The 52,036-nt window shown below is 43.9% G+C and overlaps 1 protein-coding gene and 1 pseudogene across 2 annotated transcripts; both read right to left on the bottom strand.

Moving 5' to 3' along the window:
* Nucleotides 1–1,433: 1,433 nt before the first annotated feature.
* LOC101178607 (leucine-rich repeat-containing protein 37B-like) lies at nucleotides 1,434–31,587 on the bottom strand (the record flags this gene model as incomplete). The annotated part of the gene is made up of 12 exons (XM_030808761.1): nucleotides 31,156–31,587; nucleotides 28,444–30,990; nucleotides 26,487–26,558; nucleotides 23,549–23,620; nucleotides 20,416–20,487; nucleotides 19,685–19,765; nucleotides 16,159–16,230; nucleotides 15,503–15,577; nucleotides 5,746–5,864; nucleotides 3,556–3,824; nucleotides 2,278–3,426; nucleotides 1,434–1,688 (listed from the first exon to the last, which is right to left on the bottom strand). Coding segments are annotated over exons 1-12 (5,211 nt in total), but the record flags the coding sequence as incomplete, so codon positions are not given.
* LOC115833948 lies at nucleotides 9,838–10,699 on the bottom strand (annotated as a pseudogene). Its single transcript, XR_004029131.1, has one exon. The product of XR_004029131.1 is annotated as an endophilin-A2 pseudogene (transcript).
* Nucleotides 31,588–52,036: the final 20,449 nt, after the last annotated feature.

Below are 52,036 nucleotides of genomic sequence, written 5' to 3' on the forward strand. Positions count from 1 at the left end.
GGTGGCTGTTTTTGAGACCGGGTCTCACTCTGTTGCCCAGGCTAGAGTGCAGTGGTATGACCAGCTCACTGTATCCTCGACCTCCCAGGCTCAAGCAATCCTCCCACTTCAGACTCTGAAGTCTTTCATATGGTGTCCAAGAAATGGGGACAAATCTCACAAAGGGACTAGGCTCAGGAGGGCTGGAATATTCAGGGAAGTTTCTTTTTTTTTGAGGCAGAGTCTCTCGCTCTGTCCCCCAGGCTGGAGTGCAGCGGCCTGATCTTGGCTCACTGCATGCTCCACCTCCCAGGTTCACGCCATTCTCCTGCCTCAGCCTCACAAGTAGCTGTCACTACATGAGCCTGCCACCACACCCAGTTAATTTTTTTGTATTTTTAGTAGAGACGGGGTTTCACTGTGTTAGCCAGGATGGTCTCGATCTCCTGACCTTGTGATCTGCCCGCCTTGGCCTCCCAAAGTGCTGGGATTACAGGCGTGAGCCACTGCACCTGGTCTATTCAGGGAAGGTTTCAAGTAGGAAGATGAACCGAGTTGGCTTTGGAGAGATTCACAGGACTCCCACAGGCAGAGTGAAATAAGGGAATTTTAGATGGACAAAGGCACAGACAAGAGCAGAAATGGGAATGGTATGACTGGGGTATGGTGAGGGGCTGCTCTGGCTGGAATGGAGGGCTACCACAATAATGGAAATGGTAAATGAGGCAAATAAGGTTGGATTAGGAGCATAGCGTCAAGGTTGCCACCTTATTAAATCACTCTTCCAATATGCTAGCACTGGCCTGTTGGGAAAAGTAATACATCACGTAATCAAACAAAAGGCAAAAAGAGGCAAGCTCCAGGAATGGGCACTGTAAACAGGACTCGCCCCAGAGTAGCCAGATGCAGGCTTTAGATATGTTGATGCAGGTTGAGCATCTCTAATCTGAGGGGGAATGTCTCATATGGTGTCCAAGAAATGGTGACACGTCTCACAGAGGGGCTAAGCTCAGGAGGGCTGGAGTATGAGACATTCCCCCTCCCCCATGAATTTAAAGATATGGCCAAAAATTTTTTTTAAAAATGGCTACCGTGTAGTGCTTTAACTGGACCTATTTAGACAACGCCTTACACACTGGAGAAGGACGATACTATGTGAATCTAATAAGTCCACAAGACAATACTTCTCACTTTTGGCTGCCTTCTTCCTCTCCAGGGTGATGACAACTCCGTGAGGGTGGAGATTATATGTCTCTCATCATTTAAGCAACAAGGAAATAAATTAGTGGCAGAGTAAGGGGTGACTCGGTGAGTACATCCAATTGTTGACAGTTTTGGGTGGGAGAAAGTTTGCTATTATATCAACTTCTTAAAATAGTCTAGTGGAATTAACTTGGTTTCATTTCACAGAGATCTCCTGGAAGCGAGGATCCTTTAAAAATCCTGGAATATACTTGCAGTAAAAGAACAAAGCATACCTCAGCCTTAAACGACAGAAGAAGAATGTCAAGTGGGAAAGTGACATTGGTTTTCAGTTTGTGGGTTCTGAATCCACACAAAGACAGGATTGTATTCTGAAAACCTGAATTAATTATTGTCCTTACCTCAATCAGACAAATCATTATAATCCAAATTGTTAGTATTACAGTCACAGATATTGCCAAGATGACTTCGTTGTTATAGCCATATCGTGGAACTTCTTTCATGAGCTAAAAAAAAGAAAAAAGAAAGACCAATTAAAAAAAGAGAGAGAATGGAAGCTAACTTTTCAAAACCCCAGTATTCCAGTTGAGTAGCTTACAGGTTCTTTTGTTCTTTTTATTTTTTTTGAGACAGGATCTCTGTCACCCAGGCGGGAGTACAGTGGTGCGATCACAGTTCACTACAGACTTGACCTCCCTGGGCTCAGGTGATCCTCCCACCTCAGCCTCCCAAGTAGCTGGGACTACAGGCATGTGTCACCACACCCAGCTAATTTTTGTATTTTTTGTGAAGACAGGGTTTCACTATATTGGCCAAGCTGGCCTCAAACTCCTGACCTCAAGTTATCCACCCACCTCGGCCTCCCAAAGTGCTGGGATTACAGGCGTGAGCCACCACCCCCGGGCTACAGTTCATCTTGTGCCGTAATCTATTTCACTGTCTACCTGAGCAAAGTGGGAGATCACTGTCATGGCCTAAGTTACATGGCCAAGACAAGCTGTGGCCTGGGAGTCCCAGGTTCTCCTATGTGGGCACTGTCCTGGGATATGCTAAATGATCGGAAATCTGGGTCTCATGTTTCTGTGTGGTCCTCACCTCAGACGACTTCTGCTCTTTCTGTCCACTCTCAATATAGTTATCAGTTTTCCATTGGTCCGTATCCCATTCTGCCTTGGATGCCTTTGCTTCCTGCTGCTTGCTGAGAAGCTTCATCAGGAGGCCTGTTCGCAACATGAGCTTGGCACAGGTCATTTGCACATACGTTTCTGAACATTCCATTTTCAGGGTCCGGATAACATGAGACATGAACCTTCTCACATCCTCGTTGGGGATGAGGGACCGTAGCTGCTGGGTTAGCTGAATTTCAAACTGGTCACCTGGGGAGGAGAGCAATGGGTCATTGAAGCTTTTGGGCTCAGGGGACAGGTCAGTCCCCATGTTGTTGTGTTTCCATTTTGTGTCAGTTTGTGTAACAGTTGGCTCTAAGTTGAACGCAGTCCCAGCGGAAGCTGCCGCAGGAGGATGATTGTAGTTTGTGTTTTCAGAGATGATGCCTTCTGGCATAACAGTGTTTTCCATGAAAACGTTTTCTTCAGAGGCATCTCTTGCAGCTGTGTCTTCTACATGAGTGTTTTCTATAAAATGTTCTGAAGGAGCAGATACTTCCAGAAGAGGGTTTTCTTGAGGACTCAGGTCTCCTAAGGATGAAAAAACCCCTTGTGAATTTATGAGGCTCTTCTCTGCAGACACTGGCGGCCTCTTTGGGAGCATGAGTCTATTGGAATGTGCGATTGGTTTAGCAGCCTCCATATTTTTAACCCTAGCCATTGCCGTTTCTAACATTGAAATGGTGTAGGCTAAGTCTTTCCATCTGTCTCTGACCTGAGGTAGGGCTCTTGGGGGGCTAGAGGCAGAAGGCATGACCATGGAGATGGGTTTCAGCGTAGAGGAGACTGCTGCCTTATGCTCTTGGGTGAACGAAGGCTTAGTGTAGATGGTGTTTCCCGCTACCTTCTCAGGACCCTGCACTATGTGAGGCTGTTCCAGCTCCCTTGGGGCTGGACTCTCAAGCCTTTTTTCTTTGGCAGCATTGTCCACAAGTGCCTGGGCATCCTGTTCTTTCCTAGTGCTGTGCTTTCCCACCTCTTTGAAGTGTCTTTTCTGGATGCTCCTTGGGCCTGTGAGGACTCTGTTCACTCTCTGCAGGTTTTTGCCTACACCGTGAATCTTTACCAGGCTGTTTTCCTGTGTTTCAACAGTTTCTAGTTTATTTGGGAATATATGATGTTTAAATTTGTTACCTAGAAGGTTGGACTGTGAGGGGCTCTTTCTGTTGTTTTTCAAAATACTCCAGAGCCTATCTCCACCTTGTACATTTGAAAAAAGCAATTTAGCGAATGGTAACAATATTGATTCTGCATCTAGATCTGCTGAGAAATAAGGGAAGATGTGTCTTAGTGCACTGATATCATCACTCTTGTCATTGGTGTCTAGCTGCTCACCCCCAAAGCCTGACAACTTGATGCCGCTGCTGTCTGAGGGCGCCTCCGACTCAATAGTCAGCTCAGTGCTTGTGTGCTGCTTCCGGGCTTGTAACACCTTCATGAACGCTCCTTCTGGATTCCCTACAGATGCTTCTTCAGCTGTCAGAAAAGAAGAGACTGTTTTCATCATGAAAAATCTTTGATCATCTTTCATACTCAGTCCATAGCTGTACGCCCCAGTCACACAGAGTAAGAGTCAGCAAACATTCGATTGCCATTCAGAGAGGAGAAACATACACCCAAACCTAAACCTATGAAATGGCAACAATGAAAGGAGGAAAAGACATCTTTTGAAAACATGGCCATCTACTTGGAACATTCCATAGTGTGACATAGAGTCACTCTGCTTAGGATTATTCCGTTGATCCCCAGGGGCCAATTGCCCAGTGCTCGGTCAAAGCCCAAGGTGGAAGACAAGTGCTTCCCTGATGAGCTGATGCGCTGGCCTCTCTGCAGACTGCGCCGTACCCTGTGCTGTCCTGCCTCATATGCAGAGAGAGCACCAGGCTCCCGCTCTCCTCATCCTCAGTGGGCCCGTGTTCTTGCTACCATCACAGCTGAATGCAATGAAAGGCGGTCCTCTGAGAGGAGCAGGGTGGAGATGCTAAAGTGGATGCTCCCTCCCACTGCTGATAGATCCTCATCTGCCATGTGCTCCACCCACCCACCCCATTCTCTGCTCCCACATATCATAGCCCCCATCACAAAAGAAGCGACATGGAAAAAAACACTGTGTCCACCTTAGTTCTCTTCTTAAATTTGGGCAAGGATCCAGGGTGTAGGTTAAGAGATTTTTAATTTGCCAGATTGTATGCCTATGTTGTTAAATATACAGTGAATCTATGGTATGATAGCAGTTTCTGGATAAACATTACTTGAGGTCCTAAATGCAGAAGGGAAAAAGCAACTTTTGTCAGATGCCTCCTTTGCTTTCATTTCATCTCTAATATTTTGGATGGGGAATCATCCAAAGCTTCTGACTGCATGAAGGTCAAGTGTGCCAGTGTGCAGCTGGGCTTCTTTTCCAGAACTAAAAGTATTTTGGGTGGTGCTGAAGGCCAGCGGAAGAAGTAAAGATTGCAAGAAAAGAGAAACATGGGCTTGGGGAAAACCCAGAATTGGGGACAGAAGACCTGGCACTAGGCTACAGCACTCAGCACCTGTGATCTTGTTTTTCCTCATCTGTAAAAGGAGATTAACAATGCTTTTCTGCCCACTTCTTGGGGAGAAGGGAAGAATATAATTGTTAAAAAAAAAGTTTTGAAAAATAAGCAACACTGTCTTTATAGAAGTAGCTAAGCATTATTAATTATCCACCCCATATCACTGGTAGATACCTGTATTCAAGAAGTCACATTTTAGAAGTCATGAAGTTGGTGCTAATAAACCTAATCTACAGAAAAACTCTTGAAAGCACTTGAGCATTTGTCCTGTGAATAGAAAGGTTTGAGATTCGGAGCAAATTCAGAGTTGGATGGACTAAGAATGGAAAAGCCCTCCATTCCATTAGAAGAGCCAGGTAGCAATTTCTGGTTATGGAACCAGAAGCTCTCAGGCTTCAAATAAAACAGCATCTCTTCTACTCTTATAAAATTGTAAAAACAAAAACAAAACCGGATCTACATCTGTCCTAAAAGGCAGAGAGTAGTTGAGACCTCATGGATATAAAACCAGCTTATCAACTACATTGCACTATATGAAGAAATTATCACTGGGGGCAAAGCACCAAGCAGAGAGCACAGTACACAGTGGGTGGATGTTCATGTTATTCCCTCGCCTTCCCATTCCTTTCTCTTGGTCCTGTATGCATATGGAACTGTTCCATGATTAAATTTTGTAATAATAACTGAGAACCTGACTCCCAGCAAGGGAGTAGTTCAGAAGTTGAGGGAGTTTAAATCTGACTGAGTAAATTAAACAATTATATCATTAGCTTAAAATTTCATCAATAAAAAATAAAAATTTAAAAACAAATACTTAAAATAATGTAACAATTTATCACCAGGCAATTTGGACTCACGACAATGTACGGTGTTAATCAGACATTCAATATTGCAATGCAGCTTGACTGTCTCGCAGACAGCCTCAATGCTATTTTTAAATTGGCAGAGGCAGCAGGCCACATGGCTAGGTAAGATCCTATAGATGAAAACACAAAACGATAAATTAGTGGTAAAGCAGTTACTTGAGTAGGTAAAGGAGGCAGCCAACGCTACCACAGGGCTGGGCAAAAAGGCGTTACGGAGGCCTGTGGACTGGACAGTTGGGTACGAACCAGAAGGCCAATGGGAAGGAGGACACAGGTGCCCAACCGAAGGGTAAGCATGGCAGTGAGAATGGTATGCCTAGAATAAAGGTGATTGGGATTAGAATTGGGTGACACTGATCAGTAGTTTAATTCAGAGTCATCTCTTCCCGACTCAAAAGTCTCACTTTGGGCTGAAAGTACACCGAAAGAAGGTAGACTTCTAAGAAGAGTCTGAATAAGCCCCCAACTTCTGGAGGCCCTTTCTCAATTCCTGTTGGGAGTGGGAAATATTAGAAATTACTCTTGGCATTAAAAATAGCTCAGTGTAACCTGGATTGTGGGGTTAAAAAAAAATGGAGATTGCATTGGCTAAATCTGGACAATCTGAGCACTCAAAAGAATAACAACAATAAGCTACAACATAATCTATAAAAAATCCATGAGGAATGATATTAAAAAAGAGGGGGAGTTGTTCTTTAATGAAATAATGCTAGCTAATAAATGTAGAAGGAATGACAGAATTTTAAAAAGTGTCACTTTGCAACCACCAATGTAATAAAAATTCATTCAGACAAAGATTATCACTGATGGACAGTTGGGTGAAAAGACATTTGAGAACAGGATCTTCACTGATCTCAAAGTACCACCCCACAAATTTTGTATTAATTACCAAAGGGAAAAGTTATTTTTTATTTTTTTTATGAGACAAGGTCTCACTCTGTCACCTAGGCTGAAGTACAGTGGCAAAATCATAGCTAATTGCAGCCTCGACCCCCTGGGCTCAAGTGACCCTCCAAATTCAGCCCCCCAGGTAGATGGGACTATAGGCTTGCACCACCATCCCAGCTAATTTTATTTTTTTTATTTTTGTTATTTTTAGTAGAGACAGGGTTTCACCTTGTTCAGGCTGGTCTAAAACTGGACTCAAGTGATTTGCCCATCTCGGCCTTCCAAAGTGCTGGGATTACAAGTGTGAGCCACGCACCCAGCAAAATAACTACAGTGGAGAGATCTGGAAGATCACCTTAAGCAAGTGATCAAACTTAGCATTATGAGCCACCTGGGGTCGCGAGGCAGGAAAGATATGTCACCTGTGCAGTATTCTTCCCAAAGATGCTTAACTTGAATTTCATGTGGAAACAGAGAAATCCAGATTGTGGGACAACTTACAAGACAACTATCTTTGACTCTTAAAAAATGCCAATGTCATGAAAGATCAAAAAAAGTAGAGGCATGTTTTAGATTAAAGGAAATGAAGACATGACATGCAGTGCCTGATCTCTGACTGGATTCTGTAGTATTCTTTCATCTTTCTGGCATGTTTGAATTTTTTTCAAAATATAAATTTGGGCAAAAGAGATAACCAAGATAATTGATTAATTTATTGTTATGGCTTCTTGGGGGCAGTTTCAGAGAAATAAAAACAATCTCTGTAACTGGAATAAATTCTCAAGGTTAATCTTAAGCAGTATAGCATGGTCATTAAGAATACAGATTCCACAGCCAGACTAGGCTTAAATCCAAGCTCTGTGAATAATGTAAATTTGGGCAAATTGCTTAATCTCTGTTCCTTGGCCTTGTCATTATAATAGTACCTACCTCAAATGAGTTTTGAGGATTAAATGAATCTATACCTGAAAGATGTCTGGCACACAGTGAGTGATCAATAAATGTTAACTACTATAATTATTACATTACAGAAGTTGTAGGGGGGCCTTTTCTGAGTCCTCTAAAAGGATGACTTTGTTAGGGCCACATTAAGACTGTGGAAACAGAAGAGTATTCAATGGATACATGAAGTCTGTGAGTTAGGGGTACAATGTATAGAGTTTTAGATTAAAACTGCATCCAATAAGTTGGCCTGATACATCTTTCAAACCTATAGAGGAATAATCACACGTGACTAGTATTCCTTTGGGTCCAATAGAAGCCTCTGATCTTCATATAGATTGAATGTATCCAGAACCATAACCTAGCATTTTACTTACATAGCAACCTTAACTCTGACACAAAGATGTTTCTTTTGTTTTGAGGCTGAGTCTCGCTCTGTTACACAGGCTGAGTGCAGTGGTGCAATCTCGGCTCACTGCAGCCTCTGTCTCCTGGGCTCAAGTGATCCTCCCGCCTCAGCCTCCTGAGTAGCTAGAACTGCAGGTGCGTGCCACCACGCCTGGCTCATTTTTATATTTTTTGTAGAGATGGGGTTTCACCATGTTGCCCAGGCTGGTCTCAAACTCCGGAGCTCAAGCAACCCCCTCTCCCTGGCCTCCCAAAGTGCTGGGATTACAGGCATGAGCCCAAATGTCCCATTGGGACATTTTCACAATTGTCCCAATCATAACATGGCTTAAAAAATTCAGAATCCAATCAAACATCAGACATTGCATTTAGTGTTCATGATTTTTTTTTTTTTTTTTTTGTAGAACTTTAATACTTCTGTTTACAAAACTCAGGCATACATTTCAGTTTGTCCTGAACCGTGCCCAAGGCTGTGTGCTCATCCCTGCCAGGGTGTCTGTGCCCTTCATGTACTGCTGACCACGAGGGTGCAGAGCAGAGCCTGGGGTCCGGAGGCTTCGCTGGGCCTCAGTGGGAGGGGAATCTTAATGTGGCCCAGCCCAGAGGACCCTCCATTTCGTCGATTTTGGATTGGGCGACAGAGGAAGCAGATGTCAGGGATGCAGACATGCTGGCCTGGGCTCACTGGAGCCTTTGTTCTTGGCCCTTAGCAGCACGGCTGGGGCTGTGGTCCCGTGCGAGGTGTGTTGGGGGGGTGTGTAGGTGGCTGGTGGTGGCAGCTTGTGCCAGAGTGACACAGGCTTCTGTGGGCCTGGCTGGGGGCAGTTAAAAAGCTGAAAAGGTACTTGGCTTTGTGAGGGTGAGGCTTGGGAGGCAGGGCCCTACAGGAGGCCATGTTCTCTGTCCTGCTTGCGGGGGGAGGTAGAGGGGGAAGGTGGGGCAGATCCCAGCTGGCCTCTGTCTCCTGGCTGCAAGCTGACAGCAGGCCAGGGAAACAGTGAGGCCCTCTGCCCTGGCCCTGGGGAGACGGAGTGCATGTGTGAGGCTGGGGTACCGTGGCCCTGGAGTGGGGCTAGAGTTCATCGCCAGCAGCAGGCTTGTGGGGGGATTTAAAACCAGGGTCCTGTCTCTAAGCCACCCCACAGGGACAGTCAATCCAAGCCTGTTAAGGCCGTGGAACTCGAGGGTAGGCTGTGGGCTGGGCCCCCGTGGGGTCAGGACGGAGGTGGGGGCTGCCCTGGAGGAACATTAGTGTTTCTGAGAGCACCTTAGTGTTGCCCCGCCTGGGCCAGCTGGGTGAGGAGTTGGGGAGCGGGGAGGAGGCCGGCGCCATGGAGTGGGGAAGTGAGCCGTCACCATTGGGGGTCAGCGCTAGTGTAAACAAGCGTCCTCACCCACCCAGGTAAGCCTCCCACCCAAGTGTGGCTCCCTGCTGAGGGAGTACATCAAGGGCCTGGCCCTGGGTGGCGCCGGCAGGCTTGGACACCACCCTGGCAGCAGGAGCCCATGGAAGGCAGGAGACCTGGCAGGGGGTGCCACCCAGTGTCGATGGAGGGGCTGGGCGGGGACACCAGTGAGTCACTGGGCAGAGGCACGAGCACATCCACGTAGCTGAGCAGGGAGAAGCCCGACTGGACGTCCAGCAGGCCCTGGTACCAGTTCTCGTTGATCTGGTTGATCAGCATGAAGACATCGCCCTCATGGAAGCCCAGCTCCCCATCGTTCTCAGGCTGGAAGTCGTACAGCACCTTGCAGCTTGGCTGTTCTCGGGGCGGCACGCTCCTGCTAGGAGTCCAGATGGGCTTGTCGGAAGATCGTAAAGAGGATGAAGCTGCAATCTTGGGGAGTGTGGTGCAGGGGAAGCCCCTGTTGGACTGCTCAGGCTCTCCGAGGTCAAAGGGCTCCCAGGACTTGGGCTTATACTCCCGCTTGAGGTGTGAGGAAGCTTCCCGCATCTGTGCTGGAGCTTCTCCGCCAGCTCGTCCAGGATCTGCATGGCCTGCCAGTGGTAGTCCGGCTGCGCCTCCACCAGGGCCGGGAGTTGACTCACCTGCTCAGTGTCGGTCTCCAGGAGGTTGTGCATGCTGGTTTCTGCTACCTCCTTGGAGTCCTCAAGCTTCTCCAGTGCCTGGCGCAGCTCCTCATCGGGGATCTCGCCCTGCTGCTTCTTTTAGTCAAAGTCCAGGCGGCGGCCCTCCAGCTTCTGCACGTGGTGCTGGATCCCCTTCAGGTATTTCTCACACAGGTTCTGGAGGAAGTCAATGAAGTTCTGCTTGACCTCTATGTCCAGGGAGTTCTTCACTTCTGCCAGGTGCTTCATGGACTCGCCGGCATCCAGCAGTGCGTCACTGAAGTTGGACTCGTTGCCCAGCTCCTTCTGGTGGCAGATCAGGCACTGGCTCAGGAGCCCCTCCGACTGCGGGTAGCCGGGGTTCTTCACCTGGCCCCGGATCTTGCACACCGTGTTGAGCATGGTCAGCTTAGCCTGCGAGGCTGGGTTGGGCTGCAGGTACTTGATGGTCCTTGCCAGCATTTCTGTCAATGCCTTGCCTTGCTGATATCTCCATCTCTTTGAAGTCATCGTCCAGCTTGGTCCCCTCAGCCCCTCCAACCTTCTCACTGACCAGCTGGCTCGCCTTGTAGAACTGCTTCTTCAGCCCTGCAACCGACATGCTGCCTCCCGCCGCTGAACCTCCCTCCCGGACCGTGCCAGCGACAGTCTCCCAGGTGTGCGACCCTCTGTGTGCCTCAGGGGCCCCACCACGTGCTTGCCAGCTCTGCACCTTCCCCGGCGCTGCCTCCAGTTCATGATTCTGAAGTCTCCTTCAATCTAGATCTGTTCGCAGGATTGTTTCAAAGTATACTGACAAAACTTTGAGACTGTAAATGACCTGAGATATACATTATCCTTATTTGAGAATAGTAATTTTTCAATACGCAAGAAAGATCGTTACACATGAGCCAAGACAAATGAGCTGGCCTACTTACTTTGTATATAAATGTGTAAACTCCTCAAGACTTCCAATAACGAACTCCAATGAGGAAATTTGTTCAATGTCTTTATGTCCTTGGTGACAAATGGTTACAGACAATCAGAGCATTTTTCCTACCCACTAATGGTCAAGAAAAAAGCAGACAGATCCTCACTATCTTAGAGAACTAAGTGAGAAAGTTGTTCGATGAAGAGGACTTCATCCAGAGAGGAAGGGGTCTAGCTCACAGGGAAGATGCTGCAGGAGGCTGAGGAAAGTGAGGCTAGAGCAGTAAAACAGATCTGACAACCTGGTGAAGATAAGAAAGTGACCTGACAAAAATGAACGGAGCAGAGTGCTAAATGAAGGGCCCTTTCCATGCTAATCTTGCAAAATGCCCTCAACCAGCCTTAGCATAACTGAGTTTCTATTTAGCTTGTCATATTGTGGAGGGTGGTGGTGGCACAATTTAAGTTGCAGTAAGTTGTGTAACAAACTCACAATAGGGCCCTGCAGAAATATATATATACATATATATACACATATATACATAAAATATATATATAATATATATATAATATATAAAATACATATGCATATATGAATATATATAAAATATATATACATATATATAATATATATGTATATATAATATATGTATATATATATTTTTAGGCAGGGTCTTGCTCTGTCACCCAGGCCGGAGTGCAGTGGTGTCATCTTGGCTCATTGCAACCTCTACCTCCTGGGTTCAAGCGATACCCCCGCCTCAGCATCCCTAGTAGCTGGGACTACAGGCATGTGCCATCACACCTGGTGAAGATATATATATATATAGATGATAGATAGATCGATAGATAGATAGATAGATAGATAGATAGATAGATAGACCTATATCTACAAAGAAGGCCAGGCATGATGCCTCATGCCTATAATTCCAGTACTCTGGGAGAATGAGGCAGGAGGATCACTTGAGGCCAGGAGTTCGAAACAAGCCTGGGCAACACAGTGAGACCTCATTTCTCCAAAAAATAAAAATAAAATTGCAAAAAAACAACAACAAAAATAAACCTCACACCATATATGCGAATTAACTCAAAATGGATCATAGATCTAAATGTAACTATACAATTTCTGGGAGAAGACATAGAGAGTAAATCTTTTCCACTTTGGATTAAACAACAGGTTCTTAAAGATTTCTTAGGTAAGAAACAAAAAAGCACAAGCCATATAAGAAAAAATTGCTAACTTAAAGCTGATCAAAATTAAAAACTTCTGCTCTTCAGAAAACTTATTTATTTTATTTATTTATTTATTTTTTTGAGACAGAGTCACTCTTTTGCCCAGGCTGGAGTGCAGTGGTGCAATCTTGGCTCATTGCAACCTCCACCTCCCAGGTTCAAGCACTTCTTGTGCCTCAGCCTCCTGAGTAGCTGGGATTACAGGAATGGGCCACCACACGTGGCTAATTTGTGTATTTTTAGTAGAGATTGGAGTTTTGCCACGTCTGCCAGGATGGTCTCGAACTCCTGACTTCAAGTGATCCACCTGCCTCGGCCTCCCAAAGTGCTGTGATTACAGGTGTGAGTCACTATGCCCAGCCAGAGAACACTTTGAACAGAATAAAAAGACAAACCACAACCTGAGAGAAGATATTTACCAAACACATATCAGTAAGGCCTTGTTTTTTGTTTTTATTTATTATTTAATTTTTGAGATAGTATCTCACTCTGTGACCCAGGCTGGAGTGCAGTGGCGATCACAGCTCACTGCAGCCTCGACCTCCCAGGCTCAAGCAATCCTCCCATCTCAGCTTCCTGAGTAGCTGGGACCACAGGTGAGCACCACCACACCTGCCTAATTTTTATGTTTTTGGTAGAGACAAGGTTTCACCATATTGCCCAGGTGGTCTAAAACTCCTGGCCTCAAGCAATCCTCCTGCCTCAGCCTCCCAATGTGCTGGGATTATAGGCATGAGCCACTGTACCTGGTCCCTGAAAAGACTTGTATCTAGAATCTATAAAGCACTCTTTTTGTTTGTTTGTTTGAGACGGAGTCTCACTGTGTCGCCCAGGCTGGAGTGCAGTGGCGTGATCTCTGCTCACTGCAAGCTCTACCCCCTGGGTTAACGCCATTCTCCTGCTTCAGCCTCCCGAGTAGCTGGGACTAAAGGTGCCCGCCACTACGCCCGGCTAATTTTGTGTGTGTGTGTGTGTCTGTGTGTGTGTGTGTGTGTATTTAGTAGAGACTGGGTTTCACCGTGTTAGCCAGGATGGTCTCGATCTCCTGACCTCGTGATCCACCCGCCTTGGCCTCCCAAAGTGCTGGGATTACAGGTGTGAGCCACCACGCCTGGCCTAAAGCACTCTTAAAACTCAATAATAACGAATCTCCAATGGGATTACAGGAGGAAAAAAAACCCAATAAAAATACTAATATCCAATTAAAATATGGGAGTAGATTTGAACAGTATAGTAAAGAAGATATTTGCACATGAACATTCAACATCATTAGCTATTAAAGAAATGCAAATTAAAGCCACAATGAGATTCCACTACACATCTAGCAGTAGAAAGGTGAACATTTCTTTAAAAACTCAAATATAAGAATCTGCTGGGCTGGGCCATGCATGGTGGCTCATGCCTGTAATCCCAGCACTTTGGGAAGCCAAGGCAGGTGGATCAAGTGAGGCCAGGAGTTTGAGACCAGCCTGGCTGACAAGACGAAACCCTATCTCTACTAAAAATATAAAAATTAGCTGGGCATGGTGGTGTGTGGCTATAATCCCAGTTACTCAGGAGGCTGAGGGAGGAGCATCGCTTGAACCTGGGAGGCCGAGGTTGCAGTGAGCTGAGATCTTGCTGCTGCACTCCATCAACAACTCTGTCTCAAAAAAACATCTGCTGGGCCGGACATGGTGGCTCACGCCTGTAACCACAGCACTTTGGGAGGCCAGGGGGTGTGGATCAGTTGAGGTCAGGAGTTCAAGACCAGCCTGGCCAACATGGTGAAACCCTGTCTCTACTAAAAATATAAAAATTAGCTGGGTGTGGTGGCGGGTGCCTACAGCTACTTGGGAGGCTGAGGCAGAAGAACTGTTTGAACTCGGGAGGTAGAGGTTGCAGTGAGCCGAGATGGCACCACTGCACTCTAGCCTGGGGATACAGCAAGACTGTGTTGCAAAAAAAAAAAAAAATGCTGAAGATGTGGAACAACTGTGACTCTCACACAATGCTGGTGGAAATGTAAAATGGCACAGCCACTTTAGGAAACAGTTTTGCAGTTTCTTAAAAAGTTAAATATACACTAAGCATGTGAATAATCCAACTCCTAGGTATTTACCCAAAGAAATGAAAACATAGGTTCACACAAAGACCTGTATATGAGTGTTTTTAGGAGTTTTATTCATAATTGCAAAAAATTGGAAGCTACCCAAATGTCCATACATTGATGAATGGATAAACAAACTGATACATCCACACAACTGGAGTACTACTGAGCAATAGAAAGGAGTGAAGAGTTGTCCCTCGGTGTCTGCAGGGGATTGGCTCCAGTACCCCCCGCAGATACCAAAGTCCACAGATGCTGAAGTATTTTATATGGAATGACATAATACTTGATATAATAAATGACATAAGCCTCGGGTATACTTTAAATACCTAATACAGTGTAAATGGTATGTAAATAATTATACCGTGTTTTAAATTTTCTACTGTTTTTATTGTTGTATTATTTTATATATTTTATTTTTTCCAAATATTCTCCATCCATGGTTAGTTGAATCTATGGATGAGGAACCTGCAGATATGGAGGGCCAGCTGTACTGATAGGTGCAACAACATGGATGGTGGCATAATCTCAAAAAAATTATGCTGAGTGAGGCCGGGCAAGGTGGCTCACACCTAGCAGTTTGGGAGGCCGAAACGGGCAGATCACTTGAGGTCAGGAGTTCGAAACCAGTCTGGCCAGCATGGTGAAACTTCATCTCTACTAAAAATACAAAAATTGGCTGGGCATGGTGGCACACGCCTGTAATCCCAGCTACTTGGGAGGCTGAGGCAGGAGAATCACTTGAACATGGGAGGCGGAGGTTGTAGTGAGCTGAGGTCATGCCTCTGCACTGCAGCCTGAGCGACAGTGAGACTCCGTCTCAAAAAAAAAATAAAAAACAATATTAAGTGAAGGAAGTCAAACACAAGAGGCTGCATCCTACATGATTTCATTTATAAGACATTCTGAAAAAGACAAAACTATAGGAACAGAAATCAGATTAGTAGCTAACAGGGGCTGATGGTGGGAGGAAGGGATTGCCTACAAAGGGAAATGAGGGGGCTTTCTGAGGTGACAGAAATGCTTTATACTGGGAATGTGGTGGTGGTTATGTAACTATACATTTGTCAAAACTCATCAAACTATACACTTATAAAGGGTGAATGTTATATGAAAATTATATCTCAATAAACCTGACTTAAGAAAATAATAAAACAAACCTAAAAAAACAACTAAGTAAAAATAAATCTAAGAAAAAAATAACTTACAGTTTTTCCAGTTCAACAGTCATCGTGAGAATGTTCTTGAGCGTTGTAAGTGTGATGTGCGTTGTTCCCATGTCTCTGAAGAAGAAAGCCGAAACATTCATGATATGAACCCATTACAAAATTCTGTACTTCAAAAGATAATTCGAGGACATGTGATTACTTCAATTTTGGCTTCTCTACAAAACAAGCCACTTCAACAGTTTATTTGCTGTAAAATTCCAGAGAGATCTTATTAAAGAAATTTAAGTTGATCTACATCATCAAATTAATAATATTTAAGAGAACTTACACTTTTTTTTTACCATTATCTTACTTCCCATTTCATATTGCATTCACCTATCTTGATTTACTCTTTTCTTCCTTTTTAGAATAATGAACACCTATTCCTCTTTGCTTTCTTGGTTAAGTAATATTCCACCATGTGTCTACATGTTCCAAATATATACAGGTTCTTCAACACTATTCCTTCCCCTGCTGGCTGTCTTGACCATTATACATCCTTTCTTAATCCTTTTCTTTGCCAATAACTTTTGTCAATAACTCAGTTAAAATTTAAATTATGACTTTGTAGCCTAAATGCAAAATACTTTATCTTTGATGACAAATTTAAAAAGCATAAATCATCTCATGACTCATGAGAGTACTATAGTACTTACAGATATTTTAATGCCGGCAGTTCAAAGAGATATGGATCTTCGACAGCAGTCAGAGGATTGCGATTGAGAATTCTGAAAAATGCAATGAAATTAAAATTACCTGCATTTTCAATGTGTGAAACTGCATGAAAAGTCTATATTCATTTTTTGGTATGGAACTTTTAGTTAAAAAAAATAATTTTCTGCTTTTACATAATAAATCACCATTAGACTCTGTAAAGCACTATTCCTTTGGGAACTACCTAGGGCTCTAGAAGATAAAGTAGAGGAGAGAAAGCAGGAAAGAAATAGAAAAAAAAAAAAAGAAGTGGATAGCACAGAAAAAATATGCCACAGAACTTTTCAGGTCAAAAACCCAAGAAATGACTATGTTGGTAGGAAGCCCTGACTCTGTAGGAAACACTATTTCTAGTGTCCTCCATAATTCAAGTTGTTCGTCCAAAATTCAAGTTCCTTTTTTTTTTTTTTTTTTTTTGAGATGGAGTCTTGCTCTGTCACCCAGGCTGCACAGCAATGGCTCCATCTTGGCTCACTGCAACCTCCACCTCCTGGGTTCAAGCAATTCTCTTGCCTCAGCCTCCTGAGTAGCTGGGATTACAGGTGCCCGCCACCACGCCCAGCTAATTTTTGTATTTTTAGCAGAGACGGGGTTTCATCATGTTGGACAGGCTGGTCACCAACTCCTAACCTCGCGTGATCCACCCCCCTCGGCCTACAAAATTGTTAGGATTACAGGCGTGAGACACTGCGCCTGACTGCTTGCCTTTCATCTTTATAAAGTTTTTTAAATTTATGGTTTAATTTGCACAGTTAAAGGAAAAAAAAGGACCAATTCTTTTGCTTTATAGCCAAAGAAAAAGGGATAAATCTAAGAGGAGGAACTGGTCAAAACCATACTCCCATCACATACTCCCACTTGTCTTCTTGTATGACATCACAGCCTTTGTTACACTGCATGTAACCACCTATCTACTTGTCAGTCTCCTGGGCTACCAGCTCCTTGAGGGCAGAGACCACATCGTATTGTCATTGTCATCCCTGTGCCTGGCATGATGTCTGAAATTTACTAGGGATTTAATAAATGTTCATTGAATAAACAAATGACATTTTGTTTATCTGTCAATAAAAAATAAATTCATTTTGATGTGAATTTTTATTCCAAAATGCTGGAATCTATTTTCTTTTTAATTCTTTAAAGTGAACAAGAAAAAGAAAAGAAACAGGAAGAAATAAAAATCACCCTTTAGGTTAACCCAAGAATCATCACTGTACTTTTGCAGAAATTATAAAAATAATAATTATTACAGTGAGTATCTATTAGGCTGCTACGTATTTGTGATCAGAATTTCACATTTCATCCTCACAATAACCTTATGTGGTAGATATTATTATTGCCCTATTTTATAAATGAGGAAACTGAGGCACAGAGCGGTTACATAACTTGTCCTAGGTCACCAAGCTATGAAGAAGCAAAGCTGTAATCTGAACTCATGTGTTTAATCTGTATGAAGAAAAAAGGTTTACTTTAACCTTATGGTTTTACAATTTTTTTCTTTTCTTTCTCTCTCTTTCTTTCTCTTTCTTCATTTCCCTCCCTCCCTCCTTCTTTCACTTCCCTCCCTTCCCTCCCTTCATCCCTTCCTTCCTTCCTTCCTTCTTTTGAGTTAAAGTTTCCATTTATTGGCTGGGCCTGGTGGCTTAGGCCTATAATCCCAGCACTTTGGGAAGCCAGGCAGGTGGATCATCTGAGGTCAGGAGTTCCAGACCAACCTGACCAATGTGGTAAAACCCCATCTCTGTCAGAGCCCTGCTCTGCCGCCCAGGCTTGAGTGCAATGGCATGACCTTGGCTCACTGCAACCTCTGCCTCCTGGGTTCAAGTGATTCTCCTGCCTCAGCCTCCTGAGTAGCTAGGATTACATGTGCCCACCACCACACCCAGCTAATTTTTGTATTTTTAGTAGAGACAGGGTTTCACCATGTTGGTCAGGCTGGTCTCAAACTCCTGACTTCAGGTGATCCACCCACCTCAGCCTTCAGAAGTGCTGGAATTACAGGCATGAGCCACCGCTCCTGGCCGCCAGATTCTTATGTGGGACTCCCACTGTTATAAAGTGCTTAGTAAAGGTGGTGAGTTTAAGACATTTGTATTGATGCTACCCAAACCTCTTGGTGGAGGGACCTAATGAGCCTGTTCTCTGGTGTGAGGGCAAAAGAAAAACAGACCCTCAGTGTCTCTTCCCTAAGTTAAGCATCAGCAAATTAATGAAGACAGAGAGGAGCATCTGCAGAAACTGCTGCTCTAATCCAGACACATCCTGAACACCTCCCTCTACCTCAAAATGAACTGTGTGAAACTAGATTTCTGAACCACAAGAAAGAAAGGTGGAAAGTATTTTCTAAAGTCAGATGTAGAGGAGAATCTTCACCTTGAGTCTAAAGTCCCCTTCAGGCCATTGAATATACCCACTCTGATTTGCTGGGTATGTTACACAGAGAAATCATAGAATTTTTTCACTTACGGCAGAAGAGTAGTCAGGAAAGTATATGGAATTAAAATAGAGCGATGTATTTTCTTTACAATATTTTTTTTTTGCACAATAGCTTAACATAAACACCATTTTGGCCAGGCATGGTGGCTCACACCTGTAACCCCAGCACTTTGGGAGGCTAAGGTGGGCAGATCACCTGAGGTCACAGGAGTTCGAGACCAGCCTGGAGGGGAGGTTGGAGTGCAGTGGCACAATCTCGGCTCATTGCAATTTCCACCTCCCGAGTTGAAGCCATTCTCGACCCTCAGCCTCCCGATAGCTGGGATCACAGGCACCTGCCACCACGACCTGCTAATTTTTGTATCTTTAGTAGATAGAGATGGGGTTTCACCATGTTGGCCAGGCTGGTCTCAAACTCCTGACCTCAAGTGATCCTCCCACCCCGGCCTCCCAAGGTGCTGGGATTATAGGCATGAGCCGCTATGCCCAGCCCCACACTTTGGATTTAACTTTGATTCCTGCTCATATGCAGAGTTTCAAACTGCTTAAATGTCTGCAACATTTAGCTGCAAGGAAGAAAGCTTAACACAAAGTCCTCCAGGGAGCAAAAAACTGCACCACTACGCCCAGCTAATTTTTTTGTATTTTTAGTAAGGATGGGGATTCACTATGTTGGCCAAGCTGGTGTTGAACTCCTGACCTCAGGTGATCCGCCCCACTCAGCTCCTAAAGTTCTGGGATTACAGGCCTGAGCCACCCCGCCCAGCAACAAGGCTAATTTGAGGGTCACTTGTTTGATGCCTTTTCTTGCCCATGCCATAGGTCAGAACTAGGACAAGCAGAGCACGTCATATATAAGCTGCGTAAGTCTCTTGGCCTCTTTGTACCTTAGCTTCCCCACTTGAGAAAAATGAATGAATCTTATAAGACACGCTTTTCAGAGTTCATAATGGGCTTATACCCAGCTGACCAATAATTGTATGAGTTTTTAAACAAAATAGTTGTTTACACGTATTCATCTTCTATTTCACTTACAAGTTGTGTAAAAACTGCATTCCGTGCCAGGCCTGAAATGTTCCGTGGCTCAGTTCCGTAATTAAATTGCAGCCCAGATTTCTACAAAAAAAGACATAAGCCAAAGGAAAAAAAATCATTTCAGAACATTTATCATTTGCTGTGAGTCTAATTTATATAGGATGGAACATAACCTCAGTCCTTTCTCTGTGCACTAAGGAAATCTCACTTTGGAAGATACTGGCTTATGATTTATACTTTAACATTGCACATGTGGTGCATTAGCTACAAAACAGTGAACGCTCAGTAAGTACCTGTGTTAAGTGATCTTTATTTCTCTAGAACAGGATTTCACGACTTCAGTACCATCGACATTTTGGACTATATAACTCTTTGCCGTGGGGGTTTGTCTTATACTTTGCAGGATGTTTAGCAGCATCTCTGGCCTCTGCCTACCAGATGCCAGGAGCCACAACCACAGTTTTGTCAACCAAAACTGTCTCTGGACATTACCAAATGGCACCTGAGTACAAAATCACACCAGTTGAGAACCACTGCTCTCTGATGATTCACTATGATCTGTGTAATAATTCTCACACTAATCTTTGCTAGAGACAAAAAGGAATTGCTATATAATTTTAGTACCTTTCTACTGGTCAAATTTTAATCATATTTCAAAATGAATAGAAAAGAGGTTTATAATTAAGTTTTATAAAAATTCCAAATGTAATAAAGTTATATTTGTAACTTACATATACTGCAAAAATGGTAGTGATTCAAATGTACGTCTTTCAATATACTGTATTTTATTGCAGGATAAATCTCTAGGAAAAATAAAATGAAAATATTGCCTTATAAGTTATCAGTGTTGACTAGTATGAATAATAGCAAGAGTTTAGAATAATATTGAATACACATTTTTCATCTCGACTGTAAACGTTTGGACCTGTATTTGAACTTTCCAGAGCCCCTAACCCTGCCTGTACCTCTCCTAGAGTCTCACCTTCATAATTTTAATAAATAAAATATACAATAGACTTTGGAATTAATTTTTCCTGAGAGCAGTAGACTTGATTAGATGCCCTTTTGTAGTCTCATCAAATCCTAGATTATAAGCTCAAAGCTTTTATCTCTATATATAGTTTCTAATATTAAAATTAATAGCCTCACATTTATACACCTTCCTAGTTTAGGTTTGTTTTCCTATGCCACTTCAGTATCAGAAGAAATAAAAGACATCCTTTCACAGCATTTGAAAGGAAGTTACTTAATACATAACTTTGAACTAATATTCAAATCATATTAATACAATTAATTTCTATCATATTAATAGAAATTAATTTTTGGTTTTATATTGCTTTAATATTTCATGAAAGCAATTTCTTCAGTTATACAGTGATGGGGCTTTTCCCTCCCTCTTTACCTGGATGGTGTAACATTGGCTGATGTCTCCATCTCTAGTCTCTCCATTCCTAAACTATCCTGCACACAGTCATCATATAAACACTCTAGAAGTGGCTTGCAAAGACCAGCACCTCCTGGGAAATTATTGAAGATGCAAATTCTTGGTCCCACTCTAGACCAACTGAATCAATAACTATGAGGGTGGAGTCCAGAACTGAGTTCTAATGTGCCCCCTCAATGACTGTGATGCAGAGCCATCTTACAGCACTGCTGTGATAACACGGTTCCCCATGATGGCTCCTCAGCTTGGCATTCAAAGCCCTAGAAGATCTGGCTCCAATTTCCTACTCTCCCTCCTTGTAATCTACAGGTACTCATGGCATTCCTCGAATACTTTCCTGTGTTTTGCCCTTCTCCCATTTCCCTTTTGCAAGTTTAGAATATTGTCCCCAAGATGTCTGTCCGATGCTACACAATGGCCCTTCAAAGTCCTATTCAAATGGGATTGTTCTAGTAACATCTTCCTGGGTCCAAACTGAAGTCATTTTCCCCTCTTCTATGCTTCAGAAACAATTTATCCCTCCTAGTGCCCACATCCATTTCTTCTTCTTCTTCTTTTTTTTTTTTTGAGACGGAGTCTCGCTCTGTCGCCCAGGCTGGAGTGCAGTGGTGCAATCTCGGCTCACTGCAAGCTCCGCCTCCCGGGTTCACGCCATTCTCCTACCTCAGCCTCTCCGAGTAGCTGGGACTACAGGTGCCCGACACCACGCCCGGCTAATTTTTTTGTATTTTTAGTAGATTCGGGGTTTCACCATGGTCTCGATCTCCTGACCTCGTGATCCGCCCGCCTCGGCCTCCCAAAGTGCTGGGATTAGAAGCGTGAGAATGTAGTTATTTTTCATCCCATTTTTTCTGAGCATAAACTCCTTGAAAGCATGGACTAGGCAATGCTCATCTGCATTGGCCACCATGTTTAAAACTGACACATGGAAATAAAGTAAATTCAAATATTTGTAAAACAAATGAATAGCTGGCCGGGTGTGGTGGCTCATGCCTGTAATCCCAGCACTTTGGGAGGCTGAGGCGGGTGGATTACAAGGTCAGGATATCGAGACCATCCTGGCTAACAAGGTGAAACCCTGTCTCTACTAAAAATACAATAAATTAGCTGGGCGTGGAGGCATGTGCCTGTAGTCCCAGCTACTCGGGAGGCTGAGGCAGGAGAATGGAGTGAACCTGGGAGGCAGAGCTTGCGGTGAGCCGAGATCGCGCCACAGCACTGCAGCCTGGGTGACAGAGTGAGACGCCATCTCAAATAAATAAATAAATAAATAAATAAATAGCTGGGGGAGTGAGTAGAAGGAAAATGATTATTTTAAAGCAAATGTAGTTTTATTACTTCATGGCCTCTGTAGCACTTTGGCATCCACTTGAGGGTCTTTTCACCCACTTTCCTTAAGCCTTTCACATTTGAAAGAATCTGTTTGCAAAAGAGCATCACTAATAAGGATGAATGACATACACACCTCTATGGACAGAGGATAAGAATCAAGCTTTCATAGCAATTGAACATAGTATCTTCTTGTCTCTTAACAGACAGAAGTACTATGCAGGTATCCCTTTCTTGGTAACAGGGCTCGGGAGATAGTTACTGTATAATTAGTGGAGAGTTAGGGGCATTTCTGATATGCTTCTTACTGTAAACATTTCTAGCTCTACCACTTAACCATCATTTTAAACATCTGTTTTAATATAACAATTCCCAAAATGAAATCCTTAATACTAGTCTATTTTCTTGGTAGCTTAATATTCTTGATAATATTATTTCTATAATTCAGCTGATTTCAAATATTTAAATGTTAATTTAATTCCGATTAAATTACTAAAAAATTCTGGATTAATGATGCTCAAATGAATGTAGGTGGTCCATATTTTCTTCTCCTTTAGGCAACAATCTGAAGTTAACTTTAATTCCTTTCATCCTACTAAACCAACTTTTTCAAATATTTTTTTGTGAAGGTCAGACAGTAAATATTTTAAGGCTTTGTGGGCCACATATGATCTCTCTCGCATATTTCTCTTTCTTTTTTCTTTCACAGTCCTTTAAAAATGCAAAAACCATTCTTAACTTAATAGGCCATTAAAAAATAAACCCTAAGTTAGATTTGATCTATTGGCTGTAGATTTGAATAGAAGATGGTATGTAAATCCTTATAAAACAAGGTTCATATGGGTGTCAGTCACTGCTCAGATCTTCTTACCATGTGAAATTTTTTCTGTCTGTATTTTGTCTATACAATTTAAAAACTGAAAATGCATAGGACGTAGCTAATGCTAGAGATGGGCGGAGACCCTATACAAACTTACAGAATTGCAGAATTTTATTGCTGGAAGAAATCTTAGAGATTATCTAATTTGAACCCCTTATTCATTTTAAAAATAATATGACTAAAAACTCAAAAATATGATTAACTAACTTACAAATACTGGAGGGATAGCAGGCCTTCAAATGAATCGTTATGTAATTCAGTCAAATAATTTTCACTGAGAATTCTGGAAAATGAAAAAGTTATTTCTAGATTAAAATGCAAACTACAACTATTTGCTACACAGGACTATCTCCTGCATGTGGAGGAAAGCTGGGTCATGGTCATTTCTAGATGGTGGTATCTGCTCTGCTTTCATTCAAACCTTTTCTTACATTTTCCTTTTTGTGTCCATCTCTCTCCACCACCATCACCACACACACAGGCAAGCACAGACACAAACATGCAAGCACACACACACAGGCAAGCACAGACACATATGCAAGCACACACACACGCAAGCACACACACATATGCAAGCACACACACACACGCAAGCACACACACATATGCAAGCACACACACACACGCAAGCACACACACATATGCAAGCACACACACACACATGCAAGCACACACACACATGCAAGCACACACACACCAGCACACCGCTCCACTCTTCCCACCAAATTGTATCTTTAATGACTCCTCTCTAGATCATAATATACCTTTCAGAATCCAACTCTGGGTGGCACCAAGATCAGCAGAACCTCCATTTCCTCCTCTCTTTTCCCAAACCTTATTATGAAAGCCCCACATGGGACCATGTCAGGGCTGCAAGTGAAGCCATTCAACTTTTTTCTCCCATCAAAAAAATGTGAGAACTACAATGTGCATAAAGTGCACATAACAGAAATGTTGTTTATATTTAATTTAATTTAATTTAATTTCTGAGACAGGGTCTCATTCTGTTACCCACACTGGTCTCAGACTCCTGGCTCAAGTGATCCTCCTGTCTCTGCCTCCCAAATTCTTGGGACTGCAGACATGAGCCACCTCACCTGGCCAAATATTCAGTTTAATAATTGTAAAGCAGATACCCATGTAAACATTGTTACAAAAGATTATTGCTAGCATCCCAGAAGCCCCAGCGTGCCCCTTTCTAATCATATTCCTCTCTCTAACCCTAATAGGTAACCACTACCCTGACTTTCGTAATGATTTTCTTGCTTTTAAAATGTAGTCCTGGCCTGGCGTGGTGGCTCATGCCTGTAATCCCAGCATTCTGGAAAGCCAAGGCACATGAATCACCTGAGGTCATGAGCTCGAGACCAGCCTGTCCAACATGGTGAAACCCTGTCTCTACTAAAAATATAAAAATTAGCTGGTCATGGTGGCGGGCACCTGTAATTCCAGCTACCCAGGAGGCTGAGGCAGGAGAATCCCTTGAACCCAGGAGGTGGAACTTGCAGTGAGCCAAGATCGCACCATTGAACCCCAGCCTGGGCAACAAGAACAAAATTCCGTCTCAAAAAATAAATAAAGCAATTCTCCTGCCTCAGCTTCCCAAGTAGATGGGATTATAGGCACCCACCACCATGTCTGGCTAATTTTTGTATTTTCAGTACAGATGGGGTTTCGCCATATTGGCCAGGCTGGTGTGAAACTCCTGACCTCAGGTGATCCACCTGCCTCGACCTCCCGAGGTGCTGGGGTTACAGGTGTGAGCCACTGTACCTAGCATGTGTTTTATTTTTAATTTAGAACTCATGTATGTCTTGTCTATATAAGTCAAACTAATGATGTGATACAAACTGTTGTGAAAAATGTTACTTTGAATGTAAGCATTTTTTCCAAAATCATTTATGTGTCTAAACTAATTCCTTCTATAAATCAGGAAGAAAACGATAAAACAATTCAACAAGAAAATGAACAAAGGACAGAAAACTCAGAGAAGAAACACAAATGTTCAATAAACATATGAAGATATTTAATTAAATTCATGAGTGATCAGAAAAATTCAAATTTGGATGGAATCCCTTTTATTCATCCATAACTTCAACAAAAAGTTGGCGAATACCCAGCAGTGAAAAGGTGTGGGGAAATGAATGCTGTCATATTCTGCTGACAATAGAGTCAGTTGGCACAACATTTTTGAGGACAATTAAAATTTTGTGTCTACATAGTCTTCACCCCAACTCTTCCATTTCTAGATATCTATGCTACCGGAATACTTGCCCACTAAGCATAATCTAAACATTCATCAATGGGGAAATTATTAAATAAACTAAGATGCATCCATACTATGGATTATGCGAATATCATATAAGTGATACCATGAAGTGAAAGAATCAAGTTGCAAGATGTTACCCTTTATGTAAAGAAAAAAGATTTTAAAAACCACAAAACAAATCTATTTTGCTTTATGTAAATATATATGTAGGAAAATGGGGAAAAGTCTGGAAGCACATATACTAAACACAGAGTAGCATTACCTCAGGAATGAGGGAGTAGGGCACAAGGAGGGTTTTTGTTATACCTGTTATTGCATTTTTATACATTAAAAATAGAATCATGGGCTGGGGGTGGTGGCTCATGCCTATAATATGAGCACTTTAGGAGGCCAAGGTGGGAGGATCACTTGAGCCCAGGAGCTCAAGACCAGCCTAAGCAACATAGGAAGACCCTGTCTCTACAAAAAATACAAAATTAGGTGGGCATGGTGGCATGCACCTCTGGTCCCAGCTACTTGGGAGGCTGAGGTGGGAGGATCACTTGTGTCTGGGAGGTGAAGGCTGCAGTGAGATGTGATTGTGCCACTGCACTCCAGCCCAGGGCACAAAGTAAGACCCTGTCTCTGAAAAAAAAAAGAGGAAAAAAAAGAATATAACCATGTATTATTTGTATGATAAAAAACTTAAATTGCCTCTTATTTTAGAGAGAGCCTACCAAATTTAATTTTAAAATAACCATAGGATTGCAATCCACAGAGGTTGATTTGGAGTATGGAGGGGAAATATCTTTTCTCAGAGGTATGGACCTCAAAATTCTCAACCAAGAAGGATCTTACAATGCAGTTAGTTTTTTGTCATATTTGGAGAGAATATACTCACAGTTTCTCGGTCCAACTGTATGCTTTCCATACATTTCCATCAATGTATGAAATATAGTTTCCTTGGAAATTTCTGTGAAGAAAGACAGTTTATATCCTTGAATAGGCAGGAAAAGAATGAACAGAATAAATAAAAGAATCATGGCAACATTGTCGGGGATATTCAGAAACAGAAAATAACACCTGCTTTCTCATTTCCAGAGCTATCAGCTTCCCAGTTTGCACAATTCATCAAGAAATAATGCGGGGCCACTGGCACAAATGATGAGGCATCTCCCGGAAGCTTAACTTCCTATCCATCCCATCTCTTGGACAGACGATGCCAGTTAATTACTTTGAATGTAAGTATTTTATCCAAGAGCACTTATGTGTCTAAACAAAATCCTACAAATCAACACAAAAATGATAAATAATTCAACAGAAAAATGGGCATAAGCTTATCTTTATCGATAAATAAGTAGAAAGAAACCCTACGCCAGGTAACACCAAAGCTTTGCCTTCTGTTGAAACATCCTAGGCTTTTTCTTTCCACTCTTATTACAACTGATCTGATTTAGCCCCTTCACAGTTTACTCCTACATTTTGCTAGACCTTTCTATTTTGTCTCCCTGAAATAAGCTTTTCCTTTTGGGCACTCTACATACGGATTCTAAAATAATCCTTTGCATGTCTATACTTGAACATAAAGCAAAAAAGCAAAATAAAATAAAATAATCTTCCTGTTTTCATCATTTAATCTCTCTTGCTTGGAAACTTTCAATGGCTTTCCATACCTCATTGTGTACTCTTTAAGACCCAAGTAAACTTTTAGCTTATCCATGTAGCTTTCCCTGATCTCCACACCTCAAGGACCACAGATTCTGGTAAATTCTAGCACTGATGGTATGCATTATCTTTTAGTAATTAATTCTATATACCTCCGTTTTTATGCCTATTCTCTTTCTTCCCTCCTATCATTTTCATGTTCTGCAGACAATAGCATACTTGGTCCTGGGTTTGACACAAAATGAGTGCTACATATAAAAAGCCAGGGACAAAGATGAGTTCTGGACATAACTAAAGGACTGAGTAATCATGTTAACAGCCAACACTCCTACATATGCTAGGCACTGATGAAGTGTTTCAGATATTCACTCACCTAAATTTCACAACAATCCTATGAAGTGGTAACTAGCATAATCCCCAGTTTAAAGGTGAGGAAATTGAGTCACAGAGCAGAATAACTTGCTCTGGATCACCAAGCTAATAAACAGACCTGGGTTCAAACCCAGGCAGCCTGGCTCCAGAATCAACTCTTAACCACTTAGAGCATCATCGCTGAGATCGGGAGAGTGACAGGCTGCTGTAAGGAGGGTGAAGCGGGCCAGGTGCGGTGGCTCACGCCTGTAATCCCAGCACTCTGGGAGGCTAAGTGGGTGGATCACCTGAGGTCAGGAGTTCAAGACCAGCCTGACCATGGAGAAACCCCGTCTCTACTAAAAACACAAAAAATTAGCCAGGTGTGGTGGCGCATGCCTGTAATCCCAGCAACTCAGGAGGCTGAGGCAGGAGAATCACTTGAACCCAGGAGATGGAGGTTGCGGTGAGCCAAGATCGTGCCATTGCACTCCAGCCTGTGCAAGAAGAGTGAAACTCTGTCTCAAAAAAAAAAAAAAAAAAAAAGAGGGTGAAGCGAAAATAGGAGCAGAGCAGCAGGTAAGCAATGATGTGATGGCGCTAAATAAGAATGGATAAGAAAATGAGTAAGAGTAAAAGACTGGGGTAAAAGTAAAAGACTGGAGAATGGGTCTAACATTAAAGGAGAATGAGGAGAAGGGAGAGTTGACAAGCAAAGGTGAAAGCAGAAAGTCAGTTGTCAGTACGGCTTGGGGAGATAAAGAAGGCCCAGGAAGGCCTACAGGAAAAGGCTGCCATGTCAGGCAAGACACAGAGGACGATTGAGGAAAGGTGATTCTTACAAGGTGGTGAAGATGCCATTGTAGGTGTTGGGCTCTGGCACAGGCACTTGGTGGAGCCTCTGCTTTGGGCTGAGATCAACACATGACAGAGTCTCATCTCCGCAGGTACAGAGCTCACATATGTTGGTGCTTGTGGAGGCCTTCTGTTCCTCTGGTGCAGTTTCAGACTGCACCAATGAATCCTGCGAAGATTCTAACTTTGTAGGTGGACCTGTGACCTCAGTCAGGCTTCGATGCAGAGTCTGAACCTGGTCTGGATGAGGAGCTGTAGTCTTCTCCAGGACTGTGGAATGTCCAATCTCTGTAGTGGGTTCTGGAGTTATGGCAAGTCCCGGGTCTGGAGGCTGAGCTGAGGTTTCCTGCGTGGTTGGAGATGGTTTAACCTCTGTAGTAGGCTCTGTAGTTATGCTAAGCTCCAGGTCCAGAGGTTGAACTGTGGCTTCAGTCAGGTGTGAATGCTGAGTCTGAATCTGGTCTGGATGTGGAATTGTCACCTTAAGGTGCTTTGGAGGAACTATAGTCCTCTTCAGGGGTGTAGAATGTTCAACATCCATAGTGGGTTCTGCAGTGACGGTAAGTCCCAGGTCCAAAGGTTGAACGGGTGACATTGGATGCTGAGCTCGATCCTGACCTGGTGTTGGAATTGTTACCGCTTGATATACTACAAGTTGGGGTACAACTTTCTTAGGAGGCTGAGTTGGGGTCTTCTGCATGGTTGGAGAAAGTTCAACCTCTGTCGTGGATTCTAGAATGATGGTAAGTCCCAGGTCCAAAGGTTGAACAGTGACACTGGGCAATGTTGAATGCTGAGCTGGATCCTGGCCTGGTGTTGGGACTCTCACCTCATAATGAGCTGGAGGTTGAGCAGCAAATTCCTTAGGTGGCTCTGGAAGCTGAACTGGGACCATTTGCTGCCTTGAATGTTCTACCTCCTTAGGGGACTCTGGAGCCTGAACTGTGGCTTCCTGCTGGGTCAGAGAAGGTTCTGCCTCCATAGAGAGCTCTGGAATCTCAGCTGGAACCTCCTGCTGAGTTACAGATGGTTCTATCTCCTGAGGGAACTCTGGAGGCAAAGGTGGGGCCATCTGCTGGGTCAGAGAGGGTTCTATCACCATAGCAGGGTCTGAAGGCTGAGCAGGGACCGCCTGCTGGACTGGAGAGGACTCTACCTCTTTAGGTGGCTTTAAAAGCCGAGTTGGGGCCTGCTGTAGGACTGGAGATGGTTTGACCTTCTCAGGTGGCTCTGATGGCTGAGCTGGTATCTCCCACTGTGGTGGAGGACTGACCTCTTCAGTGGACTTCCGAGGATGACCCGAGGCTTCCTGCTGGGTTGCAGATGGTTCAACTTCCTTAGGGGGCTCTGGTGGCTCAGCTGGGAACCCTTGCTGGACTGGAGAAGGTTCTGCCTCCTTAGGGGGATCTAGAGTCTGAGCTGTGGCCTCTTGGTGGACTGGAGATTCAATCTTTTCAGGAGAATGCAGAGGCGGGGAAGGGAGATCAGGCTGGGCTGGAGAAAAGTCAGCCTGTTCAATGGGAATAGGAGGGTTGTCCTGCTGGACTGGAGAAGGTTCTACCCCCATAGTGACTGCTGTAGGTTTGGTAAGCTCCCTATCTAGATCTAGATATGACACATCTAGAGGTGAACCTATTGCTTCATCATTCAGTGAACTTCCAAAGTCTGAGGAGAGCTGAGTTGGAGGCTGAGTTGTGGTCTCTTTATGGACTGGAAGTTGTTCATAATTTTCAGGTCTACTTAGCTGCTGAATTATGTCTTGCTGGTCTTTCAAACGTTGAAACTGCTCAGGGGACATTAAGGGCTGAGCTGGGGCCTCCTGCTGGGCTGGAGAAGATTCAACCTCCCCAGAAGACTCAGAAGGCTGAGCTGGCTGCTCCTGCTCACTGGGGGAAAGTTCAGGCTCCATGGGAGGACCTGGCGGCTCAGTTGGGGCCTCCTGTTGGGTTGCAGAAGGTTCCACCTCCTCTGGAGGCTGATTTGGGGCCTCCTTCTGGGCTTGGGAAGATTCTGCCTCATTTTTGGGCTCTGATGTCATGGTAACCTCCACATCTGCAGGTTTAATGGTAATGTTGGGCAAGTTATAATGAGCTTGATCCTCACCTGGAGGTTGAACTGTCACTTCATGATTCAGTGGAGTTTGAGCTAGACTCTCCATGGAGGACTCTGGAGGCAGAGCTGGGGACTCCTGCTGGGTTGAAGGTTCTACCTCCTGAGGGAGCTGTGGAAGCTGTGCTGGGGCTTCTTCCTGGAGTGAAGAGGACTGGATGTCTTCCAGGGTCTCTGGATTTTGAGTTTCGGGCTCTCGATGGAACTGAGAAAGTCCAACTTGCTCAGGTGGCCCTGGAGGCTCATCTGCGTTCACCCGGAGTTCTGGAGGCAGGCTGCCAGGATACAGTGTGTCCATACTCGAATATTCATCCTGAAAAGTCTGTTTCTGACGCTGAGGTTTGGATAATTGGTGTGGAATCCCAGTAATCTCAGCAAGGCTCCAACGCTCAGCTAGGTCTTTCTTCAGGTTCTTGGGCGAAACCACAAATTTGGCTGGTTTTGAAACCTCACTGTGTAGTGGAACAAGTATATCATCTGCCTGATGACCTGCAGCCCGATCTAGATCTGCAGTTTTAACCTTATTTTTGAGGCGAGGAAGCTGAACTGGGGTCTGGTTCTGATCCCCATCCAGCAGTGGAACCATCTCTGGGAGCCTTTCTTGCGGAGTCAGCTTGTCATATAAATCCTGCTGGGCAGCCGAGAACTGCTCTGGTCCCAGGGGCAGCTCTCCAGCTGAATCGGTGTCCAGGAATGGAGCCAAATTTTCAGTCGATTCCTGGGGCAGGGATGACATCTGCAAAGAAGCAGAGGGCCCCAGGTATTCAAAGTCCCCCGGGGCTGCTAGGGGAGCAGGTGCATGGGGAGATTCCCACGGGAGATGGGAGGAGCGGGAAGACCAGGGCTCAGGTGGCCCCATGGGGTTAGAGGTCAGCTGGAGCGGGTCGTTGACCCGCACCAGAGGCTGAGCCTCCTTGACTAGGAAATACAATAGTTGCCACGTAAGGAGGGGCCATGGGCCCCAGAAACGCAGCCAAGACATGACACACGCTGGTGCTGCACACTCAACGGGAGCCATTCTGGCAGCCGGGAGATGCTCATGCCCTTTATGAGTGTGCGCCCCGCCCTGTCTTTATGACACCTTTAGTTATGTCACCTTTATTAGGCTCGGGTCCAGATCTGCTCCATGTTACCAGGGCATTCATGTCACAATCCCACCCAAGCACCCCTTCCTACCATGCCCGGCGGAACACCCCTCCCCTCCCCTTAGTGAGGAAGGATTTGGGCCACAGGCCGGGTTGGTCCCAGGACTCCAGTGGCCTGCTGTGGTGTGGTGGGGTGGGGTGGGGTCGGGTGGGGGCGCGGCAGAGCTTCCCAAGGAAGTCACGAGACCTCGCATTGGGATCTTCAGAAGTGCTAGTTCACAGGCCGGGCGCAGTGGCTCATGCTTGTAATCCCAGCACTTTGGAAGGCCGAGGTGGGCGGATCACGAGGTCAGGAGATCGAGACCACGGTGAAACCTCATCTCTACTAAAAATACAAAAAATTAGCCGGGCGTGGTGGCGGGCGCCTGTAGTCCCAGCTACTCAAGAGAGGCTGAGGCAGGAGAATGGCGTGAACCCGGGAGTTGGAGCTTGCAGTGAGCAGAGATGGCGACACTGCACTCCAGCCTGGGCGACAGAGCGAGATTCCATCTCAAGAAAAAAAAAAAAAAGAAGTGCTAGTTCACTTCTGGCAGCCTGAATTCTTCCTCCTCCAAGGCGAAATCCAAGAATACTCTTCCTTCCAGGGAGAGAAACTGACCTTCAAAATGGGCACCAGTTAGGGTGGCAGGCAGGATGCACGTTACAGTCATTTATTCCAAAATGTTGCCATTTTCGCTAAACTGTTGCATGTTTGATAATTAATTCACCACCCTGTTAGGTAGGGGCTACCAGGGAATAAGCAAGGACTTCAAATTTCCTGTAGGAGGGGAGTTGGGGGTGGGCTATTCAGTCTGGGAGAGGTTTTAATCCGAGTGAAGAGCCCTTTGCACTAGGCTGGGAGGAGGCTGAACTGTCATCCTGCCTTAACTCAACACAGCCATTACCCTAGAAGTTACAGCGCCACCCTTCAGAGATCTACCCTGTGTGCACACATGGAGAAGAGGCTTAGGTTGTTAAAGTCAGCATGTTAAATAATTTCCTGAAATGCGACTATAACTAGAACCCAGCTGACTTCCCCCACAGCCATTCTTACCTATTTTATTACTGTCTGGCACAATTATCAGCATGTAAACTCCAAGAAGGTGCTTCATCTTATTCCAGTGCCTAGCACAGGCATAGGGTGCATAGTGATGGTATTAAAATTGAAGGGGGGCCGTGCACAGTGGCTCACATCCATAATCCCAGAACTCTGGGAGGCCGAGGTGGGCAGATCACTGAGGTCAGAAGTTCCAGACCAGCCTGATCAACACGCTGAAACTCCGTCTCTACTAAAAATACAAAATTAGCTGGGCGTGGTGGTGCATGCCTGTAATCCCAGCTACACGGGAGGCTCAAGCAGGAGAATTGCTTGAACCTGGGAGGCAAAGGCTGCAGTGAGCCGAGATCGCAACAATGCACTCCAGCCTGGGCAACAAGAGAGAAACTCCGTCTCAAAAAAATAAAATAAAATTGAAGGGATTCCAAGATTCGCCTCATTTAGGGATGGATCTATTGTTATAATCAGATTTCTGAAATCAGTGCTAACTTCCTCTCACATTTCACAGAAAGCTAGACTTCTTAAAGCTGGAAGTTTCCTTGGTGGGTTTTATTTAAATTGAATTAAAATAATTATTTTACAGGGAAAAACTTCAAAACACTTTGCAACTTTGGGGTAAAAGTTAAATAAAACAGTCTAACCCCAAATTAAGTTCCCACTGAAATGAAACTTTTTTTTTTTTGAGAAGGAGTCTTGCTCTTTCACCCAGGCTGGAGTGCAGTGGTGCGATCTTGGCTCACTGCAGGCTCTGCCGCCCGGGGATCACGCCATTCTCCTGCCTCAGCCTCCCACTTAGCTGGGACTACAGGCGCCCGCCACCTCGCCTGGCTAATTTTTTGTATTTTTAGTAGAGACGGGGTTTCACCGTGTTAGCCAGGATGGTCTCGATCTCCTGACCTCGTGATCCGCCCGCCTCGGCCTCCCAAAGTGCTGGGATTACAGGCATGAGCCACCGCGACCGGCCTTTTTTGCTCCTTTTTTAAAAAAAAAATCCATAAATAGTAAATAATGACTGTTTTGAGATTTAGAAATTTAATCCCTATTTAAGAGATTTCATATGCAGTCATGCGTTGCTTGCCATGTAAGGAGCTTGAGAAATGTATCAGGTGATTTCATCATTGTGCTAACATCATAGTGTATACTTACACAAACCTAGGTGCTGTACCCTACAGCACACCTAGGCTATACGGCATGGCCTAGGACTCCTAGGCTACAAACCTGTACTGTATGTTACTGTACTGAATATTAAAGGCAACTGTAACACAATGGCAGGTATTTGTGTATGTAAACATGGAAAAGGTACAGTTAAAATACTGTATAAAAGATAAAAATGGGGCCCAGGCACAGCGGCTCACACCTGTAATCCCAGCACTTTGAGATGCAGAGGTGGGTGGATCACCTGAGGTCAGGAGTTCGAGACCAGCCTGGCCAACATAGCGAAAAACAGTCTCTACTAAAAATACAAAAATTAGCTGAGTATGGTGGTGCATGCCTATAATCCCAGCTACTCAGGAGGCTGAGGTAGGAGAATCACTTGAACCCAGGAGGTAGAGGTTGCAGTGAGCTGAGATCGTGCCATCGCACTCCAGCCTGGGCAACAGAGTGAGACTCCATAAGAACAACAACAACAACAAAAAGATAAAAATGGTATGCCTGTACAGGGATAGCTCCTTTATACTCTTATGGAACCACCATCATATATGTGGTCTATTGTTGACCGAAACCTCATTTTGCAGCACAGATTGTAAATGATTGACAGAAAGATCATCAGCAAAATAGTCCACCCAAGGTATATGGGAGACAATGAGATCCAAGCAATAAGCCATATTTGAAAGGCATTATAGTTTTTGAAAGCGTAGCACAATCAGTCTTAAGGTCAGTTACATTCTCCCCACTTCTCTGGTATCCTGTTTGAAGGGAGTTCTAAAAAGGCCTGTGTTCAAGCAGCCCAGCATCCCTTACTCCTGGGGCCAGGGAAGACTAACCCCTCTCCTGTGTCCACAACTGTAGTAATACAGTCCTCAGTTCTGCTCTCCAAACTTCAAATAAGGGGACAGAGCCAAGGGTCAAGACTTTGGGAAAAGCCCCAGAAATACCCTGCACTCAAAAAGCAGTTTCAGAGTTTCACATTTTCCTGAGAATGAAACAAATTATCCTCCAAATTCTGCTGCTTCTTTTGAATTATGGTTACACTGGCTATGTTATCCGACCCTTGAGTTTTTTTTGTTTGTTTTTTGAGATGGAGTTTCGCTCTTGTTGCCCAGGCTGGAGTGCAATGGCATGATCTCGGCTCACCACAACCTCCACCTCCTTGGTTCAAGCGATTCTCCTGCCTCAGCCTCCAGAGTAGCTGGGATGCATGCGCCACCGTTTCCCCATGTTGGTCAGGCTGGTCTTGAACTCCCAACCTTAGATGATCCACCCGCCTTGGCCTCCCAAAGCACTGGCATTACAGGTGTGAGCCACTGTGCCCGGCCCTGTTACCTTTGAGTTTTTATCTCCACATACTTGAATTAAACTGTGTAGTTCTTCCCATCTGACATCTACAATCTCTTCACTGGGTCTGTACTCCACAGCTATTTTACCACTTTCTGAAATAAAATTAGCAAGTAACAATTCAGAATCTTTTTCATTCTAAAACTTCCTGAACATAATGGTAGCACCCCACAATGAGACATTCTTTTGGTTTCTAAAAGCAGAAAATAAGAGCATTTTCCTGGAAGTTTCCTCATCATACGCTTCGATTTTTTTTTTTTTTTTTTTTGAGACTGGGTCTCACTCTGTCACCCAGGCTGGAGTGCAGTGGCACTATCATAGCTCACTCCAGCCTGGAATTCCTGGGCTCAAGTGATCTTCCTGCCTCAGCCTCCAGAGTAGCAGGGACTACTCCCCTGTGCCCGGCTAATTCTCTTTTTTAGAGACATGGTCCTCCTTTGTTGCCCAGGCTGGTCTCAAACTCCTAGCTTGAAGTGATCCTTCTGTCTTGGCCTCCCAAAGTGCTGAGATTTCAGGCGTGAGTCACCATGTCCAGTCTCACAGCTCAGTTTTTAACGTGTGTATGAAATACCAACTGTGTTTTGTTCAAAGGACTTTATGATCTTACAGATAGGAACTAAGGAATAATAAGAAATAAAAAATGTGGACACAAAAATGTTGAATCACAATATGATTAAATGGTAAGGCATCAGGTGGGGGGTCGAAGTAAGTTCAAATCCAAAATAGAGACCACTGGGCTAGTAGACACTTCACATTAGAAGCATGGCTAGGTGTCTACTCCCTGAGAACCAAAATTCCACCAGACACAATGAACAAAGCTTCAGAGAGAGAGAACATTTGAACATTTTATGGCAGAAAATGGCTCACATACTCTATAGACAATACTACTTCCTTCAAGGCAAACTAGAGCTATAATGCTTTTGGTCTAAGAAGTTTTCAGTGTGTGCAAGGGATACCTTTGCATAATAGGGAGAGGTAAACAACCCACACATTTAGCTTGGTTATTAAAGGTCCTCCCTCCCTATAACCTGATAGGTTATTTCCCCTAAGATCCAGATGAGTACACATTAGATGAAATTCCAGAAGTTATCTTCAAACTTTGCTACTCATTGAATGTCATGAAGATCCTGGAAAAAAAAAAGAAAAAAACAAAGAACAACCTTGCTACTCAACAAGGGATTGATATTATCACACTTGAGAGAAATTCAGAATCTCAGGCCTAAACCCAGGCCTACTAAATTAGGATCTGCAGTTTCTCACAATCTTCAGGTGATTCTATGGTCATTAAAGTTTGAAAAGCTGCCTTGAAACAGTGCTTCCTAAAACTGAAGTGGAGGTGCAGCAAAAATCATCTGGCAAATTGTTAAAAGTTATCTCAAATGCAACCCAAATTTACAGAATCCCAGGTGAAGCTCAGTGATCTGTATTTTTATCCTTCTCCCCAAATAATTCTGATGTGCAGGCAAGTTTGAAAACCACTGCTTTAAAGAAAATGGGTACTCCCCTTACCGAGTAGAAAGTAGGATTTTGGAAACTCATGCAAGGGAAGCAAAAAGATGCCTCAGGAGGCATGATTACAACAGGATTGGTGCAAATGGAAGCCGAAGCTTAACCACAGACATTAATATACGCCTACAAAAGAAAAAGGAAGTCAAGTGGTCTGCATAAATTCTGAAGAAAAACAGTGAACCAAAGACCAAAATTTGTCAATGAATTTCCAGCACAGTCTAGGTTAAGGGAGTGAATTTCTTGACTGAATGACACAGACTCTGGACCACCTGATCGGTTATTACCTTAATGGAGGAATTATATTACAATGTATAGGTACTTTAATTAGAATGACCTGGCAGTTACTGAGGCAAAATTTTCTGCTCCTTTGTATTCTGTAATACAAGAAGGATCTACATGGATGTTCTCTTCTCTGAACTGTTTGGATGAACTGGTCAATGGCACTCATCATGCCTGGGGTTTTAAATCTGCATTGTGGTCATTATCTGTTATTTAATTAATTTCTCATATTTTTAATAAAAAGTTTGCCTATATATTTTAGACAGAAATTACCTTACTTTGCTGAAATTCTGAGAAATCCTAGACGGTTTTCAAGGCCGGGCTCAAATGTCACCTCTACTACCCTTTGCTGTGCCTCCTGGCGCTGTGCTTCTGACACTTTGTACCGTCCTCCATGACAGCGTGAGCACAATTATATTACAGGCAATTACTCATGCCCCCCTGGCTCATTTGTTGACTCCTTTAGAGCACAGATCATGTTTTAGTTATTGTAGCAACTAAAACAATTATTTGTTCAACCAATGACACCCATAAACAAAAGTACCTGCCGAGGGCAGAGATGCAGGGGTAAAGTCATGCCAAGATTAAATCCCAGAAACCACTGTAGATTTTTCAGAGTTGACCCCTACATTTATTGTATTAATTCTAAAAAAAAAATTAGTGTTTTCAGACTTCTAGACTTCAAAAGACAACTCTCTATATAATGTGTGTTTCTAGAAGGAAAAACTGTAACATTGTCCCTTTATTTCTAATTGGTATCTGAGAAAAGAGGCCTCACTCAGTATTGGTATAGGGAAGGGGGAAGTTCATTTCCAGCAGAGGTTAATATTCCAGAACTAATAAAATCTAATTATTTAATCTGCTATTACACATCTATAAACCATGAATGGCATATCAAGAAGAAATAATCTGTGATGCATTGAAATCTTTTAAAAATTATGAAACTTACTTGTCAAATGTTACAAGGATTCACCTTTTCATATGGAATAGTGTCCCAATCTGGTATTAACGTTATTACTGAACAAGGCTGTGCTCTTTGAGTACATTCCATTTGCCCCCAATCCCTATCTTGTGTCGGTAATAATACAAAAATCACCAGCTAGCTTTCATAGGTGCTTTATTTTTTTTGAGACAGAGTCTCGCTCTGTCGCCCAGGCTGGAGTGCAGTAGTGCAATCTTGGCTCACTGCAACCTCCATCTCCTAGGTTCAAGCCACTCGCCCGCCTCACTCCCAAGTAGCTGGGATTACAGGAGCCCACCACCACACCTGGCTAATTTTTATATTTTTAGTAGAGATGGGGTCTCACCATGTTGGCCAGGCTGGTCTCAAATTCCTGACCTCAAGTGATCCACCCGCCTAGGCCACCCAAAGTGCTGGGATTACAGGTGTGAGCCACCATGCCTGGCCTATAGAGTGCCATTTGCCAGACATTGTGCTGAGCACTTTAAAGTGCATTATCTTATTTTATCCTCAGATCAGCCCCATAAAATATCTACCATTATTACCTCTACATGTATATAGATATATGTATCTATCTCTCTATATATATATTTACATACATTGGAAGTCTCACCAGTGTTTTAACTTTTGCTTTCAACTACTATACATATTTTAAAGAGCTTAAGAGGAGAAACAATCATTTGTGTTTTAAAATTTTCCCAGATACCATTTCTGCTGCTCTTTCTTTATCTCTGAAGTTCTAGTATTACCATTGGTATAATTTTCCTTTGGCCTAAAGACCTTCTTATACATTTATTTTATAGCAGAACTTCTGACAACACATTCTCATAGATTTTCTTCATCTGAAATGTCTTTTTTTTCTTTTTGCCTTAATTGTTGAAGGGTATTTTTGCTGGATATGGAATTCTGGATTGACATTTCTCTCACTGCTTTAAAGATGTTCTGCAGTTACTTGAATCGCTGAAAGGCTTAAAGTTGGGGACCGGCTCTATCACATACACGTTTTATAGAAAGGTTCATTACTTTTATATCTTCATTGTGGACCATAGCCTTTATCATCACTAAATCTTTGTCTCATTTATGAGTTTTTAAATTTTGCTTTGAACCTAAACTTTTATAACTCCTTTCTTTTTATTTCCTATAATGTGGAGTTTATCAGGGACAACATAGGCGGTTGGAAATACATAACTGGAGTTTAGAAGAGAGGTCTAGGTAGGAAAATGGATCTAGAAGTCATTGATATTTTGGTGGTAATTGAGTCAACTGATAATTAGGGGAAAGTTGAGGAAACTAAATGCTGAGGACTATCACATGTAAGAGGGATGTTTGAAGGAGGAATAACTGGTCAAGGAAATTGGGTCATGAGTGGCAACAGGAAATTTAAGAAGGATGTAGCGGCCAAAGGTATCATACATGCCTTGTATATGTATGTAGATATATATCTTTCAATGTATGTAGATATATGTCTACATACATATACAATGTATGCATGTAGATATACATTGGAAGTATAGATACATACTTATATATCTATATACATTTAAAGTATATATAGATATATACACACATACACACACACACACATATATACAATTATAAGGGAAGGGGACTAGAATAAAGAAACTTATATGGTTGCAATACTTTCACGTTTCATTTAGAGGTAAAATGCTAACTCTAAGTAGGTAGGTTAGGTATATATTTTGTAATTCCTACAGCAAAAACATAGCACAGATATGACCAAAAGCCATTTAATAAAACATAACACTAAAAAATATTCAGTTACTCCAAAAGTAGGCAGAAAAAAGAAACAGAAGAAACCCCCCCAAAAAAGAGATAATCAGAAAGCAAATAATAAAATAGGAAACCTAAATCCAGTCATTATCAATCATATTAAATGTAAATGGTCCAAAACACATTAATTAAAAGACGCTGTCAGATTACATTTAAAAGAAAAATAAAAAAACAAGAAACCATTTGAAAATATAATGATGTGGCCAGGTATGGTGGCTTACGCCTATAATCCCAGCATTTTGGGAGGCTGAGGTGGGCAGGTGGCTTGAGCCCAGGAATTCAAGACCAGCCTGGGCAACATGGCAAAACCCCATCTCTATTTTTACAAATTGACAAGTAAATGAATATCATGATATATAGATTAAAAGCAAAAGGGTAGAGAAAGATATGTCATTCTAACACTAGTCAAAAACAGTATAATATTACTAATGTAAAACACTAACTTTATATTAGTACTAAATAGTGGTTTGTCTGTCTATTTTCGAGACGTGGTCTTGCCCTGCTACCCAGGCTAGAGTGCAGTGGCACGATCTCGGCTCACTACAACCTCTGCCTTCCGGCTTCAAGCAGTTCTCCTGCCTCAGCCTCCCAAGTAGTTGGGATTACAGGTGCCTGCCACCGTGCTTGGCTAATTTTTGTATTTTTGGTAGGGACAGGGTTTCACCATCTTAGCCAGGTTGGTCTCGAACTCCTGACCTCAGATGATTCACCCGCCTCGGCCTCCCAAAGTGCTGGGATTACAGGCATGAGGCATCGTACCCGGCCTGTATGTATGTATGTATGTATGTATGTATGTATGTATTTGTTTATTTAGAGATGGAGTCTTGCTCTGCTTCCTAGGCTGGGGTGCAGTGGTGTGATCTCAGCTCACTGCAGTACCCACCTCCTGGATTCCAGTGATTCTCTTGCCTCAACCTTCTGAGTAGCTGGCACTACAGACGTGTGACACCATGCCAGGCTGTTTTTCTATTTTTAGTAGAGACAGGGTTTTGCCATGTTGGCCGGTCTGGTCTCAAACTCCTGACCTCAGGTGATCCACCTGCCTTGGCCTCCCAAAGTGCTGGGATTACAGGCATGAGCCACCACCATGCCTGGCCAAATAATGGTTTTTAGTATAATGATTATTAACAGAAATAAAGGTTATTTCAGAATGATAAAGGGGTCAAATAATCATCAAGAGGACAAAACTGTAAATGTTTCTGCATCTAATAACAGGGCCTCAAAATACAGGACGCATAAACAGACAGAATTTCCAGGAGAAACAGAACAAACCCATAACAATCGTTGTAGACTTCAACACTCCTTTCTCAGTAATCACTAGAACAAGCAGACAGGAAATCAGCAAGGAATAGAGAAGACCTTAACATGATCAACCAACTTGACCTAATTATTATTTATGAAACACTTTACCTAACGGCAGCAGAACACATCTTTCCTATTACAAACTGAACATTCACCTAAACAAACAATGTTTCAGGCCATATACAAACCTCTAAATTTTTTTTTTAATTCATCACACCAAGTATGTTCTCTAACCATAATGGAATTAAATTAGAAACCAACAACAAAGATATCTGGGAAATCCCTAAATGTTTGAAAATTAATGTTTTAAAACAAATCATGGGTCAAAGAGTAAGTCATAAAAGAAATTTTACTATATTGTGAACCAAATGAAAATGAAAATAAAATATATATCACAAATTCTAAGATATGTTTTTAAAAGTGCACAAAGGGGCTGGGCATGGTGGCTCATGCCTGTAATCCCAGCACTTTGGGAGGCTGAGGCAGGTGAATCAACTGAGGTCAGGAGTTTGAGACCAGCCTGGCCAACATGATAAAACCTCATCTCTACTAAAAATCTAAAATTAGCTGGGCATGGTGGTGGGCGCTTGTAATCCCAGCTACTTGGGAGGCTGAGGCACGAGAATCATTTCAACCCGGGAGGTGGAGGCTACAGTGAGCCAAGATCGTGCCACTGCACTCCAGCCTGGGAACAGAGCAAGATTCTGTCTTAAAAAAAAAAAAAAATGCATAATGGAGTACAATGGTTTAGCCTGGAATCTCAGCACTTTGGGAGGCCAAGGCAGGAGGACTGCTTGAGCCCAAAAGTTCAAGACAAGCCTGGGCAATATAGTGAGCCCTCATCTCTATTTGAAAAGAAAGAAAGAAAAATCAAAGAAAATGAGGTATATATGCACAATAGGATATTATTCAGCCATTAAAAAAGTGAAATCCGGGCCAGGGGCGGTGGCTCAAGCTTGTAATCCCAGCACTTTGGGAGGCCGAGGTGGGCGGATCACGAGGTCAGGAGATCGAGACCACGGTGAAACCCCGTCTCTACTAAAAATACAAAAAATTAGCCGGGCGTGGTGGCGGGTGCCTGTAGTCCCAGCTACTCGGAGAGGCTGAGGCAGGAGAATGGCGTGAACCCGGGAGGCGGAGGTCGCAGTGAGCCGAGATTGCGCCACTGCACTCCAGCCTGGGGGACAGAGCGAGACTCCGTCTCAAAAAAAAAAAAAAAAAAAAAAAAAAGGGAAATCCGGGCCGGGCGTGGTGGCTCACACCTGTAATCCCAGCACTTTGGGAGGCTGAGGCGGGCGGATCACGAGGTCAGGGGTTTGAGAACTGATTGGCTAACATAGTGAAACCCCGTCTCTACTAAAAATACAAAAATTAGCCAGGCATGGTGGCGGGTGCCTGTAGTCCCAGCTACTTGAGAGGCTGAGGCAGGAGAATCGCTTGAACCCGGGAGGCGGACATTGCAGTGAGCCGAGATTGTGCCACTGTACTCCAGCCTAGGTGACAGAGCAAGACTCCATCTCAAAAAAAAAAAAAAAAAAAAAGTGAAATCTTTCATCTATAAAGCTAGAGGTTTGGAAAATAAAACCTGTTTGCAGCAACATGGATAGAACTGCAGGACATTATGTTAAGTGAAATAGGACAAGGACAGAAAGACAAGTGTCGCATATTCTCATTCATATGTGAGAGATTAAGAAGTTGATTTCATGGAGATAGGCAGTAGAATGATGGTTACTGGGGGCTGGGAAGCAGGTAGGGATGAAGACAAGTTGATTCACGGGTATAAAAACTCAGTCAGATAGAAGGAATAAGTTTTAGTTTTTGTTTGCACAGTAGGGTGACTAGAGTCAACAATAACTTAGTGTATATATTAAAATAGCTAGAACATTTGTTATCTTCCCAATACAAAGGATAAACATCTGAGATGATGGATAGCATAATTAACCTGATTTGATCATTACACATTGTATGAATCTACCAAAATATTACATGTACCCTTATAAATATGTACACTCCACCTTAAGGAAACAGTGAAAAAAGAAGGTGTGGAACAATAATGAGCACAACAAAATCAGAGAGGAAAATCTTTGTGAACTTGGGTTGGTCAGGCCAGGAATCAGCAAACCATGGCCAATCCACTACCTGTTTTTGTAATAATCAAAAGAATAGCAATATAATTGATAATTTGTAAATTATGTGAAATTGAAACTGCAGTGTTCATAAAGTTTTATCGGAACAGCTATTCTCATTCACTTACATATTGTCTACGACTGCTTTCATTGCTACAACGGCAGAGCTGCAACAGGGACAGCAAGGCTGAAATATTTACTATCTGACCTTTTACAGAAAAAGTCTGGCAAGGTCTGGGTTAGGCAGAGTTGTTAGATGAACACCAAATCTGTAAAAGAAAAAATGTGGTAAATCAGACTTCATCAAAATTTAAAACTTATGCTCTGGGAAAAAGACACTGCTAAGACAATGAAACACAAGGCACAGATGGGGAGAAAATACATGAACATCACACAGCCTAACATAGCACTTATATCCAAAATATATAAAGAACTCTTACTACCCAATAATAAGAAATTGGTCAGGCATGGTGGCTCATGCCTGTAATCCCAGCACTTTGGGAGGCCAAGGCAGGCAGATTGCTTGAGCTCGGGAGTTCAAGACCAGCCTGGGCAACATAGCAAAACCCCATCTCTATTAAAAATACAAAACTTAGCCACACATGGTGGCATGCACCTGTGGTCCCAACTACTTGGGAGGCTGAGGTGGGAGGATCACCCTGAGCCCAGGGTCGAGGGGAATGACAGGCTGCAGTGAGCCAAGATCAGGTCACTGCACTCCAGCGTGGGTGAAAGAGCAAGACTCTGTCTTAAAAAAATAAAAGAAGAATAACAATAAAGAAAGCAATCCAATTAAACATCTTAAATAAAGATTTTGGTATCTTGGCCAGGCATGGCGGCTCATGCCTGTAACCTCAGCACTTTGGGAGGCCGAGGCAGGCAGATTGCTTGAGCCCAGGATTCAAAATCAGTCTGGGCAACATATCAAAACCCCATCTCTATTTAAAACAAACAAACAAACAAAAAACTAGCCAGGTATGGTGGTGTGCACTTGCAATCCCAGCTACTTGGGAGACTGAGAGGTGGCAGGATGGCTTGAGCCCAGAAGGTGGAGGCTGCAGTGAGTGCTGACTGTGCCACTGCTCTCCAGCCTGGGCAACAGAGCAAGACTCTATCTCAAAAAAAAAAAAAAAAAAAATTTAGCATTTTTCCGTAAACAATGATATACAGATGGCAAATAAAAAGATGCACAAAAAAGAGGCTCAGAACCATTAGTCATTAGGGACAAGCAAATTAAAACCACAAGGTGCTACCACCGTATACTTATTAAGGTGGCTAAAAAAAGAACAACGACAAAAACTGACAATATCAAGTGCTAGGGAGGATACAGGGCAACCAGAATTCTTCATACATTTGCAGGTAAGAATGCAAAATGGTACAGCTACTTTGGAAAGCAGTTTTGGCAGTTTCTTATAAACATACAACCCTGAAATCATACTCCTAGGTATTTACTCAAGAGAAACAAGTATTGTGTTCATACAAAAAACATTATGGAAATGTTTGGGGCAGCTTTATTCATAGCTGCCAAAAACTAGAAATAACCAAAACAATTTTGAATCGGATGAATTACCAAATTTGGCTGGATCTTGTTTGGACTTCTGCTTTGCTTTTTAATCAGCCATTATACCAGCAACTGTTGCACAGGCCCGTCAGCACTCGAAGAATAAAAACAAACACACAGGACCAGGTAAGCTTCTCCTACTAACCCAAACGATCCGTTTCCTTAACACAATTTAAAAACCACAGCTAGGGGTGTGAACACAGGCATGTTTTTCTGTGTGTTTGTGTGCCACAATCTGTCCAAATCCTTAATTCCCTTTTAAGGAACAGATATATAATAAAAATCCGAAAGGAAACACATTAGAAATGCAAAGAGGTTTGCAAAACAAGAGGCTTCTTTCGTTCCAGAAAACTACACCAAAACAAGCGGAGAAAAATGAATGTAATGGATATGTGTTTGCCAAAGTTTAAATTCTGCCCGGTGGAGACACTGCACTGGCACAAATTTTGAGGAGAAAAAAAGGGGATTGGGGGGACGGGGAGCAAGCGAGTGCGGCCTGCAAACTGCAACAATGCAATCTCCATTTTGAACAATGCGCTTCTTTCCTCTTATAAATCTAGTTTTTTGCTACTTGATGTGCCCTCCCATTTCCCCTCTGTTTAGGGGTCGGCGGGGTTGGCGGGATGCACAGCACATAAGTGAGCAAGGGGGGAGGGGAGAGGAGGTGGAGAATGAGTCTGCAGCAACTGCGCTGGGTGGGTACCTGCAGTGCTGCTGAAGCCGCTTTCCGTGGAGTAACTGGCGTCCTCGTCGTCATCTTCCAGCTCCTCCGGATAATCGGAGCCATCCTCGTCCTCCTCCATCTCATCCTCCTAGCTGTCCTCAGACTCCTGGGTCTCCTCGGCATCGCCGCCCCCCTCCTCTTCCTCCTCCTCCTCGCTCTCGTGGTCATCATACACCACTTTGTTGACGGCCCTCCGGGCCGCGGTGGTTCGGGCTAGGTGGCTGCCCCCGACCCCCCTCCGGCCTGGTGCGCTGCTGCTGGCGGGGGGCGGGCCGGTGGCGGCGGCTTCCTCCGGCTACTGCTGCAAACCCTGGGCGAGCTCAGCCGCATCTTGGGCGCCACCTCAGCCTGGCGGCTGCCCACCTGCCCCGGCTACTACCGCGTATCCGCGAGCAGAGCCCCCGATGGGTCCGGACGTGGGCGGCGGCGGGGCCGCGTCGCAGCGCTCCGCAGCGGGAGCCGAGGGCTGCTTGGTCGGCCTGCCCCGCCGGCCCCTCTTGTTGGAGCCCACGCGAGGGGAGAAGGGAAAGCGGACGGGGAGGGCCGGGCGCAGTGGGGGCGGTGGGGAGCGCCGGGGCCGGGTTGGGAGGCCCGAGGGGCCGGGGCGGGAGAGGCCTGGGCGGCGGAAGCGGGTGGAGGGAGAAGGCTAAACCGAATTGAGCCCACTCAATATCGCCTTCAACCGCCACCTTCTTTCTTCCCTCTATAGGAGCGCGGTCACGTGAGCTGCGCCGCCGCCGAGCCTGGGAAGGGGGCGAGGTGGCGCGGCGGCCGCTAGGGGGAGCGCGGGAGCATTGAGTCCGGGGCGGAGAGCTCGGGGCGCCTGGACTTGGCGCAGCACGGCGCTCCGGGTGCGGGTGGCGCGGCTGAGAGAGGCCCGCAGCTCGCGACATGCCCCGCGTCTAAGGCCTTCGGAGATCACAGTCTCCGCGGACCCCTGGCTGGAGCCCAAAGCCGGCCGGACCTCCTTCCCGCGACTCCCCTTCCGCGGCTCGGAGAGGAAGGCAGGAGGGCTCCCAAATATCGTTCCCCTCCCGCAGAGGCAGCGAGAGAAAGAAAAAAAAGTCGCGGAGGAGGGCGGTCCGAGCGACCTAAGGGACAGGGCAGCGCCAGCGACCGAAGGAAATTAGTCAGGGTGGGGTACAGGGAGACAAGCCCCCAGAATTTAGGAAACTCCGAAGCTTGGAGCTGGAGTCCTGAATTGACTCCAATGACAACTGCTCCGGATCTGTGCCAGGAGCCGCGCCCCGGGCTGCCACGCCCGGAGGGAGGGGGGCCCTAAGACCTGCTGCATGGAATCCCCACTCGGAAAGCCTCAGTAAAGTCCAGAATGCAACTACTGCATGTTCCAATCTCCCGCCACCTTCCCAGTGTCCCAGCTAGGACCCCGACCACCTTAGCAAGAACTTACCTCTCCTTTGCAGTGGAAAAGAGGGAACCCTGCCTAAAACCTACTTCACGCTGTTATAGGTTTGTATCATCGGGAAATAACCTTAATTTATTTACCTGACAAGTCACTAGGTTTGAGCTTAGCCCAGGGGACGAATCATGGTGACATTTCGGGCACCCTCAAACCTTATCACAGGGACTCAACCCTGAGTGGTTGAGGTCGGTTGTTCAGATAAGAGAAAGGTTTGCTGGGCGCAGTGGCTCACACCTGTAATCCCAGCACTTTGGGAGGCCGAGGCGGGCGGACCACAAGGTAAGGAGTTCAAGACCATCCTGGCTAACACAGTGAAACCCCATCTCTACTAGAAATACAAAAAAAAAAAAAAAAAAAAAAAAATTAGCCGGGCGTAGGTGGTGCACGCCTGTAATCCTAGCTACCCAGGAGGCTGAGGCAGGAGAATGGTGTAAAACCCGGGAGGCGGAGGTTGCAGTGAGCCGAGATCGCGCCACTGCACTCCAGCCTCGGAGACAGAGCGAGACTCCGTCTCAAAAAAAAAAGAAAGGTTTTATAAACATATATTAATATTTATTGAGATAAGTGACAACCAAAAAGTAATTTAAAGAAAAATAGTTGGCCGGGCGCAATAGCTCACGCCTGTAATCCCAGCCCTTTGAGAGGCCACAGTCGGACGATTGCTTGAGGTCAGGAGTTCGAGACCAGCCTGGGCAACATAGCAGGACCTCGTCTCTAGAAAAAAATTGAAAAATTAGCCGGGCATGGTGGTGCGCACCTGTGGTCCGAGCTATGCCAGAGGGTGAGGGGGGAGGATCACTTGAGCCTGGGAGGTGGATGTTGCACTGAGCCATGATTGCACCTCTGCACTCCAGCCTGAGTGACAAAGCAAGACCCTGTCTCAAAATTTTTTAAAAAGAAAGAAAAATACCTAAGAGGATTCTGTACATCAAATGGCTTATTTCAATCTAGTTAGGAAAATGGAACATACATGTGAAATGAAAATTAAAATACAAGCACTAATTGCCAAATAAATGCATTCAATACAGTTTGGTTGAGCTCTAAGGGTGGCAAATGTGTATATGTCTTCAGGGACTAGGTAAGTAATGTAAGTCAATAAAGTAGACAAGGTGAAGACCTAGGCCAATGGAAATGCCCATATTTCATTTGAAGAGGGTGGCCAGGTGTGGTGGCTCAGGCCGGTAATCCCAGCACTTTAGGAAGCCAGGTGGGCGGATCACTTGAGCCCAGAAGTTCGAGATTAGCCTGGCCAACATGGTGAAACCCCATCTCTACTAAAAACATAAAAATTAGACAGGCATGGTGGCATGTGCCCGTAGTCCTAGCTACTCAGGAGGCTGAGGCAGGAGAATCACTTGAACCTGGGAGGCAGAGGTTGTGGTGAGCGGAGATTGTGCCACTGCACTCCAGCCTGGGCAACAGAGCGAGACTCCTTCACCACCACCCCCCCCCCAAAAAAGAGAAAAGTTAAACAAAACAGACCAAAAAAATCCCAACTCTTCTTTGAATGGATTAGCAGGTATTTGCTGTTTTGCTCCTTTATGCTTTCATGAATTTTCTGTGGCTTCAAGAAGAAAAATGTTAAGTCAGTGAATACTGTATAGGTTGAGCATCCTTATCTAAAATGCTTTGGATCAGAAGTGTTTTGGGCTTTGGAATATTTGCCTTATACTTACCAGTTGATCATTTCTAATCTGAAAATCTGAAATGCTCTCATGAGCATTTCCTTTGAACAGCATGTTGATACTCAAAAACTTTTGGACCTTGGAGCATTTTGGATTTCAGATTTTCAGAATAAGGGTACTCCACCAGTATCCTTTTATCTATGATTTAATATAGCCCTTCTTTCTTCAGAATTACTGAGTGACTCATTCCTGTAATGCTGCTAAATTTTTATTATTACCTTAATATTTAACATTTATTGATCACTAATGTGCCCAGGCACTATGGTGGATGCCTTATCATTATACTTTTAAGTCTTATAGTGGCACACAGTCAGGTTTTATTATATCCTCATTTTACAAGTGAGGTAAATAAAATGTCTTAGAGACACAGAGAGGTTGTATTTTGTCCATGTCCACGTATCTTATAAGCACATTAGCCTATTTAAAGCCAGATCTCTCCGAAAGCCCAGTTTTTTCAGTTCCCTCAGTTTGCCATTGAGGAAACAGGAAAATCAGACTCGCTGTCATCAATTGCCTCACACATACTCTTGAATTCCCTTTGAGTGGGAACAGAAATACCATTATATGTGTTCCTCTACGTCTAGTCCTAGACATTAATTTGCCTTGTTTCTTTTAAGTTAGTGACCATCTCTGTTGAAGTCTTTAAATCCATTAAAAGTGAATGGAAACTTAGGAGAGTTTTAGGCTGGAGGGGAAGCCCCTCTTCTCTTCAGTTTGGGCTTCGATTGTCCAGAAGTAAAGAAGAGGAATGAGATATTATTGAGATAACTCCTTCAAGAACCAGAACTTAGCAAAGCATTTACACTATTTTGATGGAAATATTTCTAAACTATAAAATTAGCCAGGTATGGTGGCACATGTCTGTAGTCCTAGCTACTTGGGAGGCTGAGGCGGGAGAATTGCTTGAACCTAGGAGTCTGAGTATGCAGTGAGCCATGATGGTGCCACTGCACTCTAGCCTGGGTGACAAAGTGAGACCCTGTCTCTAAAATAAATTTATTTTATTCTAAAATAATTCTAGGCCAGGTGCGGTGGCTCATGCCTGTAATCTCAGCACTTTAGGAGGCCGAGGTGGGCAGATCACAAGGTTACGAGATGGAGAACATGTTGGCCAACATGGTGAAACTCCAGCTCTACTAAAAATACAAAAATTAGCTGGGCATGGTGGCACATGCCTGCAGTCCCAGCTACTCTGGAGGCTGAGGCAGGAGAATCGCTTGAACCTGGGAGGCTGGGGGTTGCAATGAGCAAAGATCGCGCCACTGCACTCCAGCCTAGGCGACAAGAGCAAAACTCCTCTCAATAAATAATTAAAATAATTCTAAATACATTCTGCTCATCATATTGTTACATTGATGATCTTAAAGTTGATTGAGATGTAGCTGAAACTGGCTTCCACAAAGTACTCTCATGTGGTTCTGAATTTTGAGGTCATCTTTCTCTGTATCAAGTTCTTTAGATGTCCTTTCTCAGAGTAATCAAGTTTGAGTAAGACCTGCAGGGATCTCTTGTGAGCACATATATTGAGTTTTAGTGCATAAGCTTTGTTTTAACTTTTCACTGGGTAGATGAAACTCTCAGAGAAGTGGCATTATGTCTAACATATAAAGTATTTCCCCCCATTTTTAAACAGAGAAGATCAGAAAATGAAAATGAAAATAAAATTTGGTACTACAGCACAAAAGTCCAGCTTGCAGAATTAATTGACTGTCTAGACGAAGATTATTGGGAAGCAGAACTCTGCAAAATTCTGGAAGAAATCCACCGACACATGAGCATAACTGAAGACCTGACTGATAAGGTTCGGGGCAGTAACAAATCCTTTCTGGCGGCAGCTAATGGTGAGAGGGGCATTTTCTCATTTTATTTTTGTTAAGTCTGAGCTAAACTGTTGGTACGAAATCACTGCAAAATTTGAAAATAGATTAAAATTTTTTTTTTTTTTTGAGACAGTCTCGCTCTGTCGCCCAGGCTGAAGTGCAGTGGCACAATCTTGGCTCACTGCAACCTCCGCCTCCCAGGTTCACGCCATTCTCCTGCCTCAGCCTCCCGAGAAGCTGGGACTACAGGCGCCCACCGCCACCACACCCAGCTAAATTTTTTGTATTTTTAGTAGAGATGGGGTTTCACCGTGTTAGCCAGGATGGTCTCGATCTCCTGACCTCGTGATCCGCCCGCCTTGGCCTCCCAAAGTGCTGGATTACAGGCTTGAGCCACCGTGTCCAGCCGAAAATCGATTAAAATTTTCAAGTATGGTCATGCATTGCTTAATGATGGGGATACATTCTGAAAAATGTGTCATTTGGCGATGTCACGATTGTGTGAACATCATAGAGTACACTTATAGAAACCTAGATGGTAGGGTTTCCTACACACCTAGGTTATACGGCATAGCCTATTGCTGCTAGGCTGCAAACCTGTACGTCATGTGACTGTACTGAATCCCGTGATCAGTTGTAGCACAACAGTAGGTATCTGTGTATCTAACCATATCTAAACATTTAAAAAGGTACTACATAAAATCTTATGGGGTCACCGTAATGTATATGGTTCCTTGTGGACCGAAACATTGTGCAGTGCATGACTGTGTGTATATTTTACTTTAGTTCTCCGTATTTCATTTTCCCAAGAGAACCTTGTTCATTCCCACATAAATTAGGGATACTATACATTTCAGTGTTTTATTTCTGCCTTGGGTCATTACTAATATTCCCCAAAATGTTAGTTTGTTTCTTTATTCAAGTATCTTAAACGTTTTTGGCATTCCAGCTTTTAAGAAATATTCTTTTTGAACTTTTTGTCTTTTTTAAAAAATAAAACTTTAAATTTTAGAATAGTTTTAGATTTATACAAAAGTTGCAAAGATAGTAGAGGGTTTCCATATATCCTGTACTTGGTTGCCCGTTATTAACGTCTTAGTGTGGGATATTTGTTACAACTAATGGACCAGTGTTGATACACTGTTATTAACTCAAGTCCATACTTTATTCAGATTTCCTTAGTTTTTACCTGATGTCCTTTTTCTGCCTCATGATCCTATACCACATGATATTTAGTCATCATGTTTTCCTCTAGACTGTCGGTTTCTGAGACTTTCCTTGTTTTGATGGCCCTGACAGTTTGGAGGAGTACTGGTTAGGTATTTTGTAGAAAGCCCTCCTTATGGGTTTTTCTCATGGTTAGCCTAGGTTTTTGCATTTGGGGGAGGAAGACCACAGAGGTGATGTGCAGTTCTCATCAAGAGTGCATGCTGTCGTCGTGACTTATCACTGATGATGTTAACCTTGGTCCTCTGGGTGAGGCAGTGTTTGTCAGGTTTCCCCACATCCTCCCCCATCTCCTCAAACCCCCAATACTGTAAGTCACTGTAAACAGCCACTCTTAGTGGGTGGGGAGTAATGTTCTACCTTCTTGAAGGGGCAATATCTACATA

The sequence above is a fragment of the Nomascus leucogenys genome, unplaced genomic scaffold (genome assembly GCF_006542625.1).
Source record: "Nomascus leucogenys isolate Asia unplaced genomic scaffold, Asia_NLE_v1 001153F_51892_qpd_obj, whole genome shotgun sequence".
Classification (NCBI taxonomy): Eukaryota; Metazoa; Chordata; class Mammalia; order Primates; family Hylobatidae; genus Nomascus; species Nomascus leucogenys.